General features: G+C 30.2%; 11 protein-coding genes across 28 annotated transcripts in view; 4 read left to right on the top strand and 7 right to left on the bottom strand.

Annotated features, from left to right (window-relative positions):
- The window catches only part of LOC122520229 (ras-related GTP-binding protein A), a 2,804-nt gene extending 1,073 nt beyond the window's left edge, over nt 1-1,731 (bottom strand). Inside the window, exons 1-5 of one of the 5 annotated variants that reach the window (XM_043640300.1) lie at nt 1,692-1,731; nt 1,008-1,053; nt 813-912; nt 352-736; nt 39-254 (exon numbers count right to left, since the gene is read on the bottom strand). In XM_043640300.1, coding sequence (XP_043496235.1) covers nt 39-254; nt 352-736; nt 813-912; nt 1,008-1,019 — 713 coding nt within the window. In that variant the 5' untranslated portion in view covers nt 1,020-1,053; nt 1,692-1,731. The other 4 variants (XM_043640299.1, XM_043640298.1, XM_043640301.1 and 1 more) reach the window with 4 other exon arrangements.
- A 264-nt stretch (nt 1,732-1,995) lies between these two features.
- Nucleotides 1,996-8,125, top strand: LOC122520216 (serine/threonine-protein kinase Pak). Of its 5 annotated transcripts, XM_043640273.1 has the most exons (11): nt 1,996-3,245; nt 3,487-3,595; nt 4,383-4,578; nt 4,876-4,887; nt 5,379-5,547; nt 5,638-5,788; nt 5,863-5,980; nt 6,064-6,347; nt 6,446-6,941; nt 7,025-7,243; nt 7,335-8,125. In XM_043640273.1, the coding sequence occupies exons 2-11, from the start codon at nt 3,540-3,542 to the stop codon at nt 7,416-7,418; spliced, it is 1,785 nt and encodes a 594-aa protein (XP_043496208.1). In that variant the 5' UTR covers nt 1,996-3,245; nt 3,487-3,539; the 3' UTR covers nt 7,419-8,125. The 5 variants fall into 5 exon arrangements, with proteins under 5 accessions (XP_043496208.1, XP_043496212.1, XP_043496211.1 ...); XM_043640277.1 differs by having other exon boundaries at nt 1,996-3,595; nt 5,662-5,788; XM_043640276.1 differs by having other exon boundaries at nt 1,996-3,595; nt 5,875-5,980.
- Nucleotides 8,126-10,648: 2,523 nt separating this feature from the next.
- On the bottom strand, nt 10,649-13,967 carry LOC122520239 (methionine-R-sulfoxide reductase B1). Of its 4 annotated transcripts, XM_043640315.1 has the most exons (4): nt 13,698-13,967; nt 12,906-13,078; nt 12,766-12,784; nt 11,229-11,427 (listed from the first exon to the last, which is right to left on the bottom strand). In XM_043640315.1, exons 1-4 carry the CDS (start codon nt 13,781-13,783, stop codon nt 11,376-11,378), a joined length of 330 nt encoding a protein of 109 aa, XP_043496250.1. In that variant the 5' UTR covers nt 13,784-13,967; the 3' UTR covers nt 11,229-11,375. The 4 variants fall into 4 exon arrangements, with proteins under 4 accessions (XP_043496247.1, XP_043496248.1, XP_043496250.1 ...); XM_043640312.1 differs by lacking the exon at nt 12,766-12,784 and having other exon boundaries at nt 10,649-11,427; nt 13,698-13,965; XM_043640313.1 differs by lacking the exon at nt 12,766-12,784 and having other exon boundaries at nt 10,649-11,391; nt 13,698-13,963.
- A 562-nt stretch (nt 13,968-14,529) lies between these two features.
- On the bottom strand, nt 14,530-24,817 carry LOC122519221 (mucin-12; the record flags this gene model as incomplete). The annotated part of the gene is made up of 9 exons (XM_043638555.1): nt 14,530-19,794; nt 19,896-21,340; nt 21,440-21,585; nt 21,691-22,253; nt 22,348-22,686; nt 22,850-22,966; nt 23,138-23,302; nt 23,512-23,600; nt 24,778-24,817. Coding segments are annotated over 9 exons (6,966 nt in total), but the record flags the coding sequence as incomplete, so codon positions are not given.
- Nucleotides 24,818-26,159: 1,342 nt separating this feature from the next.
- Nucleotides 26,160-28,744, top strand: LOC122520215 (ran GTPase-activating protein 1). 2 transcript variants are annotated; one of them, XM_043640272.1, is made up of 6 exons: nt 26,160-26,248; nt 26,329-26,523; nt 26,659-27,078; nt 27,148-28,025; nt 28,102-28,329; nt 28,396-28,744. In XM_043640272.1, the coding sequence occupies exons 2-6, from the start codon at nt 26,415-26,417 to the stop codon at nt 28,615-28,617; spliced, it is 1,857 nt and encodes a 618-aa protein (XP_043496207.1). In that variant the 5' UTR covers nt 26,160-26,248; nt 26,329-26,414; the 3' UTR covers nt 28,618-28,744. The 2 variants fall into 2 exon arrangements, with proteins under 2 accessions (XP_043496207.1, XP_043496206.1); XM_043640271.1 differs by having other exon boundaries at nt 26,200-26,523.
- Nucleotides 28,745-29,172: 428 nt separating this feature from the next.
- LOC122520219 (phosphatidylserine lipase ABHD16A) lies at nt 29,173-32,547 on the bottom strand. The gene is made up of 11 exons (XM_043640279.1): nt 32,370-32,547; nt 32,247-32,300; nt 31,592-31,902; nt 31,350-31,492; nt 31,173-31,287; nt 30,956-31,091; nt 30,518-30,682; nt 30,325-30,449; nt 30,016-30,212; nt 29,772-29,923; nt 29,173-29,682 (listed from the first exon to the last, which is right to left on the bottom strand). The coding sequence occupies exons 1-11, from the start codon at nt 32,457-32,459 to the stop codon at nt 29,578-29,580; spliced, it is 1,593 nt and encodes a 530-aa protein (XP_043496214.1). The 5' UTR covers nt 32,460-32,547; the 3' UTR covers nt 29,173-29,577.
- Nucleotides 32,548-32,683: 136 nt separating this feature from the next.
- Nucleotides 32,684-35,157, top strand: LOC122520220 (CXXC-type zinc finger protein 1-like). Its single transcript, XM_043640281.1, has 5 exons — nt 32,684-33,083; nt 33,172-33,293; nt 33,373-33,463; nt 33,545-34,342; nt 34,433-35,157. Exons 1-5 carry the CDS (start codon nt 33,054-33,056, stop codon nt 34,949-34,951), a joined length of 1,560 nt encoding a protein of 519 aa, XP_043496216.1. The 5' UTR covers nt 32,684-33,053; the 3' UTR covers nt 34,952-35,157.
- Nucleotides 35,156-38,495, bottom strand: LOC122520221 (protein dopey homolog PFC0245c-like). 5 transcript variants are annotated; one of them, XM_043640286.1, is made up of 5 exons: nt 37,941-38,495; nt 37,468-37,534; nt 36,341-37,356; nt 36,195-36,252; nt 35,156-36,111 (listed from the first exon to the last, which is right to left on the bottom strand). In XM_043640286.1, the coding sequence occupies exons 3-5, from the start codon at nt 37,022-37,024 to the stop codon at nt 35,648-35,650; spliced, it is 1,206 nt and encodes a 401-aa protein (XP_043496221.1). In that variant the 5' UTR covers nt 37,025-37,356; nt 37,468-37,534; nt 37,941-38,495; the 3' UTR covers nt 35,156-35,647. The 5 variants fall into 5 exon arrangements, with proteins under 5 accessions (XP_043496221.1, XP_043496218.1, XP_043496219.1 ...); XM_043640283.1 differs by having other exon boundaries at nt 37,484-37,534; XM_043640284.1 differs by lacking the exon at nt 37,941-38,495 and having other exon boundaries at nt 35,156-35,733; nt 35,827-36,111; nt 37,484-37,932.
- Nucleotides 38,496-41,820: 3,325 nt separating this feature from the next.
- LOC122520208 (putative uncharacterized protein DDB_G0277255) lies at nt 41,821-59,295 on the bottom strand. Of its 2 annotated transcripts, XM_043640251.1 has the most exons (11): nt 55,783-56,626; nt 54,306-55,626; nt 53,911-54,217; nt 50,164-50,274; nt 49,612-49,974; nt 49,212-49,493; nt 48,657-49,044; nt 48,134-48,592; nt 47,126-47,501; nt 45,387-47,047; nt 41,821-45,261 (listed from the first exon to the last, which is right to left on the bottom strand). In XM_043640251.1, the coding sequence occupies exons 2-11, from the start codon at nt 54,329-54,331 to the stop codon at nt 45,197-45,199; spliced, it is 4,038 nt and encodes a 1,345-aa protein (XP_043496186.1). In that variant the 5' UTR covers nt 54,332-55,626; nt 55,783-56,626; the 3' UTR covers nt 41,821-45,196. The 2 variants fall into 2 exon arrangements, with proteins under 2 accessions (XP_043496186.1, XP_043496187.1); XM_043640252.1 differs by lacking the exons at nt 53,911-54,217; nt 54,306-55,626; nt 55,783-56,626 and adding an exon at nt 59,054-59,295.
- LOC122520234 (CDP-diacylglycerol--inositol 3-phosphatidyltransferase) lies at nt 56,726-58,903 on the top strand. Its single transcript, XM_043640306.1, has 5 exons — nt 56,726-56,817; nt 56,900-57,001; nt 57,455-57,743; nt 57,882-58,045; nt 58,160-58,903. Exons 2-5 carry the CDS (start codon nt 56,956-56,958, stop codon nt 58,312-58,314), a joined length of 654 nt encoding a protein of 217 aa, XP_043496241.1. The 5' UTR covers nt 56,726-56,817; nt 56,900-56,955; the 3' UTR covers nt 58,315-58,903.
- Nucleotides 59,296-60,028: 733 nt separating the features above from the next.
- Nucleotides 60,029-63,077, bottom strand: LOC122520218 (leucine-rich repeat-containing protein 47-like). The gene is made up of 4 exons (XM_043640278.1): nt 61,545-63,077; nt 60,992-61,468; nt 60,547-60,874; nt 60,029-60,463 (listed from the first exon to the last, which is right to left on the bottom strand). The coding sequence occupies exons 1-4, from the start codon at nt 62,131-62,133 to the stop codon at nt 60,262-60,264; spliced, it is 1,596 nt and encodes a 531-aa protein (XP_043496213.1). The 5' UTR covers nt 62,134-63,077; the 3' UTR covers nt 60,029-60,261.
- Between the last annotated feature and the right edge of the window lie 5,826 nt (nt 63,078-68,903).

Genomic DNA, 68,903 nt, shown 5'->3' with positions numbered 1-68,903 from the left:
AGTATAATAGATTTGATTAAATATTACATTTTTTTTACCTGCAACTTAATTTAAACTGTTTTATGATATTCGAAACTTTTTCAAAACGATGTACATCTCTATGAAGTTGTCTTTCGCAATGGCTAATTAAAAGAAATGTTGCTCTTTCAAATAATAGTACTTCATCCGCATCAATTATTTTTGCAAATTGATTTAGACTTTGTTCCAATTCTTCTACATTAGGTATCAACATGTACACGATAGAAGACCACGCTCTGTAATAAGATAAAAGCAATAGCATACTAAATGATAAGAGACATATTCTGATAAGTATTAAGCGACATAAAAGTGTACTTCAATCTAAGTCAATACCTATATAAAGTTTCATCCCATATACTAGTTCTAAAACAAGTACATCCAAGTGGTAAACTCAGTCTTTTGAGATCTTCCTCTCTCTCTCGTAGTATCAAATCACGCTGATCCTCTTGTACCAAATCCATTTTATGAACAAGACAAAAAATCTTTGCATCGGGGCTATTTTGCAATATTGCTTCTAAACAGTTTTGATAATAATGCATATCTTTGTCTAATTCTCTTGATTCCACATCAAAAACATAAATTAACACCTCTACATTTCGGAATATATTATCACGTTGAGATGCAAAATAATTTTCCATGAAAGCTTCTTGACCTCCACAATCCCAAAGATTTAATACCAAATTTCCAAGGAAACGAACATGACTATGCTCTACGTCAACTATTATGAATATAATCAAATTAATAATATAAATGTAAATGATAAGAAATCATAACAAAATATTAAAAATGCTTACTTGTTGCACCTAATCGACGAGTATCACGTGCTATATAATTAGCAAATATAATACTACGCATACTCGTCTTTCCTGAGCCACTTTTGCCCATCAACAAAACCTAAAGAATATACATATACAAAAAGAAGGCACAATAAATAATATTTTTTATTATTAACTATTACTAATACTTTACAATATATAAAATCATAGTACCTTTTTCTTCATCTTGAATTTTTTGATCAAATTCCTTCAAGTAACACTATTTATGATAAATAACTTATTTAGGATGAAATTCTATAGACTAATCAATTAAATCTAAAATGATTAACTCACTAAATAATGTCCATTCTAATACAAACATATGCAAAATCTCACATTTGAGGTTATGCAAATGTATTTGAAAAATATTCTATAAATTGTAGGATTGATACGCCCTCCTCAATATACGCAGTAAAATCCACTAACAATAATATTTCTTTTATAAGATAATGAATCACAATACGTAGCAAATTCAATATTGCTATACACAAATACAAACACAAAAATTACTTCTATCAAGTATTACACATAGTACTCTGAGTAAGGCGTTAGCATTACCTAAACAGAAATAATTTTTGTACATTCATCGTAAATAAACAAAAAAGATAAGAGAAACTAATTGTTGTCTCGTATTGATCATTACTAAATCTGTAATATTTTCAATCTAATTTACGTTATACTTAAACTATGATTAAGATATATATTAACGTTTAATAAAGTCTCTTCTTTATTAAACTTCAAATGTGATTAACTATATTGCTGATACGATACATAAGAAATTTAAAAAAAAACTTCTTTTAAACGTGCGTAATAAATATGAATTATATTAAATTAAGTAAAATCAAGTTTTTAATTCACCACTTTTTGCACCGTACAAAGTTTATTTTTCATATCTTTCCTTAGCCAATCAGTACACACCTCGCTTGACCTGGAATTTGCTGATTGATCAATTACTATTATCTACTGACCAATAAACGATCCCCTTAAAGTAATCTATTTAAAAACCGCGTTTTTTGTATTCATAATTTCATAATTTAATTATAAATATATAAGTAGAGAAAGAGAGAGTTTGTCATAACAAAAATAACGATATAAATTGGATTGATTAGATAAATCAATATCAATAAATATCAATGAAACCAAGTATATACACGTTTACTTAACACATTATTGTTATTCTAAAATGGTGGCAACTTCGTATGAATGTTCAATCATAATGTCAAATAAATGTTATTTACAAGAACCATAAAAAATGATTATACTTAAATTAAATATTAAAGATCGAATTTATATGTATGTGACAATGCACATAAATGGGTTTGAAAAGTGTAAGAAGCAAGAGAAATATGTGTTGTATAATAATTTATACATACATACTCTAAACACATAGTGATAATAACCATGTATGATTAGGAAAAGAGGCACTAGCGGTGAAGATGGAGAATAGGGAGAAAGGAAAGAAAGAATAGAGAGTGAAAATGAAAAAGGATAGAAAGAGAGAAACGATAAAGATAGAAGGTAGAGAAAAGAGATAGGAGTGAATAGGAAAGAGGTAAAGAAGAAATATATTCAGGATATTATTCCAGTGTGGCGGCGCTTGTGCAGTTTAGAGAGCCGCTACGGCGGTGATTCGAGCTTCTTATCGGCCTCGAGAAGAGCCGTAAAGAAATAAGAGAACTAAATAGAGGATATATATATATATATATACATATATATGTACCGATGGTCGCTTTGGGTAGCACGATTATGAGCGCGAAATAAAGTAGCATCGATAAGGAGCGAAACGCCGCATGGTTCCTCCTTCGCCGTATCCAACCGTGGCATATCACGGACGTGTGCTTGAAGCGGCGCCATATATACGATATATACTCGTATTCATTCCTTAGCGAGTGCGGCCAAGTGCGGCCAAGTGCAGCAACGGTGACGGCGACGGTGACGACGACGGTGACGGTGACGGTGGTGGTGGTAGTGGTGGTGCCAGCAGATAGAAAAGGAAAAGAAAGTGGAACCACAATTGCTCCTTTCTATCCTGGATGGGGGCGAGAAAGATAGCCGCGACGCGACTCTGAGAAAGAAGAGAGTAGTTAGAAGAAAGGAGAAGAAAGATTGGTGAATGCGGCGGGGTACTTTGCCTGCACCCGTGCGTGAATCACGCTTCCGAGGCGCCCGGCTGTCCCCCGTCTTCGAGTATACCCCATCGTCGCGACATTGACCTGTTCGAGGACGCCGTCCGTTCTTTAACGATACCAACATTCTACACGGAGATTTTTTTTCTCCCTTCTTTCCCATTTTGGAGTAACCTTTTAAGAGTGACACCCACGAGGTGGAAGGGGAAGAGGCATCTTTCTATTCGTTCCGATCCATGTCTTCTACCGGTTTATCTAATATCTTCCCTATTCTCGACTACGAAACGTAATATACTTATATGAATATTTATTTGAAAAGCTCGTCACTTACTTCAGGATAAGATCATTTTTGTAATATGATAGTAGTGTTCAATGAGTCTTAGTACCAGTGTTATTGCCACCAAGATTTCTAGTATACTGTGATTAAAAGAAGGTCTATCATTTCTAAAACTTTAGAAAGTAAGATTGTTGATTGAACTTTAACAAGTATAGCTGTGAATTATTTGTATTTCTAAATAAAATATTAGAAACGCAGCCACGAAAAATAGACTGGCAACTAAGAGAAAGAAGCAGGTGCAATATGTCAGACGAAGAAGATAAACCTCCTGCACCTCCTGTACGGCTGACATCTAATAGGTACATGTGCTTGTCATTTTTATACATACCTTTCATTGCCAAATACCATATTACTTTGTATTATATGATCTGTTTTATTGGATATTGATTAGCTACTGCTACGCTTAATAAAGAGGAATTTAATAATTATAACAAATTGTAAATGTATATATGGGTATATATGGGTTTTGACATTGAAATATTAATATTTTATAACACGCATACATAATATATGATATTATCTTACATACTTTACCAGATTCTTAATTATATGTTTATATGCGCATGAACAAAGAAATAATAAAAAGATAATACTGTTGCGCATTGGTAAGTTGATAATCAATCGTTGCTGTAATTATAATCAACAATTTTATGACAGTTAACAATATTTTGTTGTTTTTCTTATAATATACACAAGTCTGAGTCCTCCAAAAATAGAAGAACTCTACCACTAATTTTGTACTCGCTAAAAATAAAATCTCTCAGTTCAGATACGATGACATTCTAATGTAGGGGGCCAGGTTTTAAGATCTGTGTATGTTATTTGAGCAATACATTTATCAAATTTAAAAATATATACAAATTGGTACTTTCAATATGTAAACAATTTTTTTTTTCAGTATGAGAATATCTGTTACATTTATACGAGTAATAATTCAAATTATTGATTCTTAATTCTACTTAATCTACTATGTATCATTTAATAAAATAGCACATATATTATAAATTATTTCTATAAAGAATTATAGATGACCATTTATCAAATTAAATAAAAATCTATTAAAACTAAATAATGAATATGTTGTAGAGGTGAATCTGCACCAAATTTGCCAGTGGATATGCGCCCACTACCAAAAGAACCAGATTCAGATGAACGTAAGAAAAAAACATTGAAAGGCAAAATGAAGACGAAAGAAAATAAAGATAAACCAAATATAAGTTATCCAACGAATTTTGAACATACAGTGCATGTTGGATTTGATGCTGTCACTGGTGAATTTACGGTATGTTTCATTATTTTTAATTATTTTTTAACGTCGTTTAAAATGCACTCGCTTCCTGCTTTGCTGTTGTACCATGATACGGAACATCCAAATAATATAATATGCAATAATTAAATGTTAAGTGATATAAAATTGAAAATACTCATATGGATCTTCCGTATCTACAAAAATAAAGTTTCAAACATTTTTTTCACATACGTATGGACATTGTGGAACGGTAATTTGGTAATTTGTCTCAGCTTCTTATACATATTATTTTCTCACATGGAAAACTAACTAGACACTATTTCTTTCAAGCTGCCATTAAAAGTAAGTAAATTAAAATGACCACAGACTTATTTTGCCTGTATTTTACCTTGTACATACATCTTGTTTAAGAGTTTGTTTTCGTTGCTGTTAAAAAAAGAATTAATTCTTTTGTTGGAGTCAAACTGTAGGATATATCATAGATTTCATAAGCATAAATGCTTCTGTAGATTAATATAGCTTTAGGCAACGTGGCATTTAACATTATTGCTTTCCTGCAGAATGAATCATGGTGATTGTTAACTTGTAATATAAATTTATTGGGTATATTAAACGAATCATAAAAACCTTACATTTGCATGTTTTACCCTAAAATATATATTCTATAATAATTTATTTATCTAATGATTTATCTATTTCCCCTGTTTTTTTCCTATTCTGTAGAAAGTAGGATTAATCTAGCCAGCATTGTCTACCTGTTATATTTGACTTCCCCCTTATTGTAATATAACTATGACTTCTATCATTTTAAAATATAATATTATCATCCACAGGGAATGCCAGAGGCTTGGGCAAGACTTCTTATGTCAAGTAACATTAGTAAACAAGAGCAAAAGAAAAACCCACAAGCTGTCTTGGATGTTTTAAATTGGTATGATAGTAGCAGTAAAGAAACAAAAGGTTCTAAATACATGACTACAACTAAGATGGTTGGAGTTATAGGTAAGTTCAATATCAATTTATTTTTTTTTTTTCCTTTTTTTTTATTTTTATAAAGAAAAAACGTTTGTACTTGTTATATTAATAATACAGATATCATTCAAACTGCACACCCAGCTCCAATAGAAAGAGCAAGTAGCCCGCGAAGTATGGGTGTTACTGTTGGTACAGGTGTAGGAAATATTCGTGGACAGGCAATGTCTCAGGCTTCAGGAAGCTCTCACTCTCAGCATTCATTGAGCAGGTGAGCCTTTTACAATTTTTATATTATGAAAAAACTATTAATTAAATATTAGCTGAGAAACAATAACATTGCAGAGTAAGTAGCAGTAGTCCCAGTAGTACACCAACTGATGCTTGTGCAACTAGTTCTGAACAAGAAGATGAACCACCACCTCCACCTATTTCTGCGAGACCAGAACGTACAAAGTCAATAGTAAGTTTTCTAATGTGTACAATGATGAAAATATAAGGTAATTATAAAATTGATTTTATATAATTTAAAATTTAAATATTCAGTATACAAAGCCTATAGAAGAAGAACCACCCCCATCATTGGCAATTACATTGGGATCACCTCAAAGAAATGGAACACCACAACAACAACATCAATCGCAATTAGATAGAAATAAGAATCAAGCAACACCTACATCGACTACGACTGATCAAACGCGACCAGCACAAAGTGATAAAGCAAGAAAAAAGAAAATGTCGGATGATGAAATACTAGAAAAGCTTAGGACAATTGTAAGTGTAGGAGATCCAAATAGAAAGTATACAAAAATGGAAAAAATAGGGCAAGGGTAAGTTTTAAATATAAATTTAAATTTCATTATGTTTTATCTGGAGTATAATATCTGCGAATAAAAAAATAATAAAACAAACATTTGTTTGCTATTAGTGCTTCAGGTACAGTGTATACAGCGATTGAAACATCAACAGGAATGGAAGTTGCAATAAAACAAATGAATCTTTCACAACAGCCGAAAAAAGAATTGATAATAAATGAAATTTTAGTTATGCGGGAGAATAAACATCCGAATGTTGTAAATTATTTGGACAGTTATTTAGTGGGAGAAGAACTATGGGTAGTGATGGAATATTTACCTGGTGGTAGTTTAACTGACGTCGTGACTGAAACTTGTATGGATGAGGGCCAAATAGCTGCAGTATGCAGAGAAGTATTACAAGCATTGGAGTTCCTTCATTGTAATCAAGTTATACATAGGGATATAAAGTCTGACAACATCCTACTTGGACTGGATGGGGGTGTAAAGTTAACTGATTTTGGATTTTGTGCACAAATTTCTCCAGAACAAAGTAAAAGAACTACAATGGTTGGAACTCCATATTGGATGGCACCTGAAGTAGTTACAAGAAAGCAATATGGTCCAAAGGTATAAATAGATACGAACTTTTATATAATACTCGATGAATATTAATTATTAAAATATTAAATGAAAATAATTTAACAAAACAGGTAGATATATGGTCATTGGGAATAATGGCTATTGAAATGATAGAAGGAGAACCACCATATTTGAATGAAAATCCACTGAGAGCATTATATTTAATTGCAACTAATGGAAAACCAGAAATTAAAGAGAAGGATAAATTATCTGGTATCTTTCAAGATTTCTTAGACCAATGTTTAGAAGTTGAAGTTGAAAAACGATCTGCAGCTTCAGAGTTATTAAAGGTAACGCACTTGAGTTGATGAAAGATAGTTTACTGTTATATTTAATAATGTTATTATTGTACCATTGGACATATTTGACATTCCTTTACAGCATCCTTTTTTGAAGTTAGCAAGGCCACTAGCCTCCTTAACACCTTTAATTATGGCAGCAAAAGAGGCTGCTAAAGGTCATTAAAAGAGTAGTGAAAGACTATGGTCGAAAGTGATCATAAATATGACTATGTGAAAGAATAACGAACCACCCTCCCAAAACGGAAACGGCACAATAATTCAATAATATATATGTAATAAATAAACATATATAAATATATACATATATATATAAATATATTATATATATATATATATATATATATAGGTCATAAATAGATAGAACTTATCCGATACGTGAAGAGTATCGAGAAATGGTTTCAAAGTTTTTAAATTGCTCGGGTCTCGCATGTTGTGAGGAGAAAAAGTTAAATCAGAAAAACTGTGTACGATCTGACGGCAGAGACCTTATTTACCTCGGTGATGTGTATTGATTACTAAAAATTTCTAGCGTCAAAAATTAAACAGATATTGAAAAATGAACGAACATAAGTTGACGTCAAATATTGCCTGAAAAAACTTTTTTATCAACATTCATCATCAAGGATAGATAAGTGTTTGTCAGTTATTTTCTAAAAATGTAAAAATAGTATTATTGACTCTAAAGTTGAAGATCAGAGTTAGCTACAAACACACATTATTTATAGCAAGGATCTTTATTAGATAATACCATAAACAAATGTGAACAAGTACATAAGATTTATTCTAATACATTATTATGGTTTGACAAAAAATAAATTGTAGGAGAAAAATAAATTGGTCTTCATGTCAGACTTATATTTTTCGAACGAAGTTATGAAGAGCAGAGCAATATGTTTTCAATCCTTTTGTCTGTCAATATGACATAAATACATATATATATAAGCGATAGCCTAACTTGTTTTAAACGTTCTCAAAAGTCACGTTCTTATAATCATATCTTAATACGCAGAATTATGTTTTCATTCAACTAAAAATGCTTTAATTATTTTCTCTTATCTTGGATATCACAATGGTCGCATTTTGTTAGTTTATATATAGTATGGCTAATTGAGTTATTTGTGCTTTGTGCAGTTAGAATATTCATTTTTGCAAATCATGATTACTGTTTTATAATATTAAGATAAACAAAAGTAAGTACTTTTTCTCATTTGCATCGCGATAAGACACGTTAAGGTATATAAGGTCCTCTTTACTAAAATATGTTAGTTAATAAGAACATCCTTATATGGACGAACGTTGTCTGGTCAAGTGTGTTCTTCATTACAGGTCAAATCTAATTATTCTTAACGTGTCTTAAAATAAATGAACGGATGATCGATGAAATTTTAAAACAAGGTTCAAATGTAGGAGCATTTTGTGACACTATAAAGTGCCTGTTGTCATATTTAGAAGCATGAGTTATTCATGCTAGATTCCTTATAATCTTGAACCATTAAAATGTATCATTTATTTTGACGAACCATCAGAAACCAACATGTAGAATCACGTCAACGGTTATATACAAGGTTTCCAAATGGTTGTACCATATTAAACAGAGTAACTAAAATGTCTTTCCTAATTGTATTATATTTTCAAAGTATCATGTCATTACAATTAAAATTATCTATATATTTAGTTTAAGAAACTTAGATTTTGCAATTTCTGTAATTTTTAATAATTTCATTATATATATATATATATATATATATATATATAGGGTTGCGTCATATGCGATTTTTGACACTTAAAATAACATCATGAGAGTAAAATAATTATTGATACAAAAGAAATCACTGATATATTACATATGAAATGAAAAGATTAAACAAAAAGGCAAAAATTTATATTATTTCCTTAAAATGAAAAACAAGCGTAAGGTATTTAATATTCAGCAGTTTTATTCTTCCATAAAACTATTAATAAGAAGCCTGATTAGTTTTTTAATAACGATTAGTAAAGTTTAATTAACAATTGACAGACAAAATGACTCGATTTATATCGTGTTAACGAACATATTTAGAGTCATGCTAAAATTGGGAAAGATCCTATTTTTAAAAAATCAGGGACTATAAATAATATAATGTATTATTTTTGTGTGTCAGTATTTCATGAAAATAAGCATCGCATATATTCATTCTTTTTCAGTAATCACTCTAAATTAATTGAAAGTAAGTGATGTTAAGCAACATAAAAAAAGGAAATGACTGCACATTTAGTATTAATCATCATGTAAACGAATTTATAAATTAGGATCCAAATAAATTAGCTCGATCAGGAATAACGAGCGAGGTCTTGCATTTTCACAAATATCTTTTAAAAAGGATCATATATACATCCATTTTGTCTGATCGTATTATTATTATGACAATTATAAAAGATACATATTTCTCTCAGTTCATAGCGCTATTTACTGTTAAGATTTATTTTTAAATGATAAATCGAGATGCACTGAATATATAAAATATACTTTTCCATGTCCAAATTTCAAAATACTAAGTGCATTTAGATGCACAATTGTTTGCAAATGATCATCTTGTTAATGAATCTGTTTACATAAACAAAAGTACAAAGCTTGTACCAAAACATGCCTTACTGTAATAAAAATATATGTATTCTATTAAAATAAAATAATTATTATTTTTTTGATGCGGCAAAAGATTAGATGAATAAACTAATAGACTTTGAGAGTAGAGATTATAAAATGCATGGACAAGTATTATTTTCTATAATTGCATCTCGATTAACGTTCCATGTGCATTTAAGTATTTACGTAAGAAACGTATTATTGTCATTTTGTAAGTATAAAATAGGTTCCTACTAAAATCAGGTTAAGTGTGTATATGCATGCTTGCGTGCTTATGATGTTTTTGAAAATGCTTTGAGATCTCTAAATGAAAGAACCAGGCCTATTAACAAAGATACTATTTTACTGACAAAAAAAAATAAGAAAAAAAATATTGGTCAAAGTACATGGTTTCCAGTCTTTTATCAAAACTATTTGATTTTAAAAAAACAACAGCTAATATATATACATTTGCTTTTAAAAGGTTTTTAGTAATGAATGATTTCTCAGGAAAATATATATCTATATAAACGATAAAGAAATCCAGAAATTAAATTGAGACGGCAGATAAATAATTATTGTAAAGAAAAAAGAAAAAAAATAACGCCTAGAATTTTACGTATATATTGTACTGTAACACCTTTTAGTTTGTTTTGAAATGTTACAATATAAGGAAACATTTTGTAACAAACAAATATTATTTTATTACAATTTTCCCTTAATATACCCTTCCTTTTAAGATTATTTATCTCTATAGAAGAACGAAGGTTACAAAATAATAACTCATTTGATTCTTCCAATAGTTTTTTATATTGTTAGGAATATATAGTTAACTATTTACATATTGCAGCTTTTATACACATTTGTAAAAATAGTATGGGCTCTTAGAAAATAATATTTTTATCACTTTTTTTTGTATTAATTGTATGATAATTATATACATAAATAATATGTTGCACAATTCAGATCTGATTATAAAAAGACATATAATATCATGTTAGTCGAGTTAGAAATGATTACATCAAGTGCAGTTGTATAATATGTATGGGGATATTATATCTTATATTTTATAAGTAAATTTTTACTTAACTTGATACAATACCATCAGCATGGAAGCACGCTTTATAATTGTATATTATAGCAAATGCTTGTGAAAGTTTAATTGACCATATTTATTAATAATATGAATATGCTAATTTGCAAATATTAATAACGCACATTATATATTTTACGTTACAATTAAAAATCTTGCTTAGAAACAAGAAAGCACAATCGATGTAAAGAAATTCTTAATGAAATCAACTATGTTTAAAAGTTGAAGCCAACAAAAGAATTTTAAATGTCTAAAAAAATTGAATGTCGAAAGAAAACTTTTCATTTAAAAAAATTTATTTCTTTTCTTCCCCTGCTGCATGAAAAAGTATCGAAGCGGAGTTGATGCAGAAACGCTTCCTTGTAGGTTTTGGACCGTCGTTGAATACATGTCCCAGGTGTGAACCGCACTTTGAGCAGGTCACTTCAGTCCGCACCATATCTGGGTTTGCGATCAGCAGTAGTAGATTGCCACCAACTACACGTCGTGTAGTGACGGGATTTTCGTGTTTCAATGGTGAGAGTGAAGTGGTGGTAGCGGAGCAGTAGGAAGACAAAGGAAAGACAATAATAGAGTGTGATTAAACGCAGACCCACACCTTTCTGAGTACACTTTCTATGCCTCCCAGCAATAGTAGTGGCGAAGAAGTAGACTTACAGTTAGACTAATTAATATTTGTTACTTTACATATTTTTACCCAAAATTACCTTGCATATAACTATCCTTGAACTTCTTCTGTATTAATCGTAGTAACATTCACAGATTATAATATTGATTGAGCGAATGTGCCATTTACTTAAAACAATATTGATTTAAATTAAGTCTTAATTTTATTAAATTCGAAGTGAGTAAAAGTATCACACATATAATTTTTGTTTCTTTAGATTTTTGTGGATGCCTGATCTTTAATATAGTCAATATTAATAAAAAGTTACACAAATAACAATTGAGTTTGTTAGAGATGACTCTATTCTATTTAAAACACAATGATATGTAATGTTTCTTCTTCTTTTTATATAATTTTTTTATATTGACATATAAAATATAATTATCATCTACACCACATATATTACTGCGACGGCTGTATTAGAAATAAAAATATATAATTATTTAATTTTGATATTACTAAGGCCACAGTAAAATTATATTATAAGAAGCCACAATTACAAGTTATGTGCTATTTATTTGCAAATATTATAAGAGATGCTATAACTACTATTTTTGTAAATTAATTAGATGAAAAGATTTGTTTGCAATTTATGTCTAACATTTCAGTACAATAATAAAAAATTGATGTAAGTCTAACACAATCACACTCTAAGCTGGACATGCAGGATATAAGGTATTAGGAATTCTGCCTTCCTTAGAATTTTATAGAAAAAATATATATCTACAACATTTTACCCATGTATAAATAAAGCCAGATCATATAATATACTAAACATATATTATATATCGTGTAATTAATAAATTTCAATTATTTAAGAAATATACATGCAGAAAATAAATTAATAACTAAGCCAGTAGAAAATATTTTTACCAAAATATTACATCCTACTGGTGTATATATATATATATATATATATATTATTGAAAATGATAAAAAGATAGAGATTAGAATAGAACTACAAAGAAGGCAATGAAATATAAAAGAAACGGTTAGGAAGGTTTAATGATGGATTAAGACTGTAATGTGTGAAGAGAGCGAAGACACCATAATAAGCAGGTAATGCTAAAATCTAATCGTAGATAGACTCAAGCTTTAATTTCCCATTAATAATCATTTATATTTTCCATTCGATAATATCAGTTTACCTGCATATCGTTAGATATCCTCGTATGATGTAAGAATAAAATGAATAAGGAATACTACTTCATTATATCAAATATATGTATATATGAGCATAATAGTTTGAGCATTAAATGTAAATAAAAGTGAAAAAGACTGTGCTTACCATGAGAGGTATCTTTGGTTAACTTAATCCGTCCTTGATCTAAAACTTCATTAAATGCAGGCCAACCGCATCCACTGTCATATTTAGTGTCAGAAGAGAATAATTCTTGATCACAGACGATACACGTGTATGTACCATTTTGATAAAATTTATTGTAGCAACCAGTGTATGGCCTGGGTAACATAGAAATAATTATAATACACTATCATCCGGTCTTACATTAAATAAAAAGAGGTTAATTACAACATCCGAAATGTTATTTTTGAACTACTTGGCCATGACGTAAAAAGCCAGCGATCGCTCTTGAAAAAGTTATTTTTATCTCCGTCTACAACTAAATTGGCCTTCAACGTGATTTCATATTTAATGTAGAAAAAATGAATGAGTACAAATCTTAAAATTATACATGACGAGTATCGTACATAAATAATAAAAATTTTCAATTTGAGGATAAAAATGAAGTAAATATCGTTCTGTAAAAGATTGATGAAACCTCTGACATAATTAGCTAATATAAACGACAATTTTGACATCGGTATTGCAACACCGTGAAACCAAGAGAAAAAGATGATATAAAACGTATAAAAGTGATAGCGTTTCAGACATTAACATATTATTTTAAGATGTTAAAGTATAAATCGCGTCAAACATATCGATGATAAATATACAACAAAGGTAGTTCTTAATTAATAAAAAAAATTTGTATAAATTGGAAAAAGAACCAGCATGAGTTAACCAAAAAGATGTAAGATGTAGAGAAAAAGAAAAGAAAAAAAATATATCATTGTCTACCTCTCGGTTCCTTTTTCTTGTGTCACGTGCCACTGTAACGGTGTCAAACGTTTTTTCAGCTCGTCTTTATCAATTTCCGTCGTCATCCTTCTAATCGAAAAACGAACGCTCCTTATTACGTCGAAAGGTAATCGAAAACGCGCCAGTTTAACGTTTTATAATGCGTCAAAATGATAGACTTGTATAAGTATTGAATGTACGACCGGCGCGCGCTTGACGCGTATTAAACGTACGACTGCCGCATCCTCCTAGTTCGCGGGTAAACGTCGAGTTTCGAAATGGTATCGTGCGTGCGCATTTCAATTATTTGGCACTCGTAGCCTGCCATTCGTCGATCATTTCCCCCACCCCCACTCCTCATAACGTGGCGCTTCGATCTCCAAATCGAAATCGAACGCGCCTTTTCTAGAAAACGATACCATCATCCTTTCCTACTTCGTTTAAAACTACTATTTATAGAATTACGAAAGAATATCGTATTTACCCTACTAATTCTTTTTCAACGTACCAATACAAGCATTCTTTTCAGCTATATTACTTTTATATTATTATTACTTTATTTTTACCTGCTTTATCGATTCGTATTCAAATTTTCTTTAAGGCAATATATTTTTTTGAATTAAAAGAAATTATGTACAATTATAATATAGAATGAAATTCTATTATTTACTTTTTTTAAATATATATATATATATATATATATAACTTAAACTACAATTTGATTTTTCTCTAAGATTTCTTCAAAGGTTCCCTAATAGCAGGGAATATTATAATTCCTATAATATATACCAATAAACGATTATTGGCTGATAGTATAAGAAAGAAAAAATAATTTTGTAACAAACTGTGCTTTAATCTGTTGTCAATACATTTACAATATACATTTACAATATATTTGTATATATTTATAAGTTTTGATAAACCGCTCTAAGACGGTACACGATTCTCAAATACAGGATTGATAGATAATATATATATCGTATATATACACATATATATACGACAGCAGTATGATACATACCTTCTCTCTGGTGCATAGCTATACACATAATATAGATAATGTTTTTCTCATATTTTATAATTTATATTCGCTCGTAATGATCACGTTCCAACGTATATACTATCATTATCTTTCATCATTTCAGTTTATATTTTGAATTTTGAAAACTTACATACACCGAGTACATTATCTATAATAGATATGTATTTTATGTACAATGAAACGTGCTCTAACTTATAAGTAAACTTATATATATATATATACTATATAACATACACTCTTGCAATAGTGCACTCAATACTATACATAACTTTTTTTAAATCAGAACTTCGGTATATTGATAAATCTAACGATTAGAATTAATCAATAAAACAAAAAATAGGAAAGGAAACTAATTAACAATGAATGGTAAAGTCGACAACAGTTCCTCTTCTTCTATATATTTGAATATTGCATAAAATATGTCCCGACATATCAAAGAAAAAAACGAAGAATGCGTATTACTTCGAGGAACTTTTGATAAAAGTTAACTTGAATATTAGCTACACTTCATTTTTTTTGTAATTATTTTTTAAAAAACTATCAAAAATCCCTAATATTAAAGTGGGCTTATTTTTATATACATGCATACATAATACGTTAATGAATAGAAAACAAAAGTTTATACTGACAATTTGTAAAAATGCTAAACGGATAAGTATTATTAAAAGAAACGAGAAAATGTGACATAAAAGAAAGAGTTCCGGTGGAAATATTGTTATGTTAATAGTAACATAAATAGCAATAATAGCCACTTTTCCTTTAATTGAATCAAAATAATAAAAGCATCAAAATAAATGTAATTATAATTATATTATTATATTTCTCATTCGTTATACTCATTACTATAATTTTCTATTACTTTCATATTAAACATTAATGAACTTCGATTTTATTGAAGAACATTGTCTTTAAATTAAAAATATATATATAAAGCAATATGTCCACCGAAATAGTATGTAATGTGTAAAATATACTTTATATCAATTGTAATGGCTAAAGCCAGGACGGTCTATGATGATGTGGTGGTTGTAGAGCATAAAAGGAATGAAGATATTGTTGATAGGCAGGATCCACTGTTAGATTTGGACCATGAGGTGGAACGTAAGCAGATACGTGGGGTCCATAAGCAGCTGATCTTTGTGCAGAATGAAGAAATGGGTGAGGTGCATAATTTCTTGGAGTTTGATTACTAAGTTTGTTACAAGATGATTGCACACTATCTGTTACTGGTACAACTTGCTGTTGCTGCTGTTGTTGTTGCTGTTGTTGTCTAAGCGCCATACTGTAATAAGGATTCGTGTTACGAAATTCATCTAAAAACGCAAATGCTGCTGCTGCAGCAGATGCTTCCTTATCGTAAAAGGGTGAACTGCTTGTGGCGGTACTGGTTGGTGCAGCAAAATTGAAGGCACTCCCACTTGGTGGTATTACCGAAGTATTTTTTAAACCAATGTCTCCAGGAGTGCCCGAATATTGAGAAAAATTCGGTATACTGCCGCTCGTTTGTTGGTCTGTACTAACTGTAGACGATAAGGCAGTGACATTTTGTTGTTCTTGTTGTTGCTGTTTACTCTTTTTACTTTTTTTCGCCCTAGTCGTAACCGGTGCAGGAGGTGCTGCTGTTGTTTCTCCCATTCTTCTTGGCATTGACAATATTCCTGATGAATTTTTAGCTGCTGCATTTTGTATACTTTGTAAAAGATTCAAATCCAATTCAGCGGTTCCCGATACAGGACTACGTGCATAAGTCAAGTGTTCTGGTTTTGCAGGTGGTGGTCTAGGAATTGTTAATAATTGTTGTTCTTTATTAGTACGACTTACTAAACCTAAACCCAATCGTGCATATGCAGGACTGGTGGCAACTGAATCTGCTAAAGTTCCAACAAATACACTCTCAAATTGACTAGCTGAAACTGCTTCTGGTTGTGAAAGTGCTATCATTGAATCATAAATAAATTGTTCTTGTCCAGGTCGTATAGTAGATTCTTGTGACATAGCGCGCGATGATTCATTTGGCGATTCATTATATACACGCTTTTTTACAGGAGGAAGATTGCCACTTGTTGTGCTTGAAGTTCCACCACTAGCAGCTTTCGAGCCAGCATCAAAGTAATGTGGACTGTGATATACTGGTCTAGAATTAGTTACAGGATATCCCGAAAGTTGAAATCCACTTTGATAAAGAGACTCATGTGCAGTTAAATTTTGTTGAAATGCTAAAATCTGTGATTGATCTTGTGCTTGAATTTGATCTCCGGTACTTGCGTTTTTGTTAAGGAACGTTCTTTGTTGAGTATATTTTTGAACATTTACAGAATCACTAAGATCAGTAAAATTTGGTCGTTCTTGCAATGTTTGCTGCGATTGCTGTTGCGATTGTTGTTGTTGTTGTTGTTGTTGTTGTTGTTGCTGTTGTTGCTGTTGTTGTGATGGTGGTGGTTCTTGATTGCCATGTCTACTACTCGATCTTTGCATATCACTATTAGAAAAATTATTTGGATATGCTGCAGGAAATTGATTTGAAGGTTGATAAATTTGATGGTTCACATTTAAATTCATCGACGATTCAGGCTGAACGATAAAATTGCGTTGTTCCTCAGGCGAAGTTTTATCACTACTATTAGACTTCAAAAATTCTTGTCTCCTTTCCGATTCATTCACTGACAATGTAGGAGATTGTAAATATGAATGAGTTTGCTTAAAGTTTTGAGAATAACTTGAAGATACTATCGTATTTGACGTATAGTCCTCAGGAGCTTTTGATTGAGATTGCGTATAATTCGTAGCTTGTGGAGGTGATTGCAAGTATGTAGTAGATTGTTGTTGAGAGGTACATACAGATTTCTGTTGAGGAGAAGGTTGAGAATAAACATGTGATGGCTGAGGAGATGGTTGAGGATAATTTACTCCTGCTGCTTGTTGTTGTGGAGACAATTGTGAATAGTTAGGTGGCGTTTGGGGTGAATGTAATGGATGAGAATAAGTAGGTGGTGGCTGTTGAGGAGATGTCTGAGAATAGTTAGGCGGTTGTTGAGGGGATGGTTGAGAATAAGTAGGCGGTGGTTGTTGAGGAGATGGTTGAGAATAATTAGGTGGTGGTTGTTGAGGAGATGGTTGAGAATAATTAGATGGTGGTTGTTGAGGAGATGGTTGAGAATAATTAGGTGGTGGTTGTTGAGGAGATGGTTGAGAATAAGTAGGTGGTGGTTGTTGAGGAGATGGTTGAGAATAGGAATTGTTTTGTGGCGAAGGTTGCGAATAGGAAACTTGTGCTTGTGGAGAAGATTGAGAGTACGCAGGCGGCGTTTGTGGAGAGTGTTGCGAGAATGTTTGTATTTGCTGTGGAGATGATTGTGAAAAGTTTTGTGGCTTTGGAGATGTTTGTGAATATGTTGGGAGTGGTTGAGGTGATGGTTGCGAGAAATTATTTGAATGTGTTTGAGGTGAAGGCTGTGAAAAATGTGGAGATTGTGTAGGTTGCTGTGAATATACTGGTGGTGGTTGAGGAGAAGCTCGAGAATATACAGTCGATTGTTGTGGAGAAGATTGTGGAAATGGAGAATGTTGTTGAGGCGAAGATGGTCGTGAATAATTCGAAGGTGCCTGAGGAGAAGGTTGAGAATACGGAGAATGTTGTTGCTGTGGTGAAGGGTGTGAAAAGTTAGATGTTGCTTGAGGAGAGTTTTGAGAATAATTGATAGATGAACTTGGTTGGGGAGAAGGTTGAGAATATTTTGGCGTAGTTGATTGTTGAGGCGATGGTTGGGAATAATTAGATGGTGCTTGAGGTGAAGTCTGTGAAAAAACTGGATGTAAAGGTTGTGGAGAGTGTTGAGAATACCCGGCGGATTGAGTTTGGTTAGTAGACGATATTTGTTGCGGGTAAGGTTCACTTTGTGATGAACCTTGTGGAAAATTATTTTGGGCAGAAAATGTAGGAGACAGCTGACGATAAGCTTCGTTAGAATTTTCTTGGGATGATGTTTTTGGATATACTTGAGGAGTTTGGGATGATATTTGAGGATATATTGGAGTTTGCTCATATGACGCAGGAGATGGATATGCTGGAGACAATGGATGATTTTGAGGTGATGGAGTAGGAGGTAATTGGGCACTATACCTCGGCGGTGTAGCATAATAGGGGCTATTATAAGGACTACTACCAGTTGACAAAGCATCCTGATAAAATCCAGCACCTCGTATTTGAGTTTCAGTTGTAGTCACTACAGGTTGATTTTGCGGTGATCGACCAGAACAGCGGCCGGGTGGAGATTCTTGTGAGAAACTAGAAAGTGATTCACTTAAACTGCTACCACCTGTGCTCATACGTCTTGGTCTATTGCAGATTGTTTCTTGTACTTCTCCATCTTTCTTTGGCACACCTTCTTCTACCTCTTCATCTTTCTTTTTTGATTTTGGTGCCCCAAAAGCTTTGAACCAAGCACTTAAATTTGGCGTTGTGGATTTTTGTTTTTGAACTTCCTCTGTACAAACATTATTATCCTTGATTTCTTCCACTGTTGTCAATGGTAATATTGTCCCCTTGTTAGCAGGTAATTTTTCTTCAACAGCAATCGATGTTGAACTTACTGATACTGCAGTATGATCTTCCTCTTCATCGTCATTTGAAAAATTAGGATTTGGTGATGAAACTAAACCTTTACAGATTATCTGTATTGAATCTGCGTTTTTCAATACAGTTCCTAAACTAAGTTTTGGTTCCTCTTTAACATCTGTACTAGGTTTAACATTATCACTAGCAGATTGATGAGTAGGTATATCACTAACATTGGAAGAAGATAAATTTAATGGTTTCTTTAATAATAAATTTCCCTTGCTTTTACCAGGTTGTAAACGATCTATAGTACGTTGTATTTTTTTTGGTCTAGATGGGCCATGTGGTCCAAAAATTTTAATTGAACTTGGTCGTTTTCTTGGAGCTTCTAACTTTGGTCCTGATTTATTCGATTCAATGGAGGAATGAAATACTGGTGAATCACTGCCAGAAGAAAATTCCGAAAGTCGAGGTGCATCGTCAAGCCATTTATTGATGTCCTATCATTAAAAAAAAAAAGTTATATATTACTTTGACAAAACATAATTAAGAAAAAACGTTTAATAATATACACTAAAAATAAGAAACATTTATAACTTACATTAAGCGTTTGCTCTGTTGCTTGATTTAAGGCTTGTATCGCTGAACTTTCTTCTTTACCAAATGCTTTGGTATGTCTAACTTGTGCATTTTTTGTTTTCTTACCATCATTTACTTCATGGTTGTGACTCTTATTTAGGTCTCCTATAACAATCGACTTTTCATCTTTTACCCCTTTTTTAGACTTCAATCGCTTTAAATTGACTTTATCTCCATCATGTAATGTACTACCGTTTGAAGGCACTTTTTTTGAGTATGCACTCTGAATATCTTTCTTTTTCTGCTTTTCCTTCTCGTGTTTTAATTTTTCCTCACGACGTCTTTCACTTACTTTATCTTTCAAGCTATCAAGTGACTCCAAATCTTTATTATTTACTAACGCAGCAAGTTTTTTACAAGTATCAAATTGTTTTGACTTGTGTATATTTGTTTCTATTTCTACTTCTTTGGAATCTACAAGATCTGTTAATTCGCCATTGTTTACATTTTCTTCAGTCTTCTGTTTTGATTTTTTTTCCTTTTCTTTTTCTTTCGTTAAAGTCTTTCCATCGAATTCCTCGTCCGATTTTAAATTCATTTTTGTTTCTTCTTTTTCTTTTTTACGATTTTTCTTTACCTTTACGTGTAGAGATTTTTCTGTACTATTATCTTGAGATTCTACTCGTTTTAATTTACATTTCTTTGTATTTTCTGCTATTAAAGTATTTTCAAGTTCTTTTTTCTCTATTTTTCTACTTCTACTTTTTGCAATAATAGAAGGTTCATAACTTTCTTCAAAATCTTCTTTTCGTTTTTTCCCTTCTTTTCCAGAACGGATTATCTCTACATCTTTTTTCTGTGGATGTTTATTCTTTTTATTTGTCCGTTTAAGTTCTTCCGGTTCTTTGGGAGGCAGCTTTTTGGTTTTTAATAAAACATTGTTTGTATTTATGTGTTGTTTTTTCCCTTTTGATTTTACAACATTAGCATTTAATAATGATTTGTCAGCTTCTTCCTCCTGTGTATTTCGTTCTTCCTTTTTTATCTCTGTATCTTCTTCCTCCTCCTCTTCTTCCTCTACTTCCTCCTCCTCTTCTTCTTCTTCATCTTCTTCGACAATATCTTCTGGCTTTATTTTCTTGGATTTTCTTTTACCTCTTTTTTTTTTAGTAAATTTTAAATTTTTGCTTGGTTTTTCTTCTTCACCTTCCACGCTAATTTTTGATTTTGCTCGAGTTTCAGATTTAACAGATTTCGATTTTTTGTTGGACTTTTTTAAGCCCTTTTTTACAGTATGCTGCATCGTAGAAGGAGAAGTAGTAGTTACGGGATAAGAAACAGACGAAGGAGACATAGATGCTGATCTTGTCGATAAAAGATCTTCATCGCTTGATGCTTCGGATTCTAAATAACGGTTTACTGCCTTATCAAATGCTTCTTTTAAATTAATTGCCATTTCAGTATATTCTAAAATTCGGCACATAAAAAAAAAAGAGAAAAAATATAAATTAATATATTTTATTAATTATTTAAAATCATTTAAATTCTTAAAATCTAAATACTAACCATTATCAGAACCATTATATTGTCTGCAATTGTCTACAATAAGGCGAAAATCACGTTTGAATAGACTTAAACTTTTATAAGATCCACCTTCCAATTTTTCTTCCATTGTGCTAAGATCCATTGGTCTTCGTACCACGCTATAATATCTGCATCAATAAAATAAACTTTAATACGGATTTTTTGTCTCTTTTTATATATAAATATTTACTTATTCTAAATGATAAATGTATAATTTATATATTCCTGCTCACCTAGGAGCATACTCTTCATCCACAGGATCAATGAAAGGCCATGCGTCCACATGGTCTTTTAAGCTTTCAAGTACTTTATGCATACCTACACGACGTTCCTCCTCTTCAATTCCAAATGAATATCCATATTTATATCCATAATTAGAAGAAACATAATTATCACCATGACTACTAATGCCTTTCTTCTTTTCTAAATTTTCCACTTCATCTCTAGTGTGAATCACAATTTGGCCAACTGCAGATGCTAATGAATTATTAGTTTGTCTACCCTTCTTTTGTATAGGCGGCACACTTAATGGTGGAGAACTTTTATCTTTAACATAAACATTCTTAGTACTCTGAGAACTTCTCTTTGCTCCTTTACTATTCTTTGTTTTAATCTTTGATCTGACCATGACTGTTTCCATTTGAGTCGCAGGCTCGTGACTTCGAAGAACCCTTGAGTTATTATGTTGTAGAAGTTTACGCCTTTGCTGTTTCTCTTTCAAATCAAAAAGTTTTGGTATTTCAGGCATAAAATCTTCTGATAGAGTACGATAAAGTTTACGTTCCGTATCGTATTCCTAGAAAATGTAATAAACAATTAAAATTTTGATGGTCACAAATTTTTTTCGTCGACTATTATTCGTTCATCGGTGAAAAATATATAGTACTTACTGAATCACGAAATTTTTCAACCAAACGACTCCAATCTTGTTGAGTAAAACAAACAACCTGCCATACACTTTCCCTTTCGTTATTTGTTTTATATATTAGATTATTTTCCTCCTTCTCCTCCTCTTCCTCTTCCTTTTTCGCCACTCTGTTCCGTCGTTTTTTACGTTTTTTCTCTCTTGATTTGTTGCTCTGTTTGAATGAGGTACTAACAGTAGTATCGATATAATCCTCCCTGTACAATCGAGTGCCGTAAAAGTACCAATAAGCAGAGTTCTTACGATCATGACCCAATGGTTCAACTCGCAGACTATCTGAGTCCAGATTACTTAAAGATTGCTCCTGTTAAAAAATTACATATATTTAATACATTTCTAAATAATAATATAACTTATTTCATTAAAAAATAAATAGTATTATTCAAATAAAATTTCCTAAATAATGGTAAAGCCTAAATATAATATTTATGTATAACATATTATTACATAAATGGATGAATACGTACTACGTCTTCCGCGTCTAGTCTGAAATCACAGAGGGCACGTAATATTTCTACTTTTTGACGAAGTGGTAATAATTCAAAGTCTACATCGGTATTAAATGGATTTTCACATTTATATTCCTACAAAAACATAAGAAAAAATATATTAAAACATTACTTGAAAAATAAAATAAAAAGCAAGGTATATAATATAAATATATAAATAAATAATATTTCAATTAACAATATTGTCAAATAATCTAAGTTGATATTAATCGAAGCTTTTGAAGATAGTATCAAAATTATATTTACCTGACATTTTTTCCGGAACAGTCTACGAAGAAACATTTGATAATTAAAAGTAGATATGTCATTGCGAGTATCGTTAGATAAACAGCCTTCTAATAATTTTACTATTAACTCTTGCACTAAACGACCTTCTGTGCCTCCATCCGTTAACAATGCTTCTTCTAAATCCTTAAATATATATATAACAGTAAATAAATAAAAGTACACACATACATACAGAAAAAGTTCATTTGCGAAACAGCCATACCAAGGGATATTTAGCACGGAAAGAATTGTTTAATAGTATAGGAGAATCTACAAGTTCTCTAAAGCTTAAGCAATAATCATAAATGATGCATTTAATGTTTACAATTAGAAATTAGTATATAATTAAATACCTCAATGTCAAAGTCTAGAAGATTGAAGGCAGCCCTAAATAATGAGCAGAAGTGTGCTATACTTGGCACCTCCCACCACGATTGTATGTCTACAAAAAAGTAAAATAAAAAATTAATGTTATTCAGTCAAAAATTATTCGAAATTGTTTCGTTGAAAAATTCTAGAAGTTCTTCCAGTAATATTACACTAAATCTAACGAGTGAACTATTTAAAAATATATATTCTAATCACCGTTATCATAATAACAATGGATTTTGTTCTAGTAACATATAAATAAACTTTTAGAAGTACTGATGATACTTCTAACAATTGATATCATAATTATAAATGATTTAGTTTTAGTAACACATAAATAAACTTTTAGTAACAGATAGATAACAGAGCTATGAAATGTTTTCCACTGTACCATAATGTTGTATAATTTCACATGTGTTATATATATATACAATGCAGCTATAATATTAATGCTAACAATTGGATACTCTCCTTCTTAAAATATTTAATCCTTTGCACTCGAGGGCTCCGCTATGGAGACGATAAAAAAAGAACAACTAAAACAAATTCAATGTAGTCTACAACATACCAACTATGACTTTTCTTTTAATGCACATAATTTATTATATTATTATATTAATTAATTATATCATTTATTTATAATATGTGAATATAATTTTTCTATTGAAATTACTTTGAGTTGCTGGTAATATGAATGAAAAAGAAACTTCGAGTGCAAAGGGTTAATCAATTTGCATAAGGGAAAAACAACAATGAAACAAATATTTTACTTAATCAGATAAATATTAATAGTAATATTGTCTATAAAAAAAATGAAGACAACAGTAAATATATATATATACATATACTTTTTAAATAAATTAATTAAAATACATGAGAAATTATTTTATTCTTTAAACAAATCAAGGTACTGTAAACTGTCTATTTTTTGAGATCACATTCTGGAATTTAGAAAATAGCTAACATATTATACTAAAAAAAGTATTAATAGTTGATAATTAAATTTCTCAAAATTATACGTTATGATATTAAAACTGAAATGTAAAAAAATTGATTAATTGTTTATAAAATTGTATCACTTAAATTAATATAATATCTTTAATTAAGGTATAAGAAATTGATCAAAATGACAACTTATTCGTTAAGAAATATTATAGATATAGATATAGATATAGATATAGATATATAGATATATATATAAAGTATTCTGGTGATAATGAAGCTCAATTATGTAGTTATCTAGAACTCACCTAGGATCCCTATAAAGTGGGAAACATAACCCGTCGTGTGGCGGGTAAACCGGGTAAATCACTTCAAGGCGGTGAAGATTGCAGAATAACAAGGAGAGGAGGACGATGCTCCTCCTCTTAGGAATAAAAGTCGGTGATCGACTTTTATCGGTAGATTCGAAGAGCACGCCGAGAATGAAATAAAATCGAATTCAACAACAGGATAAGGTCGATCCTTCCTAAAATACCTGGATACAATTCGTTGAAGCACAACACCCGTAGTAGTCCACTACGTAAAAGAGCGGGTAATCGCATTTCCACATAGCTCGTTGCATTCCGCCGTCACGAGCTCGAGTAACAGCTAAACGCATTTGTACATCGTCCCTTTTATTTCCCTAACTATGCTAATGACAATTTTAATTAAACACTTATCCCCTGTGCGCGACTATCCAGCCGATTGTTAACGATGTACACGACACTCTACGACCATTATCTATTTGGGGAAAAATGTTCAACTCAAAACAACCACCAGTTTCGCATTGTTCAAGACGCAAAACTACATATACGCACATAAGTTTCGTCAACTTCAAATTAAACAGATATGTACCTCGAAGTGTCTCCTACGTTATTCCGTCTCAACACTTATAATATATCTTTCTTATTAATATATCTCCCTTTTATAAACAATTCTTCCTACTTGTCGGCTGCTACTATTGTATCTTCATCCACCTCTTCGTCATCGTCATCATCGTCGTCGTCGTCGTAGTAGTCGTCGTAGTCGTTAGTCGTTAGTCGTAATCGTCGTAGCCGCTAAATATGCTACAAGAGAAACACGATATACAAGTACGTAAGTGCTGAACAGCACGAACCAGTACTGATAAGTCGGACCACCGGACTATATGCAACTTACCACTATCAAACCTGAACAACTATTGCGGGCGTATACCGTAGAACAAGCATTATATAGAATCACGCTGGTCAGACTTTCTTCTTGACCATTTTCACAATTTAACATCCAGTGTTGCAACATAACAATGTTTATTATATAGTTACTTTTAGTTTGAATAAACTATTTTATCAATTACTTTTTTTTTTCCTTTGTAATTTATTCATTTGTTATCGTTAATTATTGACAAATTAAATCAAATATATATATATAAATATAAATGCTCAATAAAAATGCTCTAGTTTTTGAGCCAATGATTGATCAGTATCGACGATAATCTTTTTATTAATTGGTCACCCTGTTTGAATACATTTTATTTGAAATCTTCTAATTATGAACAATGCGTTATAAATGCAATGCCAAATGTTTTTAACTTTTATATAGGATATATATTTAAACAATGTAAACAATGTTTATTTTTTAATAATATATATTTGTTATTTTGGTAATCTTTTATAGCTTGAACAATATTTATTTGATTATTGTTGTACGTTCCCGCGTTCATATAGTTTATTGGCTCGTGTAAAACTATACGTGTACGAATCGGTAATAAATAACAAGCGTCTAAAAACGAAACGGTTTGTTTAGCATTTTTTAATCAATTCCATATATTTTTCATTTTATAGCAACGGTGTAACTGAGAAAAAGTAGCTGAAACATTTAATAAGATTTTGTGAAACGTTTTTGGATTATTTTGAACATTAAAAAAATTATGTCTACTTTTAACTTAAATGAATTAAAAGATGTTTTAAAGGATAACGCTGAAAATTCCGGCGTTTCTTTTGCAGGGAGAAATCTCAAACTTGATACTGAACAAGATGGTATTATATATTTTTATTTAATGAAACATAATTTAGAGGTTAAGATACTATAAAATTTTATAGGTTAAGATATGAAATACTTTTTTTCTATTAAAATCATATTAATATTTTATATTATATTTTTTTATTCATTAGCAATAGAAGTAATTAAAGCAATAGAAGAATGTCCACACTTGGAATTCTTCAATTTAGAAGGGAACACATTAGGACCACTCGCAGCAGAAGCTGTAGCTCAAGCATTACAGAAAAATGGAGCTCTTTTAAAAAGAGCTCTTTGGAAAGATATGTTTACTAGTCGATCTAAATCAGAAATTCCTCGAGCTTTAGAATACCTTGGCACTTCTCTATCTACGGCTGGTGCACAGCTTACCGAATTAGAGTTAAGCGACAATGCTTTTGGTCCAATTGGTATTAAAGGATTAGCAGAATTTTTAACTTCTAGAACATGTTATTCTCTTCGTGAATTACATTTAAATAATAATGGACTTGGTATATTTGGAGGTAAAATATTAGCTAAAGCTTTATTGGATTGTTGTCAATATAGTTCACGCGATGGTAAGTGTTAATTTATATAAATACTAACATACAGTTTTGATCATTTTATAAAACTTAATATTATTACAGGAACGCAATTAGCATTAAAAGTGTTTGAAGTTGGAAGAAATCGGTTAGAAAATGAAGGCGCTGAAGCTTTGGCATCTGTATTTAAAAAATTAACAACTTTAGAGGAAGTCGCAATGCCTCAAAATGGTATATCACATCGAGGAATTATAGCGCTTACTAAAGGTTTATCTGCCAATCCAAGATTACGTGTTTTAAATCTTAATGATAATACAGTAGGACCACAAGGAGCTCAAGCTCTTGCAAACATTTTACCAAACTTTCGTGCTCTTGAACATCTTAATCTTGGAGACTGTTTGTTAAAAACAGAAGGTAGTTGTATATTAGCAGCAGCTTTGGGAGTTCAAGGAAATCATCCTTTCCTTATGGAATTAAATTTAAGTTTCAACGAAATCCATACAAGAGGAGCTGGACCCATTGCTCAAGCAATGGCTGATAAAAGTTATTTGAATAATTTACACTTAGATGGCAATTCATTTGGAACAGATGGTCGTGCTATCTTACGTGAATGCCTTACAAGTTTAGAACGTATCGATTCGCTAGGTACATTAAGTGAAGATGATAGTGATGAAGAAAAAGAAGAAGATGAATATGAAAATGAAGACGAAGACGAAGATGAAGAAGAGGATGAAGATGAACATGAGGTTGTAGATGTGGATGAGGATGAGGATGAGGGTGAGGTTGAGGACGAGGATGAGGATGTAGATGCAGATAATGATGTGATTGAAGATCATGCAAATGATAATACTGCTGTAACAAATTTGTTAGAGACAAAAATTGAAAAGAAAGTAACCATTTCAGATTTCTTAAAATCTCCAACAGAAGAAAAGTTATTACTATTACAGTATAATAGTGCAGAACCTTTTGTTGAATATGTCAAGGTTTGTTTTTCATTTCTTCATTTTTTGAATATAATTTTCGAATTTTTAATTTGTATAAAATTGTTATTTATTTTAGAATTTAGTAAGAGATAATGAGAAGCAATTAGAATCCAATTTTACTGAAGAGTTTATCAAATTGATTATGAATGTTTCTGCTTTTTGTGGAAGTAGACTTTTGAATGTAAGAATAAAAGCAGAAACTCTTACAGATATTTTATATGCAGAGCTCTTCGCATTTGCTGTAAAAAACAAACAAATTACAATTTTAAACAATGCTTTACTTGTAAATTTAGGTTTATTAAAGGTAAGCATTTCAACTACATGTTTCAAATTGATAAATTTCATTGTATGTCCATAACTTTTATTATAGAGTGAAGATAAGAAGGCTGGAAAAATTGATTGGAATTTAGAAGGTTGTTTCAAAGCATTAGAAAAAATCAGTAAAAAAGAATATTTCCTCCAACAGACAAGGGATACGTTAAAGTTTTTCTTAGAAAAACCAGTAACAGTTAGCCGTGCAAAAGTAACAGATCCTTTCCAAGATTCCAAAAATGCTCTTAAGTCTGCATTAAATTGTATTCAAACAACATAATTATTGTGGAATATACATTTAATAAAAATTTTGTCATATATGTGCCCATATTTACAATGAGCTAGTTGGTATAAAGTAGTTTATATTCAAGAACTCTTCATCTTAAATAAAATTTTTCGTAATTATATATAATATTTATACAAAGTAATCACACAACTTTAATTTCGAAAAATGTGTATACACTTTTCCTGACTTGTACAAATTATTCTGTACACAACTTTTATGTTTTATACAAATTTGTATGCTGTGTAAAAAAAATGTTCACATACTCAATACAATACAATTTCTTATAATAAATACTGTTGATAACAACAATATATAAAAACCAATAATTCATATAGAAAAATAAATAATTATTATATTAACCAAAAATACTAAACATTTTTAAATTTCTTCTTTTAGAATTCTAAAATATAACATTCAATTATACAAATGGAAAATATAATTCATTTCTTACTTCCAACTATGTGTTCTATATTAAAATTGATAAAAATGTTTTTCTATGAAAAGTACAACTTAATAATAAATCGTTAAAACTTACACAACAGCAAGTTATTATAGTCATTTTAGATCGTTTTATGGCATTAAATGCATCATACTGTCTTTGTATAAATAATACAACATTGATTTTCAGATAAATTTACAAAATCATATTTTAATGCTAAATTTAATAGCATCAAATAATAATCATATCTATCTTTACGTTTTAAATTAAAAACAAAACCGAACAAATACGTATGTTATAGACGCAAATGTGAATTTTTTTTTTAATAGTTTAATAGTTAACTGTTAAAATGTTAAGAATAAAAACTAAAAAAAGAAAAAACAAATAAAATACAATTCTTGAATAATAAATAGTACTTATTAATTAACTAAGTTATATTATTAAAAAGTTTTGAATAATATCAGATAAAAATCATACTTCTAATTTCTTATGGCGTAGGTATGAAGTTATAAAGTTTATTTCATAGAAATTGCTGATATCGGATCCCACCCAGGTTGAAAAAGCTCTACAGATAAGGGAGTACAATGTGATGATGGCTGATCGTTCATATACATGGTTGTCTGTAAAAAATAAAAATTAGAACATACATATATCAAATATTTTGTTTTAATCTAATATTGTTCCTTTCAATATATAATTCATTTACTACCAAAAAGATAGTGAGTTGTTGTTTGGTTTTTATATCACAATCCTGACCAAGATTACAGGGATAAGATATTTTCTCATCATTCTTTGGATTCTCATTTGCTATTAATTTCAAACAATGTTTTTCATTAATTTCAAGTGTCTCTATTATCAATCCTGAAAAAACAAAAATATATTATTTTTATGGAATTATATATTTTAAAAAATTAATTGTGTCTTTTTTTTGTTATTATTTATATTTGACTTACTCCTGTCATTAATATTTGCGGACAGAAATTTATTTAAAATAGTTAATGAGTTGGAATCTTCAGAGAAGAGATATGGATAACGTCTTAATAATAGCTTTGTCAGCAACATGTTGCCACGATTTCCGGCTAAAATATTAGCAGGACTACAAACAATTTCATCGTTTGTTCTTCTTATTAACAATACTGTCCCATCGTACCTTGTTTTATATATTAATTATTAGATAAACACGATACTGATAAATTTTATAATAATTATGTGTGTTATAAATGTATATTAAATTACGACAGAAAAAATATTAAGCACTATACCTATTTAATTGTTCTGCTATATTTAAATTAAAATGTAATCTTATAACATCTTGCACTATTCCTTTTAATAAGGGCATGGTCATAATGGCTAATGGAAGTATATCATCGAATGTAGCATCTAATACCTATAATAAGTGGTTGTTGTGTGTAATAAATTTAATATTGGTTAAATAATAATAATAAAATTGATTACCAAGCTGTGAATAGATGGATAATTCATGGCAGCCCAAGTAGCTGTATATCCACCAATACTCCATCCATAAAGTATTATTTTTCTCTCAGGAAACATTAATTGATGTTTAGCAAATTGCATTATACAATCAACAGCATTTTCCTCTTGTACTGGATATGGTTCACCCTTTGTGGTCAGTTTGATGTCTTACTGTTAGTCATATATGAATATAGATTGGCCGAAGAAGAAGTCTTGCCATTACTACAACTATGTATAAAATATATTCTAATTTTAAGTTAATTATCTTTGCATGTACAAAAGTTAAGAGGTAAAATATAATTAAATTAAGTTTTACATTAGTGGTAACATAATAACTTTTCAGTAATAGCAATTCTTCTCGACGGAATGTGTTTATTACAGTACTCATCTAGCTCACTCATTTGTAAGCACAATACTTACAGTACTGCTACCAAAACCTGGATGATTCCATCCTAAGACAGAATAGCCTTTGTTTAATGGAGTAGATATAATACCAGTTTCGTAAAATCCACAATTTCCTTCACATGTGATGACAAGTATGTCACCATTAGTAGTTCTATAAAAAATAATATTTATACTATATCACTATATCCTTATTTTTACTTTCGTATCGACAGAAAAAACAAATTTATATTACTTTTTCCTCTGATCAATAAATATTGTATCGATTTGATTTCCATCACAAGTTACCAGTTTATATCTTTCTCCTCCCTGTTTTATTAAATCTACTCTACCCTTCAATAGCATGGGATCTATAATAGAAATATCTAATTATTAAAGAAATATATGTTTAATATAAAAAGTATCAACTTACGTAATACCCAATTAATGACAGAGACACTGCCAGGATAAATTAATTTCAGAGCGAAACTGTATGCTATGATGAAGGACAAGATTATTCTTATTCCGCTATTAGATTTCACTTCCTCCAGTCTCAATTTTGTCCTGTTCTTTTCTCTAATAAATATAATATATAACATCACATATGACATTAAAATAATTATAGTTATAATTGTTTGTTAATAGATATGCACATTACTTTTTAATATACATTACCCTGTTATGGTAGAAACTTGAAATTCTACAGGCCAGGAACGAAAGTCAAAATCATATTTGCATAATTCTTGTTTAGTTGTCATATTAGAATTTGCTTGATAATCTTTTAATGCTTTTAAGAATTTGGAATATACTGCATTATTAGCTCTGGAGCAACCACGTGCTGCTAATGAAGTAAATAAAATTACATTTGCACCAGCCGCAACTTGACTTAAATAATATGCTATATCCATTACAGAATAGCATTGCAGATACATAATTACAGCAGCAGACACAAATGCATATGGACTTATAGACCAAACTGCAGTATACTGAAAAATAAGATTATATATTTATTTCAGTATTTAACGTTTAAAAAACCATTTATATACACATATTCCTGTAATAAAGTACTTGTACTTATAATTACAGATTTCATTACAACAGACAAATAAACAAATAAAGTAATAACTTACATAAAATATATATCGATAGGAATGTTACAAAAATTTATATTTAAGTTTATTGCAGTTAGTATTTAAATATAACTGGAGGCAATATTATATAGAAATAAATACACATTGACACACAATTCTTACATCTCAAATAATGTACAAATTAGCATACATTATTTGACAAGCATTATTATATACAAAATTTGTTATTAAAAACTCACCGATATTATTACTCGATCGCTCCATCGTTCTAATACTTTAGGTTCATATGATTTCTGCAAATTAAAATAATCATAACCTCCAAAAACTGCAAGTAAATACAATCAAATAAATATGATAGTTACATCAATAAGTCGTCCAGTTGTTGTTACTTCGTAAATTTTAAAAAGACGTGGCCCAAACATATAATAAAATAATATTCTCATTAACGACATATTTGATTTCCCTTTATTATACTTATCACATAAACTTTAATAATTCAATCCCCAGAACTATCGTTGGGGAAACCAAGAGAAACTATCAAATCATGTAGATCTGAGGTATGAGCATAGTACGCAGTCATGCGCAGTAGAATAAAGCAATATTACAACACGTATAAAGGTTTCAATCAAATAATATTAGTTTAATTTGTCATTATTTTTATGCATTTATATTATTTTTTTTATAACGTCAATTAACAGAATTATTTCATTTAGTATGGAATAGAATAACACGAATACGTATAATCGCGATACGATTAATCGAATGAAAACCTTTAATCAACTTTTAGTTCTTATTTTTTTCACATTCGTCGCTGATATTGCTACGATGAAAACTAATTGGAAGAGATTTATAAACAATAATGAATAAAAGAAAGACAATATAAGTAGTTTTTGTGTGATACATATACAATTTTTTACTTATGAAATAGTTAAAAATAATACATTTGTATAGTTTAATTAAAAACATTGTGTTAGAGTAAATATTGAAGATTTATTAGAAATTTGGAAAATTCATTTATATCTGTACTGTGCATAATCATTTTAACTATGGGAGAGAAAAGGCAAAATAGTTTATCTGTAAGTATATTATATAAAATTGCAATGATTATATATGTAATTAATATACCTTAATTAATATGTCATTGCAATCATATTTATCCAACAGAAAGAAGAAATTGCAAAACAGTTTATGCTGCCAGAAAGAAAAAGTAAAATAGCTACTTTATTAAAGCAAGATGGACAAGCTTACTGTATTTGTAGAAGTTCTGATAGTTCACGTTTTATGATGTAAGTTCCTATAAAATTATATAAATGTACAAATTTAATATATCATTTCTGTAAATACTACATTTGTCATCTGTTACAGCGGTTGTGATGCATGTGAAGAATGGTACCACGGAGATTGTATAAATATAACTGAGAAAGATGCTAAACATATTAAACAGTTTTTCTGCATTGTAAGTTTAGATGAAATTTAAACATATATTATGTGCGATTCTTTCTATAACTAAAATATATTTATTATAATTATTTTATAGCGCTGTAAAGAAGAAGATCCAACATTGATTACACGATATAAACCACGTAAGACAGATCAAGAAGATCGAAAGCATAAAAAATACAAAGAAAAGGAACGTGCTCTTAGATATGAATATGATGCACCTTGGGATCCAACATTGGTTAAAAAATCATCTAAACGATGTGGAGAATGTACAGGCTGTCTTCGTACAGACAATTGTGGGAAATGCGATGCTTGTAGACATTTAAAAAAATTTGGTCCATCTGTACGATTAAAACTTAGATGTATACAAAGAACTTGCAGAGTATTGGGCGATCCACTGAAACCATCTAAAAGTTTCACCAAAGGTTTAAAATTTAATAAAAAGCGTAGAAGAGATTCAAGTAATGAGAGAAATGAACATTTAGAAGCACCGCGACATTGTTATGGTCCTGCTTGTACGAAACAATCACGTCCAGGTAGTAAATATTGTTCAGACGAATGTGGATTAAAACTTGCAACTAACAGAATTTATCAAGTTCTGCCACAACGTATACAAGAGTGGTCATTAACACCGTGTATAGCTGAACAAAATAATAGACGGGCTTTAGAATCAGTAAGGAAACAACAAAATGACGTTAGAAGAATACTTCAGGAGTTAGATAAAAGACATGCAGAATTAGATAGAATAATAGAACGTGCTAAACACGCAACTATAGATCCACAAGCAGAAGTCGATGATAATGATGATACTGAAATGAGCATGTATTGTATCACTTGTGGACATGAGATACATTCTAGAACAGCTATTAAACATATGGAAAAATGTTTTAATAAGGTAATTTTTTTTTAAATAATATAAATGTTTTTTAAAATATTACCATTGTGCTTTTATGATGTTTTACTCATATTATTGTTTTATTTATAGTATGAATCGCAAGCATCGTTTGGCTCCATTTTTAAAACACGTATTGAAGGACAAGTAATGTTTTGTGATTTTTATAATCCTGTTAATAGAACTTATTGTAAAAGATTACGTGTACTTTGTCCCGAGCATTGTAAAGATCCAAAAATCAGCGAAACAGAAGTTTGCGGATGTCCCTTGGTTACTAATGTATTTGATGCAACTGGTGAATTCTGTCGTGCTCCAAAAAAGAGTTGTGTTAAGCATTATGTCTGGGAAAAATTGCGTCGTGCAGAAATAGATATGGAAAGAGTAAGACAATGGTTAAAAATCGATGAACTCGTTGAGCAAGAAAGACAAATTAGATCTAATATGGCCACTAGAGCTGGAGTATTGGCTTTGATGTTACATTCTACTTACAATCACGAATTAATGGAACAAATGACTCAAGAACAAAGCAGAGAACAATTAGAAGCAATGGAGGAAGAACTACAACGTAGATACAATTTACATCAAAACCAATCAATGGAACAAGAAACATAGTTTTATTTCAACACATCTTAAATGTGAATTTTATGATAAGCCTAATATTTAAGTTCTGATGTGTATTATTTATTTCTATATGAACAAATACTATTTCTCTCATTATACTCGATTAATAACAGACACAAAATCATTAAATTTATTTACGATTAACAAAATGTTTGTGACATGATTTACTCTCATGAAAATATATTTATTTACACGTATATAATATGTGGATTTATTGATAAAATATAAATAATATCCTAAAGGTTTCGTCTTCCACCAATGAAAAAGTTTTATTAAAACAATATATAACAAGTCTTTTATATAAAAATTGTAAAATGTTTATTTAAATTTACGTATGGGTGTTAAAGTAGAGTAAACTTCGTTTAAATTATAATTAGGTAATGGGTAAATAATAAATTGACTGCTTCATTTATCATAGTAACGATACTCTACAAAATTTTCTGAGTATTTCGATAATTAAATCTATTCTTTAATGTGTAACTAAATTGCAAATTTGTATTGGAATTAAAAATAAATCCATTTGCATTATTACGTTTTGAGAACTTTTCTTTCTATTTATCACAAAATTATTTATAAGAAAAAAACAAAAAATATATATATATAAATATTTGCAAAGTAGTTTTTGGTATATATATAATACAGAATATAATAAAAAATTATTTCTAAAAATTGATCCATGACTAATCCTTACTCAGGAGTGGCAGGTGTGAGTATTAATTGTGGTATCAATATCTGTTGTTTTTTATTTATGTCACGCGATTCAAATAGCTTCGCTGACAAAACAAAAATACTCTTTTTAAATGTTTGAAAAAATCGGACCAAAACGCATTTATGTAGACATGAAGACGTATTATTAAAATGATTACCTCGATTTTGTTGTTGAAGCTTTGGGATTTTTGATGTTATTTTCTTTTTCGATGCGTTTGCAAAGTCTGTTGAAGAAATATTCGCATGCTTAATCGGTTTATTTGTTAATACTGTATAATTCTTGCGAGAAATAACAGTTTTTGTATTCATAGATAATTTCGGTGTACGTTTAGACAAAGAAATGTGACAAAACGTGGTAAATTCACGTCTTTTGCAAGGTGTTCGCAAGTTAATAGTAACTTCATTAATGAATTTTTGCTCTTTCTTCGTAGACGGATCAGTGTCTAAGGAGAACATTTTTTTTTAACTGCAATTACGTAATGATTAAAAAAGTATATAAATTTGTTTATTTAATGAATATACATACTAATCGAATTATCATTAAACGAAGAGATTTCCTTCATTTCCTCCCTTTTTGATAAGTTCTACCAAATAATAATTTATTATAAAAACACCAATTATATGTATTCAATGAAAAAATGAAATAGCGTTGAACAATTGAATACAACTTACTGATTGTTCATTAAACGATTCTTTGTTTTCTACGATGTTTTTGTCATTCGAAATATTAAAAATATTCATAGTTTGGTCCTCATTTATTTCGAAACTCAAATTATTCGTAGAGTCGTTCGCAGTTTCCAGTGCTACGAATTTATTGTCGATATTTGTTTTTTGATTTATCAGTAATGATTTCATTTTCACAAAATCCCTAAAATACAAAGAATTATCGAGTTCCTCTTCCTTATTTTCCTCTGTATTAAATAAAACAGAAGAATTAAAAATATCTTTACTAATTTTAGAAATAATTGCTGAATTGTCATTATTGTCTTTTGAAGACACAATATTGTTATCTTTATTTATTCGATTATTGGATTCTGCATCGAATTTTAATAATTTACTTAAATGCATTCCCGTATTTTCAACAATATTGTAATTAGATAAAGAATTCTCCGATTCTTCTTCTATGGTAATTAATTTATCATCGCATTTCACACGATCCAAAAAAGTTTCGTTAGAAGATGCAGTATCATTTGTATCAGTTGTCGAAACTATACTATCTTTATTTTCTATTATTAATTCCAATGATTGCTCAGTATTATTGATTTTATCACTTGTATTATGCAAATTTACTTCTTTAACGTTTCCTTTTTTAACGTTGATGATGTCCGAAGGTTTTCCAAAAGCCTCATCCACCATCTGCTTTATTAAAATACTTAAAGGAACGTTGTTTTTAAACAAGTCCGTAGTATTTGTATTTTTGAAACAATTTGAATCGATAGGCTGAATATTTCGTTCTTCAGCAGCATTACATTTGATATTTTCTTTATTTACATCTTCCCGAGAATCTTTAATGTTATCTAAATCATCGTTAAAATACTTCTTTACTTTTTTTTGCTTTTGATTATGACAAATTGACTTATTGTTGGTCAGACACGTTTTATATTTATTGTTCAAAGATTCGTATACTTTTTTAAAATTAATCGATGTTGAAAGAACTGTACAGTCCGGATAATTACTTAAATTTACTTCTACAAAAGTCAATAGAAAAAATATCTTACACCTTCCATTCGTATTTATAAGACATTATTAATTTTGCTAATTAAAAAAGAAAATAGACAAATATTGAGATATTAAAATACCTTCGTTGATACTCACTTTCCTCTTCCATTTTCTTTTTTTTTTTATACGTTTACCTCCTTAATGCGTCTGAAATAATATAGATTAAAAATGTATTGTCAAAATAATATAAATATATCGAAAATCAAGAAGAAAATTTGATTATTTGTTTCCCGAAATTATTGTGTGCCGTTATTACTGTTCTAACGTTATTACGAATTCATAGATCGTTTCTAACTGAGAATTGTCCTTCGACGACGACTCTAAATATTAATTTGTTTTTGATAAACGAAATAATTTTTCAAATGTATTATACCTCATAAATTCAAAACGATACAGAAAAAGAGTCTTAACTGTTTATATGTACATATATATATATATATATCTTCAATTTTTTATTAATAAATCTATCATCTTTTTACGTCCATCTGTTTGCGAATATTGAAATATTAAATAATGAAATTTATCAAAGATATTGCATCCTTAATATTTTTACCTTTTAACCATGATTTTTCGTTATTTTTAACATAGAATACAATTTCAATTACGTTTGATGTAATAATATTAATGGGAAAAAATACTTCATAGAAAAAAAAAAGAAAAAAAAACAAAGAAGACACGTTCTCTATTCTTTTTTTTATAAATCTTCTCATCATTTTAATGGATGTTTGATGATTAAAAAAAAATATATATAACATAGACTTTAGTAATTAGTATAACGTAATCTTAATCAAAAGAATTTGATGAAGTGGAATCATCAACTTTTTAGTACTTTTTTCTTCTTTTGTGTGAAAGTGTGTGTATGTATATTTAATCTAAGTAGAATTGTCAGATAGCGAATGTAAGTTTAGATTAAATGAAATAGAGCCTAACGAGAAGACTGTCGTGTGTGCGTATGTGTGTGTATGTTTAATATATATATATATATATATATACATATATATATATGACAGGGATGAGAGTAATGTTGTGTGGCATCTTTTTCTTTATTCGTTTCGTTTGCTTGCGAATTGTATTATTTTTTTTGTCCTGTTTTTCTTCCTTTTTATTATCGTTATTATTAATATTATTATATTAATATTTTATCATTAATATTATATTATTATTATTATTTTCGACGTATCTGAGAAATCACACGCATTCTCCATTTTGACTATATTATTCTATAAGAACACTCTTATACTCGCATAACTTAAAATTTTTCTTTTATAAATGGAAAATGTTTGAATTCCCTTCTCTCGTATGCTGTTCAATATATATATATGTGTACGTCTGTACGGTGTGTATGTATACGTATATATATGTATTATGTATTTCTGCGTACACAGTTTATAAATTAAATATCGAGTATGAGCACTTCTTTTTTTTTTCTCCTTTTTTTTTGTTTTTACCATACAAGAAAATCTCAACTTCAATTATAATTATATTAAACACGTATTTTAGTTTTTTTTACTCTCCATTTTTGCATGTATGATGAATGCATGTTTTTTCCTTTCCTCCCTCTCATCTCTGACGCTCTCATTTTTTCACACACTCATACTCACTGTATAATTTTATCTTTTCGCATTTAATAATATGTATATATATATGTGTATATATATATACGTACTAAATGTATATTTGAACGCACTTACACACACACACACACACAACACGCATACACGCACGCACGCATGCATGACGCACGCAACGAAAGGAAACGAAACAACAACGATGTATTTATCACAGTACCGTACGCAAAGCTTATATGAATTTGCAGATAGAGAATAGCATAAAAGGCCGAATGGCGACGCGCTATATATGTACATGTACATACACACATATGTATATATATATATAGACGCTTCGTTATATATGTCCAAGGAGGATTTTCCTGTTCGTAAAAGAAGCATTGAACGTTTCGAGTTTTAAACACACAAACTCTTCTCGTTTATTTAACATACACGCACACATACTCTCATTCTCTCTTTTTTTCTATCTTTCCATTTTTATTCTTTTGCCTATTTATTTATTTATATTTATTTGTTTGCTATCGGTCTTTCTTGCGCACGAAAGACACACGTGCAACTTTCTCTCTCTCTCTCTCTCTCTTCTCTTTCGCATCGTATTTATGATTTTTTTTTAACTTTTTACATATTTATGTAGTATCTCATGGCAATGACATTCTTTACACATTCATGGTCCATGACAGCTTTGCATAAAATTGAGTTGAGTTGGTTTTTTTTTTTTATATTTTTTTGTATCTTTTTCATTTATTTCATTTCATTTCATTTCATTTTATTTTATTTTATTTTATTTTATTTTATTTTATTTTATATTATTTTATTTTATTTTACTTTATTTTATTTTACTTTATTTTATTTTACTTTATTTTTAATATTAGTAACAAAATAGTAAGCGATGTTTTTTTATCGGTGTCCTCGCGCATGTCCGGAGAATTATTATAAATGAATATTTTTTCTTTTTTTCTTTTCCGATCGTATATTTATATATGCGATCTTTTTAATTTTGTTCTTTTTTTTGTTTAAAGATTTTTTTTTCTTGGACAATAGCACACTACATATATTTTGGTTTCTATAGAGAATAATAAAGTATCTACATATACATGCACATATATATATATATATACGCATATATACATATACAAATAAGAGGAGACATATACATATATACATATATATATGTTCGCGTCAAGCGACACGAATCATCATCATCATCATCATTATCATTATCATTATCATTATCATTATCATTACCATCATCATCATCCGGACACGCATCATCACCTACATACATGTATGGCGTGCGTCAAGCAAAAATCCAAGATTTTTCTTATTCCTTTGCTTTGTATGTTTTGTTAACATTCAATTCTAAACGCGAGGAAAACAGGCCGATAAAAATTGTTAAAAATAAGTTAATCGCGTTTCAGATACTGCTTTCTTTTTAACTTTCTTTTGAAGGAATAAACAAGAAAAAGAAAAATTAAAAAATAAAAATAAAATACTTTAACAAAGAAATAATCTTAGTTTATGAAAGATAAATAATAAGAAGCAGTTTAAAACCATTACTCTTGGATTTAATATTAATAATCGAAGCTATTGATATTAAATATATGAAATAATCAGTCGTATGGTCGTATTTGTTAGATTTAGACATTTTGTTAATTATAAGAAAAAAATAATTAATCATCTCGGATAGTATTGCTTGGCAACGCATTTTATACCCACAAAAAGGGAACTTTGGCAACATACTAATAATTGGCAATAACATTCTTTCTTTCTCTCACATACATAAGTATTTATATATATATTTATTTTTTCTCAGCTGGGCAGTACAGCCTTTTTCTTCAATACACTTTTTTTTTGAATCCTTCATTAATTATTGTTTTCTTTCTTTCTCGCACAATCACACTGCATTAACTCTTTTTCTTTCTTTCGTCCTTTTCTCATTCTTCATCGTTCATCGCTATATTCCACATAACAATCTAATTAATATTAAATCGATTGTAATTTCCATAATGATAATAATAGCTATTAAATGTATATATTTACAATACAGAAAATCGTTCATCACTTTGAATAACAAATTGTACAGTGATACAAGGCTAACAGTGAGATCGCGGCTCGGATCATTCATTATTTTGAATCCTAACCGAGCTTCTCTCGATTTTTACTAATTCTTTTTACAGAGTTATGATATATGTATCTATTCGCTCATATATCATCGTACAATCGAATTTGAATCAATCCTTAAGGACGAAGCATATCTTGGAAGGAACGTCTAATAAAGTACGATATGCATGTAGAAAGTTATTAAAAAAAAAAAGAAAACAAAACGAAACAAAATAATAATAATAATAATAATAATAATAATAGTAATAGCAATTAAAAAAAAAAACAAAAGAAAAGAATAGAAAGATTTTTATAAAGATCGACAGATAATATTTAAGAACTTTCAAAAACATTTCTCGACAATAAAGTTCTGTATAATTGTGATGTGTATAAAACGACGAACGTTTCTTTTCTTCCTTTTTTTAAATACACTATAATAATTAATAATAATAATAATAATAATAATAATAATAATTAATTAATTATAATAATAATAATAATAAGGGAACTTTGACTCTACGTGCAAAATAATTGATATGACCTGTGACTGTGTTTTTATATGACGAACTGATACGTTTTAAAATGAAAAGAATAAAGAAAAAAAATCTTTTACAATTAAAGGATCAATGGCATGAACAATAATGCATAGGCCACATATTTCTGAATAAATGCGAGTAGCCTAAACGTATAAGAAAATAAAGCATTTGTACTTTTGCTTACACTGTTAAAGAATAATAGTGACAGTAAAGAGAAATAGTTCGCTGCTTTCTGTGTGTACATAGATTTTTAATCATTAGTTAATATCTCTTAACAACGGTTATTGGTTGTAGATTCGGAAACAAAGATAAATATATATATCATTTGCATACATGGCAATTTCTTTTATTTTTGCCTTTTTTCGCACATTTAACGAAATTATTAAAATATGTGTATTCTGGATGCAATGTGTAGATTAGCATAGCTGCCCTCCTACGCTAAATTATTTACATATCATTATTTTATGGTCCTATTATTTTCATGAAGTACATCTGCTTGTTTTCCTTAATGTAACTACTCTGTGTGAATCTTGTTATTTTCAGCCATTTGAACCGGTCAATGGCACGAGCTGATATTGTTATCTATTATTTTACTTTACTTTATTTTAAGGCGATGAAGCACCTGACTTGAACAGTTTTATGCATATTGGATTAAAAGTTTGTCAAAGAAAATATTATCCTACTTAAACGAGACACGTGTTTTTTAATAGATTTAACTCCTTTGATGTCTTGGGGATTTAAAATTGCTTAATTGATCTAATTAAAAATATTATATAAATGTTATGAATTTGAAATTTACATTTTATAAAATATATGTAGATTTTTAAAAGCATTTAAATGAAACAAATAAATGTGATACGAATACCAATCCAACTAACAATCAATATAATATATCTTATGTAAATTATTTCTTTATATTTTTTGATTATGAGTAAACAAAATGAAATATATATGTATATATATTGGTCCAAATGATCTTATGTAGCAACTATACAACACGTGTTATGCAATAAGATTAATTGCTGCATTATTGTCTAAATTAAAAATTCTGTATTTGCAATATTTTAAATATACTTCCACAATTATAATTTTGCTCTTAGAGAAGATTATATTATCTTTGCACTAATATCCAATATGCATTTATATCTCTCATACTAAATACTTAAACTCTCTTTGCTAGTTCAAAGCTGCACCCCCAGCTGGGCTTATATATTATTGAACAAACTAAAAAAGAATATCAACAAAGTTCATTTCTTTTTTTCTTCGCACTCTCCTACATAATTTCGATATTACGGAAGAAGAAAACAATAACAAAATTTATTAATCTTATATATTAATAGTGATTGAATTTCATTAATATTAAATAGATGATATTCATCATGCTTCCATAAGAAACTTATCACACGCATAGGTAATATGTTATTTAGTTATTACCATTAATGATATATTTTTCACAATCATTCGTGAATTCTATATTCAATTGGAGAGATTGCTGTCACAACTAAACTACTAGATAAATTTTTATTTAGATTATATGAAATTGATAATAAAAGATCACTTAAATTTTTAAATTATTTTATATTATGGCAAATATTTATGATCACAAATGACCAACACTGCAGTACAAGTACCATTGTCATTAAAAAAGAAGAAAGTATAGTAGTGTAATCTGGAGTTTAAGCAAGAAAACTATAAATCTGCATTTAACCAGCAAAGCTATGTATTCTCATTTGACATAAATGCGTTTATCATATGCAGCTTAATCGCGTGGATTTATATGAACAAATAATATAAAAAAAAAATTATACAAATTTGATATTGAATAAAAAACATTATTTTTATATACGTGAAATCAGAGATTTATAAACAAAAATGAAAATAAAATATTATTTCTTTTCAAATGAGACATTATATATCGTGTTTGTATATACTATATAAGAATATATATAAATAGTAATTTGTTGTAATATTTGGATCTTTTTAGGAACACATCTTTTACTTTTTCAAATAATTGCTACTTTGACGTAACAAGAAGTTATTATCTGAAGGAAACTATGAAATATGACATTCTAAATTCAGTGCTTCTTATTTCAGACTTATATTATATATATATAATTAATCTTAATTAGAAACACACTTAAATTTCGGAATATAATGCACAATTTGTATAACGTGCTTAAGTCAATGAAATTTCATATATAATTATCACACAATTGTGTACAGCAATCTCACTATCGAAATCTATTAATAAAATAAATGATTACCTAGGTAAACTGCATACATTCACACTCTCAATTTAGATCATCACAAGCAAGAATTTTATTATTATTATCATTATCGATAATTAATAATTAGTTATTTATTACATAAGCGAGTCTGTGTAAAAATTTAGTGAGTTTTGACACATTTGCACTCTCGGTATCACTGTGTGAAGAATCAGTTCGATTTTGGAGCGCAACATTTTCGAAAACCAATTTATATGATACTTTCTTAAATTATCGTTTACCACAGCTGGAAGAAGTCACCATTTCACGGAGAAAATTGTTCCATATCAAGTTAATTACACTGTTTTAATATGTTACACATGTGTTTTAATGTCTCTTAGCACTTATTTTGACTTTTTCCTAATGCACTTTGCAGTGTTCTTTACTTTTCATGATGCTGTCTCTCAAATAAAGTATATATACTTTTAGCTTTTCACTATTTTTTCATTTTTTACTCTTAGGGCTTCGATGAAAATTCACTAATCACTTCAATCATTCCGAATTCATATACAAATAGGTAATTCCAGCTCATAAGATATTAAGACATTGATAGATTGCCTGATAACAGTTCGATGTACATAGTTAATGCAACACATTATTTATAAACTACCCATTGGGTTTTTATATATGATGCACTAAAATGATGAATCTGTAATTTTTAAAGGCATCAGCATTAAACAGTCCTTGCAGTGTAAGCATCTTAAAAACTGGCTTAATTGCAATATAATTTGGAATCGTCTTAAATCCATTAATATATTCTTATGCAATTCTTAAAGCCATACGTTTATTAGATGGTGCCCCAAGGATACTTCTCTAAACCATATGCACAACCGTAGTATATGTGCATATGGCTTATATAATGCAATAATTACCTTCTTTTGATGAGAGAGGAGCAACATACACATTTCTTATTATATTAATTCTTTATCTCCCATTGAAGATGGTGTTATGAATGAATATTATTATCTCATATGTTGCTATGGTTTTTGCAAAAATTGCGTAAGCATAATCTATGTACATAGATGAAAAATGTATCCTTTCCAGTCTCCATTTTTTTTTGGTAACTGACCTATTTACATTATTATCTCTTGAGGCACACTGCGCCATTCGGCTATGCTGGTATAACATTAATAATGAAATCCAGCTTCAGACAACAGTTGATGTGTTTTATCAAAATCTTGATAAAATGTTATAAGTATTTTTATCCATTACATCACCTTTTCAAATATGTTATCTGATATTTAAGTTAAATAGCTTTCCCGAATGTAATAATATGTAGATAATAGTTCACTCATATCAAACTGTATATAGTATATTTTTGTTTGTAGCATTGAGTCCATTTCACTGCCCACTGTAATATTGTATTCTGCCTGTTTCTGCTGTCTCTCTCATAACAGCATCCCACGCTATGTTCATGAAAACAAAAGAAGATACAAAAAAAATGAAAACCACATATATTTTAATGTATAATAAAGTTATAATAACATAGATATAAAATGAAATAAAATATAAATTTCATAATTACACTTACCCAATCCAACAAACGAGACAATTTTATCGTGATTATAATTCTGTATATTCACATCTTCTTCAGGTGCTACATATAGCATTGCAAAATCTTCCTTTGGTTGATGATTGTATTTTTCTATAATTCCAGGAGGTGGAGGTGGTGTTGGTGGAGAATACATTGCTGGTGGAAACCTTGTTGGATATCCAATATATGTTAAAGATGGAACCATAACAGAATGTACTGGTTGTTGGGCCACGTGAGTGTTAGGCGATTGCATATGAAAATTTGGAGGAAATTTATCATATCTCACATGTTTATCGTAGATAGCAGGTGGTCTATCAAAATTTGGAGGTGGTTTATTAAGAAGTGGTTGAACCAAAGAAGGAAATGTAGGATTTGCTGGTGGAGTCTCTACAGAATCTTCCGAGAGTAAAAGTTCATTAATCTCAAACCCAAATGTTAACTCAGTTGGTAAATCACTGCCTTTCAGAAAATCAGATGTCTCATCCAACAAGATAACTGCAGGTCTGGAAGAAGTATTGTTCTTCTTTGTAGATCCTTGTGTTTCTACGGATTTCTGTACTTTATCATTTTCAGTAGATATTAATAATTTTGATTTTTTATTTTCATTATCCTCTTGATTATCTTGCTTTGTATTATGAGATAATATAACTCCAGATTTTCCAGATTGCTCTTTCGCAATTTTCACCATTTTGTCTACCTTTATATGTGTTTTAACAGAGTCTACATCAGCATTCTGTGCTTCATGTATCGGCTTTGGATTATTATTCAATCCTTTAAGTTTTGTAGCCTCATTATCATCTATTATCGATCCTATAACATTAGCTTTGGTTTCACAATATACAACAGGACTATCTGTGTTATGTATCTTCTTGACATTTTCATCTTGATATCCAGTTTTCCTATAATGTAATTCTTCTTGTTGATTTTGTATATTTTGATTACTTTGCGAATAACTTCTCCTATTTCGTGGATTATTTATTTTTGTATTCGCAACAATATCTTTATTGTTATTAGAATAATTAGGATTGTTATTTTCAGAGTCGAATGAATTATTAGTAGTATTATTTAATTTAGATTGAATTGCATTTGGTATTGTCTCATTCGAATGTGGATTACAGTTAATTATATTCATATGCTTTTGTTCTTGTTGCGTCAAACTTTGCTGCATTTTTTCTATATCCTGGAAATATTTGATAACTTGCATATTTTTATTAATCGCCTCTTCTTGAGCTTCTGCCTTCTTTCGATCTGACGAGTTCTTAATCTTTGACAAAGTTGGAGAAGGTGGTTTTTCAAAAGTAAGACCAACATTGTGAACATGATTTGAATGTGCAAAACCATGTTGTTTTGGTTTCCTATCGGAGTGTTGTAATTCATCCAAACTTGGATAATAATCTTGAGGTAATTTGTCTGGTTCTGAGGGGGTTTTAGATGAAACTCTTGGCCAAGATGATGTATTTAACATACTTGGAACTATTGGCATATTTAAAACCGAATTATGTGACATATTCATAGTAGCCATCCGAGCTATATCTGCGTAACTTGCTTGTGGTGTTCCTCCCGAAGAGGTTGCTGTTTTTGATATATTATGTTTCGAGGTATTTGATGTAACGGGTAACGAATGGACTGAATCCAAGTCGCTGCTATCAGATTTATCGCTGTAAAAAAATAATTTATATACAAATAATTCAACAACAAAAAATATTTATATATATAAAATATTTATTGTATTGTACCTTGGTGGCATACTGCTAGTAGATTTTCTTCTGAGTTCTGGCGATAACGGTGCTCTATACTCGTTCGAAAATTCTCTTGGATTTTGTAAATATGATCCAGTTGTTGATAAGTTTTGCGCTCTACTACCACTGGAACTTCTACGTTGTTTTTTAGTCTTCTTCTTTTTAGTAACTATTAAAAACTCGGGCTCCTGTTCTGGTTCTGGATTAACTTTTTTATTAGAGTTTCGACGACTAGTATAATCGTCTCCAGTATCATTGCAATATATAGACTGACCCTCCTCCGTTCCCCAAGAACGTCTGTCACCACGGCAATCTACCGCCGCATCTCCTGTACTTCTTTGTTTCGCACGACGTAATGCCACATTAATTGTACCTTGTAAAGAACGTTTTTTAATATAAATATTTTACATTATTTCACATAAACTGCATAATTAACACGTTCGGCGCCAAGCGTGATTCGGTTGAGTTTCTCGCGGGCCCAAATTTTACTGTCAGCGCACCAAAACGGAAACGGAGAAATAAGCGAGAATACCAACAATGTAACTCGAGTAGGTCCGTGGATTGTCGATTATCTACATTTACAGAGCCTTTGACCCATAAAAATGATACATTGTTTAGTTCCGAAATAAGCTTATTTTAGATTTTGGATTTGAAACGCTTATCGCTTTCCCTGGGAAGCGATAATTTGATGATGACGTTGTGAGTTTTAGATAAAAACACGTTGTGAGTTTTAGAAAGTAATATTTATAATATCCTACATATAAATTAATAAAAAGTAGAGTGCAATTTGTGTACTTTTGATATTTTTATGCTGTATATTCTATATTAATACTTCAGTGCTTGTTCCATTAAATTTGTTTTCAAAATGCAACTAAAAATCTTATTTAACTTGAACAAGAAAAGCGTCACCCATATATGGGTGACGTGGTCCCCACGGAAGCATACCCATCATTCAAGTACGGGTGACGCGGCGCCGAACGTGTTAAACAAAATATTCGAACTTACTACTATGCTGACTGGAGATACTGCTATCGCCACTAGAACAATTGCTTTGTTCTGCGGTAAGGTCCTCGAGTTTTGTTTTTGATATTTCCTCTAAAGAATTAGATTTTTGTAACTTAGTTGATAATTGTTCTCTTTTAGAATCCTTTTCTCTTGTCCTCGGTTTTGTTCCAGAACTAGATTTCACTCTAACAGGATTACCAGTTTTATTCTTTTTACCTTTAGATTCTTTGCTTTCAATGAAGTTAAGTAAACTATCAATATCGTCCTCATTACGATGTCCTACAACGCTTTCAGCGGTATAAACAATAACATTAGGTTCCTGTGTATGCTTCTTTCCGCGTTTCTTTCGTTCTGCATTATAATTTTGTACAGCATTACCATTTTCATCAAGAGATTTCTTTTCCGCAGAAGAAGTTGCATCTTTCATTATGGCATACTGTGTTGTACATCTTGGAAGTTCTATTGGGAAATAACCATTAACATTCTAATCTTATTTTTTGAACAATTAATACAAATATCTTACCTAATGCATTATTTTGAATCTGCCATGAAGCTGGCATCATGGAACATAAACTTGAGATTCCTTTTCCTTGATTATTGTTAGTACTGTTTCCTGAACCACCAATAACACATTTCGCACTATTATAAGTTTGAAATGGAAAAGCCCCCGTCACCTCAGCACTAACTGATATTTTTGATTTATCCTGTTTACTGTTATGGTCACAAATCGGAAATTTTATCGTGGTATCTACAGGAGTCTGAGCTATATCAACAGTAGCACGTGCTATAAATTGTCTACGTGGCTCAATAATTTTCATTTCAATTCCCTCATCTTCAGCATCTAATGAGTGAGGTCTTTGCTGTACCCCACTTGTTGTAGATCCAACATTCCTTTCGCTGAGAGCACCTACCTATAAAAAGTAATTTATACACATTCTAATTATTTTTTAAATATTTTTTTGTTAGTAAAAATTTTATATTTGTTCTCTATTTATTATTTGAAATAAATTGAATAAATATCCTCAATGTAAATAAAGTTCATGTATTTAAAGAATTTGAAATAAATTTTCTGTATTACCTCAACATAACTTAAATCAATAACAGTGTAATCAGATTTATACTCTGGTGGTGGATTATCTGATTCAAGCATCTCATTTGTCCCGTATTTTCCTTTACTGCTTTTCTTCTCGCGTTGTTCACTTTCGGATTCGTAAAATCCACTTACGCTATCCCTTTTATTATCTTTTTTGTCTTTTTCTTTGTCTTCTTTTTTTGATGAAACACTCGATGATTTATCTAAAGATTTGGACTTCTCCTTATTAGTCCAATCATATGTTGTTCTTTCTTCAGAAAAACCCTTCTGTAGAAAATCATGAGAAGAAAATACGAATTGTAGTTTATAATGATTTAAGATGTATAGAATATAAAATTATAGTACTGAATACAAATTTGCTTTTACGAAGACAATTGATACAAACCTTTCTGTCAAATATGAGATCAAGATTGGCCAAAGAAGCAAGGCTGTGGGATGCATTAACATTAGATGGCAGAGATCCACCTTCTCTTTCCCTAGCAGAAACACTAGGACCTGTGTATTTCTTATTCTTTTTTTTGCCACTTCCGTAAGTGTGACTAGAACCAGATGTTAGATAAGCAAAGCTACTATCAAACTCTGATGCAATAGGTTGTGCTAAATTCTGCAATGAACCACCGTGTCTGTGACGTTCTGATACAGAATCTCGTTTATGCCTTCTACGAGTAGAACCAGGGAGACACCGTGAATTAGTCACTACCCTACGACCTTCTTCGGTCTCATCAGCTTCAGCTTCTTGTAAGAGTTCCTATAATCGGAAGATTTCTTTTTCTAATATTGCCTTTATTTTCTGTTAACATTTTATATAACCATATTATTATTATATTTCATATAAATAATATAGGTTTGCTTTACATTATGAAATTGAAATGAATAAAGTGTTGTTAAAGATTAATTACATCGATAGGAAATGTTAATACTTAATTTTTGTTAATACCTTAAATAAGTTAGATTTTCCTTCACGATCTTTAGGACATTTATAAGTTATAGCTTCGTTCAGTAGTGCACGCAATCCATCATCATCTAAAGTAAGAAGAGTTGGTTTTCCCTAGACAAAAAAAATAATAAATAATACTATTAATATATATATAATTATATATATAAATTTATTAATACCTGCATATCTCAAACAAGTATTATATCAATATTTAAGGTTAAATAAAAACATTGTAAGATCAGTAGTATATATTCAAAGAATAGTCTGATTTGAAAGAGTTGTGTCACTAAAAAGTACTTGTATTATATAAGATACAAGAATTAACTAGCATGACTGTATTTTCTCATTCATGCATAATTTCAGATTTTTTACAAAATTGCATACTATACAAATATATTTTCTACAATTAGATTAGTGATAACACAATTTAGAATAGAACGTCTTAAACATCCATATATGGTAAGGAGAATGTACTCAGCAATTACAATTCAAATAAGGTAAGTATGTCAATTGGTTAACCAAAACTTCAGAATCAATTCTATTTGGAAAAGATTTTCGCAATGTGCATATAAAATGATGTTTTGAAGTCAACTAAAATAATAGATTTAATCTGTTTGTATCTTAAAATAGATTTTTATGTACGTATATACAAAAAAATAACTTTTGCACAATGATGTAATTAATAAAAGTTATTTTTTTTTTTATATATATATTTCAACAAAATATAAATAAGGATCTGATGAATAAGAAATGTCGAATGATAGAATATATCAAAACAATTAATCGCTTAAACAGTTATTATTCTTATGGTATTAAAACTGACTCGTCAGCGTATTAATTGTGGAGAGAAACCCAGAATAAAAAGTTTCAAGTTTAATGTATTGCATACGTTTCAAATATTTAGTAACTCTTTTTATACGACGTTGAATTACAGGATCAACAATATTATTATCCATACTTTTTTTCTGATCATGCTAATATATATAATATTAAAGATTATATTTAAACTATATAAGAGTATTAATAATTGAATGTATACTTGTAATATATGAATTTTCTCAAACTGCATCAAAATCATTTATATGTTAGGGTTTGCGTACAGTATTATATATATTATTTGATCTGTTATCATAAAAAATAAAATTTTTGGTTAGATGTGTTATCGCAGTTGGTACATTCAATTGTAATTTGAATTCACATAACCAAGTGTTGAAAATTAAGTATGGATTAACAGGGGAAAAAATTCATTTTGTGCAAATGAATACACATCGTATCATTGTTGATAAATCTATAACCATTATTATAAACTCAAACATGGGAATAAAAAATAATAAAATAATGGTTCCTGTATAAAAAAAAAAAAAAAAAAATAATTAGTTCTCTTGTCAGTAGGGCAAACGTATGGCATGAAAAAAATCATTGATTAAGAATTTTTAAGGAAAAATAATATAAGCAAAACGAGGTCTCGTCTTTTCCTTATTGAAAGAAAAATATAATAAATAAGTAAATAAATATAAATAGATATTAAAAATTCGTTATATTCAATCTGTACCTTAACACCAAGATTTGGCAAAGTTAGAAAGAAGACGAATGGCAATAAGAAACTCTTCGGTTAGTTCCACCGAACGATAGAAGATCGCCGTTAATAATGACGCACCGTTGTCGAGTAGCCCTTGAAAAGAAGAAAGGATATCCAATAGCTGAATTTACCATTGGGCAGAAATTAAAATAGGACACGCAACGAATGGGGATGGATTTGGGCTTGTCCAGAGATCAATAGACGTTCCACGATTAGCTCGATCAAGACACGAGATATCGGTGTGACTTACAAACGAAGGAAAATCTGCTCGTGGCAGTGCCGGCACGGAAATTATATTTTTAGAGGGCACCTGGGTCGGACCGCAATCGCCTCTCTGCTAAATTCACTCACTGTTTTAACGATAGTTATGAAACCGTAACGATAGATTTTTCTACATAATCCGAGTCACAAACAATATACACACAAGTGAACATGACCATGCGTATTCGAACAAAAACAATTAGAATGATAGTTTGCAAATATACTGCCGATTTAAGTATTTAACGAGCGGGCGCGGCGCGCACTTCTCAGCATGGCCGCCGCCATTACACTGAAATCGTAACCGTCTCAGGACCGTAACTAGCTTCTTCTTCTCCCTCATTTCCGCATTGCACTATTTTTTCCTCTCTTTCTCTTACTTCCTTAATCTCTTTTGCGGATATCTGATCATTGCTTTTCATATAAAATCCTAAATATGCAAATATTTCGTTAAAGTTTTTCTACGTCAAAAAATAAACATATTTCCTTATTAAATATATTCGACAAATCTTATTGGTGATTATGATTGCTAAAGACGTGAACATATTATACATATTATTATCTACTTAACAATTCTTATCGTATGTGATTCAGGAATTTTTATTTTTTTTCGTTTATAAAATCATTTCATTAATTATTATATTGATGATAATAACATAGAAATAAATCAAATAAAACGTTGCTTGATTAGATATATATAATATATTATTTTTCTTTATATTTACGATAAAGAATAGAACATAAAATTAATAAACAATTTCAAACCAAATTGTTGTAAAACTCTTTATGAGCTTGATACTCAGTGTCGTATCAATAAAAAATGGTGCCACAAGTAAAATATATATATACGAGATATTTTGTATTAATGAACACTTTGCCACATATTATTAACCTTAACCATGATATTTTTATGTACGCTGTTGTTTCTTTTTTCTTATTTATGCCTAATTTACGTATGTTTTAAAAATATATTGAGAAATATCGATGAGAAAGTGACTAGCTAATAGCTGACTGCTAAAATCAAAGTAAAAAAACTGTACAAAACACCAAAAGAAAAAAAGAAAAGGCACAAAAAAGGCCAAAAGAAAAAGCAAAAAAAAAGCGACTACCGATTTGAAGACTGTTTTGAATACATTACGTCACATATATTCCATTGGTTCTGAACATGATAATTGATTTTATATCATGACGTGTTTAAAATTATCTAAATATGTACACAGCTCTAACTAAAGTATGTCCAATTGGGAGTGATTTTTACAACACACAAGACTTTGGTTTAATTAACACAGATAAAAAACGCTTTATCGTAATGAGATTATGATATATTCTAATTTTACGAGGTTAATGGAGTCCAATAAAGATATATATACATATATTAATTATTTTTAGACAAACTTGATTGGATAAAAACGATTTGTCATTAATTTCTTTTAGTATTATTCGAATATTCATGAGTGAATGGAAAGAATCACAAAAATACAGTCAATAAATTTTCTAATATATTTTTTTTATCAATATCCTCGAAGATATGAACCAAAATAATTCAAGTTTTTAATAATTTTTCGATTTATCTTTATATATATTTGTTTATGCGATTATATTAATAGTTTTCAATAGATCACGAATTGATGCATTGACTTCATAACTTTCTTTACTAAAAACAAAAAAACAAAAAAGAAACAATAAAAGACAAAAAAGAACAAAAAAAGAACAAAAAAATAATTAAAAGATAAGAGTATGTAAAAAATAATCCTAGTAACAATCTTACATCTGCGATTTTTTTGTAGGCCTATCAAAAAAGAGAGAAAAAAGAAAGAAAAAAAAAAAGAAAAGAAAATGAAAAAACATAAGGTAAATGTCGAACAACAATTTCAATAACAATGACGAGCAGAGAGATATTCGCTGCTCACCTTTTTATTGTCAGAGCCGCTGTTAGGTGTTGTACCTTGACCGTTTGTAGGCTCAGAAATTGTATCGATACGCGGGTTGCTAGTTGCTTCGAGATTAATACTCTGAACTACCAAGGCCTCTGGCGTACCGAGTATAGTATTTTCGGTAGCCGAATCGTTGCCGATTTCTGTTCGACCGTTATCAGTGTTGCTTTTGTCAGGTGCAACCGGTTCCTGACGATGGTCCGGCCCTGGGGACATCTTGACGTTGATTGACAGGACCGTGTCCGCCGTGCTCATAGTCTCCTTGTCATTCTTCGCAAGATGTCTTTTGGAACGTTTTAGGCGTTAGAATAATAGCGAGAGGAACATCAATAACGATTCTAATGAAAAATGTTTAACGAAGTATCGCTTACGATAATAGTTTCATACGATTCTTCATATATAGTAACTTTGTTGTGATATATTTTGAAAATGTGACAATGACAGCGAAACAAGCACGAATATTTTCACGTTATAAGATTGACTAACGCTTTATTCGCTGAACGTCGACACATCGTAGTTCTTTTATCATCGACTTACGAACGCGTGCTTTTAGAACAGTCCGTTCCCTGATTCGTCGACGACAACGGCAACGACACAATTGGACGTACAGAAAGTATAAGAAGAATAAGGAGAGCTTGAAATGTTTTTTTTTTCACGCGCGTATTGTACGCGCACCGGGAATGACAAAAACGGTATCATCCATTCCGTCAAGCGTGCTTCCAAATCTTGTACTTTCCCTTGCACTTGATCTTTCGTTCCAACACTTCACTCATTTCGTAGTTTATATTAAGGACATATCTTCGAGGTTAATTGAAACACTCTTTCTACATCTAACTTAATTTTTATCTCACTTTTGACTAAATTAAATAATGTTCACTCTACTTTCATCATTTACCTGGTTAAACCTAAGCTGTCCGTTCTCCTTTGACAAACGAAATTAATTTCGCATTTTAACGTAACGAAACTGTACGTCTATATCAAGATGTTATATTTCCTGTGCGTCCCTTCCAACACCTTTTTTTTTATCTACGCTTTCCTTTTTTCACAACGCTCGACCTCCTTCCATTCACTTGAAAAAGAGACGACTACGACGGCGAAAAATTGATATTCGCGGGTGTTCGATGCGACACTAAGTAAATCCAAGATGGCCGTCGTACGGAGAGCGGTACGGAGAGCGGCACGTACGCGTCAACCGGTTACGACTTATTCGAATGCAGACGCACAGTGTCCAAGTCCTCTCCTCGAAAAGGTTTCTACTCGTGAAAACGAGTACATAGCATGCGTGGACGGAGTACGAGGACGGGAGAGCGGATCCGTTCTCGTGCGTGACCCGTTGACGGCATCACTCTGTTTCGCGTTCGGTCTTTCGGCCTCGAACCAGCCGCTTTCTCCCTTACTCCTATCTTTTGCTTTAGATACCTTTTTCTCTCTCTTCTTTGCACGCACCAGTGTCGTACCACGCACTCCTCCTCCTCATCTTCCGTCTTTTTCTTTTTCCTTATTTCTAGCTCGATACCTTATATGACACACAAGGAAGATTTCATGTAACTTCAAGGCAACTCTGATCAAGCTCACTGACACTTTCAAATCATTCACAGCAACTATCGATCGTGCCAATGTTCACCTGTGTCAATTGTCCGTTATACCTTCGTACCACACTCTTCTCGACACGATCGTAGTAGAATATTCTGCCTATACAGATAGAGAGCAAGAGCAAGAGCGAGAGCGAGAGTGCGAAAAAGAGAGAAAGAGAAAGAGGGAGAGAGAGGGGAAAGAAAAAATCAGAGAGAGAGAGAGAAAATATATGAGGGGGAGATCATGAAGAAGAGGTAAGGATATAGACGTTACCTCGTTGTCTCTTCGTTTTTACAGCTCGATCATGTATACCAATCACCGAAAAATCTTGCTTAATGATCTATGGTCATTGATCGCATGTCTAACAAATCACGCATTCAATTTCACTCGCGCATGTAAGTCAAATTTTTAAAATCGTATATGTCCGTAACATTCGGTCAAACTCGGCGGTAAAGCGTCGTTTGTCTTTTGCCGTTTTCAATTGTTTCTTTCTTGTCTCTCTCTCTCTCTCTCTTTTTCTCTTTCTCTACATCTTTCTCTCCCTCCCTCTCTTTCTCCACTCTTCTTTAACGAACGACAGGAAAATGTCGATTGCACTAAGAAAAGAGAAAGATCATTTAAAGGCAAAGAATATGTGTCTCTCACACAGTAAACAATTTTTTTTGAGATGCAATAAAAACGACGATTGCAATTTGCGCGGAGAAACACAACCGATCAGACGCCGTTTGGCCTCCGAAAATGTCGTCTGGTTTCAGGGACGTGATCATTCAGTGTTGCACCTCGTACTGAATGATTCGTTACCTCGCATCATCAATCTATTTTGTCTACACATTCTGAATATCTTTTTTTATTATCTTCTTTTTTTATTATTTGCTCTTCTTTGTTGTCAACTAAATTTTATCCGTTGCAGTCGATACAGTTATGCGTAAAATAATATCGAAATAATTTTATTTGACAGTACGAACTGTCACGTTTACGTTTCTGTAATATAACGATGATTTCTCATGGAGTTACGTTTATTGACTTGACGATTTTTTTGCAAAAAAAAAAAACGTTTAATCGGCTGAATAAATATTTTTTTTCCGTAGAAATCTATAAAGAAGAATTTGAATGGTTTAAAAGTTTATGCGACGATCCTGCTCCATAGCAAATTTATGTGCGTCACAAAAGTCGATAACTCTCGAACTCGAAGAAGTTCATACGATTCGATTGTATCGATTCATTGACGTTATCCGCTAAAAACCTAGATTAAACGGCGGAGAAGCTGCGATTAAATGCAGTAGTGAAGTACATTTACTGAACGAAACTGTGAGTGTTTAGATCTATAAATGTTATTAGATAAAATAAACATTGCAGATTATTAGAATAAGAGTTTTCTTCTTTTTTTCAGATAAAGATTTTTCATAGACATTACTTTATACCAAGCTAAAAATCAAAGACGTAAAAATGATAGAAACTGAGAATATTTTCTTGTTCGTTCCTAATATTATAGGTAAATAAAAATGTTATAAATACGATATAATATAAATAATTTTGACAACATTAGAATAATACTAATATGCATATTGTATGCATTTAATGTAGATAATGCACAAAATAAAAAAAAAAATTTTAGCATTTAAACATTAACTTAATTCATAGTTTTTTATTAAAAGGCAACGAACATTCAAAGCTGCTAATGATTTTAATAACTGTAGTATTTAAATATGAGCTAAGATTTGGCAATAAAGTTGTTATTTTAATTGAAATTTAAATTGCACATGTAAACTTTAGAATATTGTTATATTGTATAAGTAATGTAAATCTTATCGCAGAAGTATTAGCATTTGTATGACTTCTTATATATTGATTAATATCTGTGTACTATTCTTTATATGGTATTTTAATACTTTTTCTAAATATAATATTATTTCTGTATCATTAAAGAAAACTTTTTTACTAACAGGTTATGGAAGAGTGATCTTGGCTTTGATATCTTTTTATTTCATGCCAAGTAATTATATTATTGCGTCTTCGTGTTATATTATAAGTGCTTTATTAGACGCAGTGGATGGCCATGTAGCCAGATACTTCAATCAAAGCACAAAATTTGGTGCTATCTTAGATCAATTAACTGATAGAGTTGGTACCATGTGTTTGTTGGCAACTTTATGTATGTTTTATCCTTATTATAGTTTTTGGTTTCAATTAAGTATGGGTATTGATATATCTTGTCACTGGATTTATCTTCACACGTAAGAATTTACTGATTTACTAATTAATATTGTTAAGGGTTATATTGAGATACATATATTTTCTAATATCTTAAAAGATATTATATATACACATTGTTATTAATTATTAGCAATTACTATACAATGATACGTTTACAGAACATTACTACAAGGGAAGACGAGTCACAAATTTATTGACATGTCTGAAAATCCAATCATGCGAATATACTATACCAACCGTACCGTTCTATTTTTCATGTGCGCTGGAAATGAAATGTTCTATGCTACTTTATATCTTCTTAATTTTACCGAAGGACCTATTTGTGAGTAATACTTTTATATAGATAACTGTACGCAATTGCATCAACTAACATTTTAAATTATATTTACATGTGATAACGAAAAGTTAAATGGTATATTTATATAAAATGTTACAGTAGCCGGTATAGGAATGTATAGGATACTGATGTATCTCTCAGCTCCAGTGGCAATAGTCAAGTCAGCAATCTCAATTTTGCATGGATATGTATCTTGTATCAATATGAGTATAATTGATCAGAAGGAACGTCAGGAACATCTTAAAGCAAACTAAAATGTCTTGCTTACATATATTACTTGCTAGTCATAGTAAATGTGATTAATTGATCTTCCTCATTTATAAAGTAACATATATTTAAAGGATGCATTTCAATATATATATAAATATATATTATACTTTAACAAGTATATCTTATTGAAAATATAATAAAATTATTTATTTTTCATATTATAAATAAACACATTTAATGTACTTGCTTCAAAATTTCTTTCGCATTATAACCTAGATTTTTTTTTTATTAATTTGCATCGAGTGAGTATAATATCTTTACTTAGTTGTAGGTTAAACAAAAAATATATTTTTAATAAATATATTTTATCTATACAATAGAAATAAGGTATAAGGATATTGTCCTAATGACGTCTGTAAAATAATTTGATTTGACACTCAAAGAATATACACCTTTACAAAGAATTAACTAGCGATGTAACACTATTATATATGTATATTTTTCATTTAATTATGAATATAAAGAAATGAAAAAAAATTTAAGTGAATGATAAATATTTTTCAAGATTAAGTCGTGGTTGTTAAATGTACTTTCATTTTTGCTACTATACCAAAAAAAAACAAAGAAAAATTACAAGGACACGTGTTACAATTTTATGTTAAAGACTATTCATAATGAATATAAATATTTCGTATGCATTATTTAAATTGAATAATAATTATATATGGATTGTTCACACAGTAATAATATTTCAATTGTGTTATAATAAAAAAATAAACTAACCTCAAAACTCTCGATTTCATTCTCCGTCATGACCAGTCATGTTTGAGCGCCATGTTCTTTACTTTAAACACACGCGCATGCTACTAAGTTAACAAAGTTAGCACAAGTTTTTTAGTAAGAATAAAACTTAACACAATAAAACTTTATATATATTCACTAAACATGGTACGAGATAAGGAATTCCTTAGCATGGATGATATTTTTTTTACTATGATCGAAGTATATGAAGTAATGTAGAATATTTATAAAAACAGATGAAAATTTGGCGTACCCGTGATAAAGTAAATTACAATGAAGGAGTAGCGCAGTGTCGCTAGTTGGCCACGATGTAAAATGGCGCGTATTTTTCTTATTTGAATTTATTTTTCTAAATTACTAGTCGACAAAATTATTTTTGAAGAAAGTATTAAACTCTTAGGAGAATACCATGAATATTAAAATAACGAAACTCCAATAAAGGATAGATGCTCATATAAAAATTTGAAAATTAAATTAAAAAAACAATTGTAATGTTTGAAATAAAAATTATTTTTGGCATTTATTAATGTATTTCTAAGTAAATTTCTTTGTATACATTCAGTATATTGCCAAAAGATTCATTTATGATATTGAACACTCATAAATAATAAAGATTAATTTATATCGAAATTTGAATTATAATGAAAGCTGATTTTAAGACGCACGTTACTTAGACATTTTTTACTCATCTCAGAGAACTATAAGTCCTTTAATTATCGAACCTTTTTCTTACCACCCTGTCTATATGAAATTATAATAATAGCTGTATCTTTATAAAGTTCTTTTGAAAATGTTTATAATATATTCTTACAATATACTATACACTTAAAATATATATTAAAAAAAAAACAATTTTTCATAATCTTTTTCAAAATATTGTAAGTAACAGTTATCTATTAAAAAACACACTTCTTACACGCAAACACAAAAAATTAAAAAGACTGATTACTACGTAACTCACATAAGAATGTTTTCGTTATTACTTTGAAGCTGCTTGGTAAAAGTAGTCTTACATTTATATAAAGAGGAAAGCTTTGTATAAAACATATAAAACTGTCATATATAATAATAATAGTAAAGAATTTGTGCTTTTCAAAAACTTACAACTAACAGTAATCGATCTCTTACAGCTTAAATCGGTAACAAAGAAAATGTTATATTATCCGGTCAATAACAATGCAGTTAATAAATTAATCTCGGAAAGCGATAATATTATTTTCCTTAAAGTTTAAATCTGCTCTTGAAGGATAGACGACTTTCAGATTACCATCTGTGTCAACTATTTTGACTTGCTCTACTTGTAAATTATGATACTGATTATTTTCATTATCTGAAGGTGTACAACCAATGCCTGTGATAATTAGTTCTTTTAAAAATTCATCTAGTACATTTCTGTGAAGAAAATATATATATCATTTAGTATTTAATATTAATTTATATAGAATTTTGTGAATTCATGTAAGATTTTATTTTACCTGCAAACTTGATATGACGTGGCACTTGTTACTTCTACTAACATATTTTTTGTTGTTGGCAACATTTTTGTTAAGTCACTATTACAAATTGGTGGAAATGATATAACTTGGTCTTTAGTGTCCACGAGACAAGGATATAGTGATTTACCTTCGAGTAAATACAGATATTTGTGTATACCAGAATATACATTTCTCTTCTTTTCTTTACGTAAATTATCAGCCTCTTTTTGTAATTGTTGGAATAGTTCTATACCGGTGTAATTTTTATTTCTTTGTAATGGTTTTATTTCTAATTCCAAAGGTGGCTTTGCTGTATATGTTAAATCACCTAAATTATAAATGACATATTGATATACATTAAAATTAAAGTTTTATTAGATGTTATTATAAAATAAAAATTTCAATTGAATTTAACTATGTATTAATGTTTGGATTTAATATTTACCTGGTACAATTTGGTCTAAATCATGAGTGGCTATTGTAGCAGCATTTCTTTTTTCACATATTCCATCATGTAATTTAGTTTGTAATTGTATAAATTTTTTTAATGTGTCCGCTGTAAATACTAAATCTCTAATAATGCATGCAGTTATGAAAGGTCTAACACTTTTCACATGTTGGGTGATTTTTATCGATAAAGTACTATCTGATGTTTTCAATACTTTCAATTTATGTGCTAAAGCATCTATCAGAGCTGCAGCATTTTCGCTTTCAGATAATTTATGTCCCTTTTTCCCTTTTTTGGATTTACTTGTAACATTATTGGAAGGATTTTGTTTGGGGCAATGTAATTTTACATATTCTAGTACTTGCTTTGTATGGCACTGGTCAACTAACTTTGATAATCTTTTATCCGTCAAAGAATTATTTTTTAAATTCAATTCTTTCAATTTATGACAATCTGCTAATTCACCAGGAACAGCTATAAATGCAATAAATATATATATAATAGGTTGTATTAACTATTATCCAAAATTATTTCGTGATGTATACAGTACCTGTGAGTAGATTATCAGCTATGTTGAGAACTTTTAAAGCTTGCAGACGAGATATTTCCCCAGAAATACTTTTAATCAGATTCTTGTTAACATGGATTTCAGAAAGATGGACTAATTCGATATAACATATATCAGGAAATGCTTGCAATTGATTGTTAGACAAATCTAATGTAGTCAATTTAAGATTTTTCATTTGACATGGTATAGATTGCAATAAATTAGAACCAAAATTAATGCTACTCAATTGAGGAAGATTTCCAACTGCGTCTGGCAGAGAAGTCAATTTATTTTGCGAACAATGAAGAAATTTCAATTTGGTTAATTTTTCAATAGACTCAGGTAGTTTGTCTATCTCGTTCGAATATAATACCAATGTAGTAAGGTTTTGTAATTTTCCTATTTCTTCAGGTACTTCTCGAAGACACGTATGGGTTATGTTTAAGTAATTTAAATTGTGAAGATCAAAGAGCATTTTATCCAGACCATTTTCAGCAATCAAACGAGAAATTGACGGACCGGTTAGAACTAATTCGTGTTTATTTTCATCAGCTACTTGTTTAATAATATCCCATGAATTGTCAAAAGCCATTATTGTCAATTATATTTCAAATGTATATTATTGATAATAGAACAATGCTTTAAGTAAGGTTATACGTTGTATATTATAACCAAATTTTCTTATTTTCCAACGATTGTTATTAATGTATACACACTTATTCAATATAAGTAAATATTCTTTTTTTTATTTGTTAAATGATTCGTTAGATGTATTAATTCAAAGATATAAATAGGAGAGATAATTCTTAGTAACTCAGCCTAAATAAGACTGCGTAGATAAGACAGCGTATATATTGTAGAATATGATGCAATATACATTACTTATATTATAAGCGTTAATGTCTCTTCTCAATTGTCTTTCTTAATAGTCGTTGAACGGATTATGTTGATAAAATCATTTTTAGTATCACTAAACAAGTGAAATGCCGACAGAGGATTTGAAAACACAGACTTGAAACGTTAAATTTTGCCGCTACATTAAGACTCTTCACAACGATTATTTCAAATCCTGAACGACTTCAGCGACATGCACGGAAAAAATATAAACTAAAAGTGCAACAGGGGATCCATTATGCACCTCTAGTATTGGTGCATAAATTTGTGTAATTTACATCAATGTAATTGTAGTATGAGTGAAGGTAGGGCTTATGAAAGTGTAGATTGCAACCCCATATGGGAACGAACGAAGAGATACGATGCGACGTAAGGATGCAATGAATGCATCTAGTGCAAACTCTTTTATATATTGCGATTTCTATTTGGATGAAAATAAAGAAATATTGTAAAAAGCTATTTAAACACCGATCCTTAATATTTTTCTGAAACAATATAAAATAAAAATGACGTTAAAACAATTATTGTTTGTTAGGTGTGGTATCTGCAAAAATATAAAAGTTATTAAAAAACATTATAAAGTAATTAGTTTCTATGGATGAAATAGATAAAAGGAACCAAGGAAAGGAATAAGAATATGATATTAATTAGGAATTTAAAAGAAACTAATTACAATTATAATGTTTATGGTAAGCGGTCTTTGGCTAGATTTTACTTGCAATGGAATGTTTAACATATAAAATATGTTAAACATTATACTGAAAGTAAAATACCATTGCCCAGGTCTAACCACGAGGAGGTAACCGCTTCTGAAGACCCGGGATGTGCATCCTGAAGATGTCCCCATCCGAATTAAATTAAAACCATAGAAAATTAAAGCTCCGAGAACGTTTTTTTATAAGCCCCACTTTTAGGCCCCACCCTAAGAGTTTTATTCGGAAAATCCTTGCAATTATTATCGAGATTGAATAGAAAAGTGGAATACCAAATATCAAAATGATAAAGAGAGAGTGAAATATGAATAAAATCGAAAAAACATGGAAGCTATGAACAAATAAAATACATCAAAAATACATGAAAAATAATTATTACATGCCTGCGATGCTAAGGGAAGAAGAATAAATAGATTAAAATTATACATTTAATTATACAAATAATTACCTTACACTATACTTTACTATGACTAAGTCCTCCTGTGGTCCTCGGCTGGTCCTGTTTTAGTCCTGTTTTGGCCCTCCTCTGGACCTCGTGTGAATCCTCGTGTGGTCCTCGTGTGGTCCTCTTCTGATCCTCCACCTATTGAACCTGCAACAAAAAAAAACAAACGGGTATGGAAGAAGAAGAAAAGTGGGCCCGGAAACGAACCTGAAAAAGAAAAAGAAAAGAATATTTTAGATTTGCAAAGAATCAAAGAATGATCCATGGTACCTATAAAAACATGCAAGTGCATTAACAATAATTTTTCTCACGAGTGCAATGCAATATTAAAGTAATAAACATATTAAAATATTACCGTTTACCATAATTCAGTCGACTTCTGGTCCCCCTTTCACATAATTCATCCTGCCAATAAAATATAAAGAAAAGGATCGTTTGGTGTGGGTGGAATTTTAGGTAAGGACATGATTCTATCCTTGGGAGTAAGATAGAATCAAGGCTCGCGTGGGCAGGGTCGCATCCCTGAAGTAGACCTTTCTTCGAAAAGAAAGAATCTACCCGCTACCCATTGAAAAAAATACTGGAAACGAACCTGAAACAGAAAACAGAACAACCAATGAATGCATCGAAAGCATATTCCTTTTCTAGGTCAAAATCCAATACTTACAAATGCATTGGAATTAATCACATCCTGAAACAAAATATAAACGAAAATAAATTAAATATATAATATAATAATTGAATAAATCTTAATACCTAAAACAATAAAAGAGACATTAAAGAACATTATAAGATAATTAGTTTCTACGAATGAAATGAAGAATGAAAAGTGGGGAAATTGTGTGTAATAGGAAATTAGAAAATGATATGATATTGGAGCGGGAATTCGGGAATGGTATTGTACTCTATCGTGATTTTAAAGTATTTTCTATCTTTTAAATGAAATATCATTTATAAAATCAAATTTTCTTAATACTCGATTTATTTTAAGGAGAAATTATGTTTGGTCTTTGGTGGGTGGCATGGCAAATCCAACGATGGTCACCTGTAACAGAAAGAAAACTATTTTAATTATTACCATTCTTAATAACCATTATAAATTATTGACGAGCAAAACAAAAAAATAAAACAATAAAAATATCAAATGACCAATGAGCTATTTTCAAAAAATTCAACCATGCTGTTGAATTTGAAAATAACTCATTAAGTCTGTAGTTGCCCTCTTGAGCCACAATTAAGTGGGGGCCTCTTCGGCTTTTAGCCTCTTCTTTCTTCAAGCCTACTGTCGGACATTCCCTACGTGCGAGCATGAAAAGAATCTTTGACCAAAAACGTCAATCGTTCCAAAAAGTATTCGCATAATTTGGCATATTACAACGATTAATGATATAGAATTAGAATCGTCCCTGATTCTAAATTATAAAAATGGAAAACCTAACCGACCCTAACACAACCCTGAAAAAAAAATGTTATTAGTAAAACATCCTGAGCTTTTTACATTGAAAATAATTATTACCTTTTGGTCGAGAGATATCTCATCGCCGAAAGGAATATTATTAACTATGTAAAGTATCGATTCTATTCTGATACCACACCGTTATAATATGCCAAATTATGGTCCTACAATTTAGAAACGACTTCAAGACATTTTCAACCAATTACTCTCAACTGCTTATAACACTAATATAAATGAAATACATTTCACATTACAATATATATATGAAATAATTCCATTTATTTTCTTTCATCATACATCTTATGCAAATAATTCCGATGTTCGTTAAGGGGGTGACTCTATATATTAATTATTACAAAATGCATTCGCGTTTCCCGTTAGCTATCCTATCGTGGACAATCAACGAACTTAAAAGTTCATCGACTGTGCGCATATTACACGAGCACATTTAATCGAATGTCCGAGCAGTTAATTATGCTAATCGATGACCTAATAACACTTCGCACTTTTACTATCGAGTAATATAATCGAATTGAAATAAAAATAATACTAAAAATGCAATGCATTTCTTTGCAATATTTTTATTTAATTTATTCTTTATATTAATTATGAAACATTTCAAAGATAAATCGCGATAGTGCGAAGTGCTAGTTATAATACTTAAAACTAAGTATCAATTCATCAAAGGTTTTGCGGATTTGATTTCGACTCTATCTCGTTCGAGATAGAATCGAAATAAAATGAATTTCTTAAATGGTTGCAAATCCCTTTGAATCATGATACATAATACATATTACAAATTGTCACAAAAAAGATTTACAAGTCAAGCAAGATAGATAAAAAGATATGATTTTGTGACAATTCCGTAAAAACCCGGAGGTGGGGACTCGCACTGAAAAGTGCAAGTATGCCACGTGCCATTCCGGGGTCCTACCTACTTATAATTAAAGTTTCACATTCGCTCAAAAAAATACACATGCATACCCACCCACCACTCCACGGTTCTCACACATACCACCAGGGTGCAAAAGCCTAAACTAGAGAGCATGCCCCGGGGCACCTCCGACACCCTAGTTCAAACGCGTTTTCTAAATTTATGGGAGTACGTACCAATTGCTGTAATCGTCTGTCAAGGCTAGTGATTATTGCATAAATGACTAATGCAAAAATACAAGTATAAACTAGTATATATTGCATACTAGTTATATACGAGTATATCATAGTTTCCGCAAATAAATGCGGTAAACTCTACTATGCAAAACGATTGTTAAAAAAGAAAATTTCGTATCGTACGCGTGACTCTACAAGTTATTTTTATTCAATAACTTTAAAAAATAATAAGCGCGGTATTACGTATCGCGAAACGATGTACAATGCACATTCCTAACCGCACACACATGTGCAATGTACACCGTGCAATCACTAGCACAATGACAGACGCCAAATGGGGGGAGAACTTAAAACTAAACCCATACTAACCGTTTCTCACCCATACGTGTAACACCTGGGCACACGTATAAATGAGAACGCAGAAAGTATAGGGGGGAGAAACGGGGATTAGTAATTAATTGCTGAAAATCCTAATCTAAGATTTGATTATTATATAAAAATGTTCTTCATTAATCTAAGCGGGCTATGACTCTACAAGTCATTTATAATGACTTTTAAAAAGATTTTAAGAATTTAAAAAAAATAATAAAAATCTCGGACGACTCTTTCGTTAAATGGCTGTTCTAATGAAAGAACTGGGCTTTGAGCCACCATATAACAGCCAGAGTCTATCCGTCGCGAATGGGTTTGTCTTCTTGCTCATTTTTTATTATATCGAAAAATAAAATCGCGATTAAATAAACTAAGTACGAAGCAATGCATGTAAGACATTTATTACATGCTTTATTGGACGAAATCGAGTAAATTAATACTCGATTTCACCACTACTAAACGCGAACGAAACACGTAATAAAAAAGAAAAGTGCATTAATTAATTGCACTGTTAATTAAATGAATTTAACCGATGAGACAAGAAGACCTATCCTGAACTAATAATATAACATACAATAAAATATACAATTTTCATGAGCAATTTCAAAAAAGGACTAATCCTTTTTTGGAATCACTCATGTGCTCGTCAATAATTTTTTGGAATAATTACAACCAGTAACTCGTGCCGATTGGGACCTTTCATCCTCGGCATGATTGAGCACCGGAGGGACTTTAAATTTTAACTCACGACTTGCTAAATGTTATATTACATATATGTGGCATTTTAAAATAAAATGACACATGTATGCAATATGAACAATTAGCATTAGAAGTTCTGCGGTGGCTCCAAAACACTCCTACTTCGTAGCAAATGGTCCAGCTGCATCCCTCGTCCATCAGACCCATGGGAGAATTCCTCGATGCACTTTTCCTCGCACTCCCGTGACTCTAATATCGCGGTAAACGAATATAAGAAACTATAAAAAAGTTTCTTATCGCGAAACCGAAATTTTTCTTAAACGGCGAACAACACTGAATCTACATACGCGATACGATTTTTATTTAATTTACGCCCGGTCACTGACTCTACTTCGCGATAAAAATGTTACTTTAATTATTCGTACAAACACTGATTCTACAACTACTACAAAGACTGCATTGCACGCAATCAATGCAAACAAAAATTTCACTCCCGATACGCGGTCACTTCACTGATGCACTTCACTGATGCACTTCACTGACTCTACTACGCGAACAGTCTGTACGACTGTTTTAAAATTAAAAAACTATAATTTTATACGAACAAACTCTAATGCAATTAACTGCATTGCTCGCAGTTAATTGAATATATAAATCTCAAAAATAACGCGAACGCGAACACGAACGCGAAACGCGACCGAATTTTAATTAACGAACGATCGCGCTTCTAATCCGTGATTTTAAATTATAATTATAAACGATCAAACACTTCCGTTACATTGCTTCGCGCACGAATTGCAATGACGTTCTGAAACAGAAAATGAAAAAGAACGATTAATATCGTCGTCGTAATCAAAAACTATTGAAAATTTATCATAGAAAAATATACTTACTTCTAATCTTCATTGATGAATGCACGATGGGTCTCCTACCCTTAAGATGACGATACCGTAGACGGTTCCAACGAAAATCAGAAACTTACGTGTTTCTTATCGCGACCACGACACTGATTCTAATTTTTACAACTGCATTGCACACAGTTCAAACACTAACACAAACACTTAGCCTTCTGGAAAAAGAAAAAGAAAAAACAAAACGATTAGAATCATTGTTATCGTTTAAAAATTATAAGTAATTATTAAAGAAATATTTAATAGAAAAATTAATTTACCTTTTATCTTCAGTGATGAATGCCCGATGGGTCTCCTACCCTTAGGATGACGATGGCACACGTATAAACCGAATAAAAGAAACTTTCGGAGTTTCTTTACCCGAAAAATTTTCGATTTTTGTTTAACGATGCAAACACTCGAGTACCTCATTGCCTACGCGCTCGATTGCAATGATGTTCTGAAACAGAAAATAAAAAAGAACAATTAATATCATCGTCGTAATAAAACACCATCGAAATTATCATAGAAAATGTGTGATAGAAAAATTATACTTACTTTTAATCTTCAATGATGAATGCCCGATGGGTCTCCTACCCTTAGGATGACGATGGGTAGACGGTAACGAAAATAAAAAACTATAAAAAAGTTTTTTATCGCGATCACGAACGCGAACGCGACCGAGACGTGCTTTACCGACCGCACTGCACGTCAAAAACGTCTGAAAGAATGCACAAGATTAGTGTTCCTATAAAATAAATCGAGTATTTTAAAATGTGGGAT

This window comes from Polistes fuscatus, unplaced genomic scaffold (genome assembly GCF_010416935.1).
Source record: "Polistes fuscatus isolate 324 unplaced genomic scaffold, CU_Pfus_HIC Scaffold3, whole genome shotgun sequence".
Lineage (NCBI taxonomy): Eukaryota > Metazoa > Arthropoda > Insecta > Hymenoptera > Vespidae > Polistes > Polistes fuscatus.
Note: the sequence above shows the minus strand (reverse complement) of the source record. Positions and strands in the feature narration are given on the sequence as shown.

Coding starts and splice junctions, on each gene's coding strand:
- LOC122520218 (XM_043640278.1), bottom strand. CDS start 62,133: ATGGCTTTTGACAATTCATGGGATATTATTAAACAAGTAGCTGATGAA. Junction 60,875..60,991: donor TTTAGACCAAATTGTACCAG/GTAAATATTAAA, acceptor TTTATAATTTAG/GTGATTTAACATATACAGCA. Junction 60,464..60,546: donor ACGTCATATCAAGTTTGCAG/GTAAAATAAAAT, acceptor TTTTCTTCACAG/AAATGTACTAGATGAATTTT.
- LOC122520239 (XM_043640312.1), bottom strand. CDS start 13,783: ATGACGACGGAAATTGATAAAGACGAGCTGAAAAAACGTTTGACACCG. Junction 13,079..13,697: donor CAAGAAAAAGGAACCGAGAG/GTAGACAATGAT, acceptor TATGTTACCCAG/GCCATACACTGGTTGCTACA. Junction 11,428..12,905: donor AACCAAAGATACCTCTCATG/GTAAGCACAGTC, acceptor CACGACGTGTAG/TTGGTGGCAATCTACTACTG.
- LOC122520208 (XM_043640251.1), bottom strand. CDS start 54,331: ATGAAGAATCGTATGAAACTATTATC. Junction 54,218..54,305: donor AATCGTATGAAACTATTATC/GTAAGCGATACT, acceptor ACGTTCCAAAAG/ACATCTTGCGAAGAATGACA. Junction 48,593..48,656: donor GATTCAAAATAATGCATTAG/GTAAGATATTTG, acceptor ATTTCCCAATAG/AACTTCCAAGATGTACAACA.
- LOC122520216 (XM_043640273.1), top strand. CDS start 3,540: ATGTCAGACGAAGAAGATAAACCTCCTGCACCTCCTGTACGGCTGACA. Junction 3,596..4,382: donor GTACGGCTGACATCTAATAG/GTACATGTGCTT, acceptor AATATGTTGTAG/AGGTGAATCTGCACCAAATT. Junction 5,981..6,063: donor CAGAACGTACAAAGTCAATA/GTAAGTTTTCTA, acceptor TTAAATATTCAG/TATACAAAGCCTATAGAAGA.
- LOC122520220 (XM_043640281.1), top strand. CDS start 33,054: ATGGGAGAGAAAAGGCAAAATAGTTTATCT. Junction 33,294..33,372: donor GATAGTTCACGTTTTATGAT/GTAAGTTCCTAT, acceptor CATCTGTTACAG/CGGTTGTGATGCATGTGAAG. Junction 34,343..34,432: donor TGGAAAAATGTTTTAATAAG/GTAATTTTTTTT, acceptor TTTTATTTATAG/TATGAATCGCAAGCATCGTT.
- LOC122520219 (XM_043640279.1), bottom strand. CDS start 32,459: ATGTCGTTAATGAGAATATTATTTTATTATATGTTTGGGCCACGTCTT. Junction 32,301..32,369: donor CAACTGGACGACTTATTGAT/GTAACTATCATA, acceptor TTTAATTTGCAG/AAATCATATGAACCTAAAGT. Junction 31,288..31,349: donor TGTCATTAATTGGGTATTAC/GTAAGTTGATAC, acceptor TTTCTATTATAG/ATCCCATGCTATTGAAGGGT.
- LOC122520215 (XM_043640272.1), top strand. CDS start 26,415: ATGTCTACTTTTAACTTAAATGAATTAAAAGATGTTTTAAAGGATAAC. Junction 27,079..27,147: donor TCAATATAGTTCACGCGATG/GTAAGTGTTAAT, acceptor ATATTATTACAG/GAACGCAATTAGCATTAAAA. Junction 28,330..28,395: donor TAAATTTAGGTTTATTAAAG/GTAAGCATTTCA, acceptor CTTTTATTATAG/AGTGAAGATAAGAAGGCTGG.
- LOC122520234 (XM_043640306.1), top strand. CDS start 56,956: ATGATAGAAACTGAGAATATTTTCTTGTTCGTTCCTAATATTATAG. Junction 57,744..57,881: donor CACTGGATTTATCTTCACAC/GTAAGAATTTAC, acceptor ATACGTTTACAG/AACATTACTACAAGGGAAGA. Junction 58,046..58,159: donor TTTTACCGAAGGACCTATTT/GTGAGTAATACT, acceptor AAAATGTTACAG/TAGCCGGTATAGGAATGTAT.
- LOC122520221 (XM_043640283.1), bottom strand. Junction 36,253..36,340: donor AATCGTTTAATGAACAATCA/GTAAGTTGTATT, acceptor ATTATTTGGTAG/AACTTATCAAAAAGGGAGGA. Junction 36,112..36,194: donor GTTTAATGATAATTCGATTA/GTATGTATATTC, acceptor TGTTCTCCTTAG/ACACTGATCCGTCTACGAAG.